The 72,089-nt window shown below is 36.5% G+C and overlaps 1 long non-coding RNA gene across 1 annotated transcript; it reads right to left on the bottom strand.

The window, feature by feature from the left end:
• Positions 1 to 30,826: 30,826 nt before the first annotated feature.
• LOC127687821 (uncharacterized) lies at positions 30,827 to 65,378 on the bottom strand. The gene is made up of 3 exons (XR_007978502.1): positions 65,310 to 65,378; positions 64,625 to 64,702; positions 30,827 to 31,866 (listed from the first exon to the last, which is right to left on the bottom strand). It is a non-coding gene; the product is annotated as an uncharacterized LOC127687821 (long non-coding RNA).
• Between the last annotated feature and the right edge of the window lie 6,711 nt (positions 65,379 to 72,089).

Raw genomic sequence — 72,089 nt, 5'->3', positions numbered from 1 at the left:
GCATTTTCACATTCCTTACTATCCTCAATCTTCAGGTAAGGTAGAAAGAAACAATCGCTTTTTAAAAACCACTCTTGCTAAGCTATCACAGGAACTTCACCTTGACTGGGTAAAACTCCTACCTCTGGCTCTTTTCAGGCTACGAGCTCTCCCCAAGAGACCTCTTCTTTTCTCACCCTTTGAACTTATGTATGGACGTCCAGTTTTAACTCCTGGTCTCTCACCTAAATGCTCTCCCCTCCCAGACCACCTACTCACCCCATTGCTTTGCCTCCTTCGCTCTCTCCTATGGGACTTTGCTGACCGCCATCTACCGCGGCCACAGACTGTCTCCTGTCCACTACCTGTCAACATTGGAGACCGAGTCAAGAAACCCCCACAGATAACAGTCTTTCCAAATAGGGTCAGGAAACTGCTTCATAGCAGGATGTTAGGAACTGATCTAAATCGCAATCATCTCTGTATCTGTTATCCCATCTAAGTATTATGATCTCTATACTAGCTTTCTCTTTGACGAGACAGAAGATTACTGTAAAAAATGGCCAGACGAATATGGGGGCTGCCCATATTGGTCTAGTCAGGTACATATGCTAGGATCACAGGTCAATCATTTCTTCTATTAACACTGGAAGACACTTTTCTTCTACATACAAGACCCATGGGATTCCAGGTGGGAAACAGGAATTGTTGGTAAGCTCTATCATAAAAACCAGCCCAGTTCCCCAGTAAGTACCATCCATATTCAGAGAAAGTATATCTCAATCACCCAACCCCTAGATATTGGAAAAGTAGGGGAGATAATTAAACACTCCTCTGAGGTTCTTGATTCTTTGGCAGCACCCCTCATAAATGGCACTAACTTGTCATTTCGCCTGTTGCTTCAAACCTTGACCTCAGCATACCAGCTCCATAATGTCACCAGGCCTGGTCACTTTAAAGATTGTTGGTTATGTGTACCCCCAGGAATTGACTCAAAACTGTCACTTACAGTTTCTCCAGTGATACTGCCAAATAACCTTACCTCGCCTTTTGTTAGCTGTCCTGACTCCGATGTCACCATGACTCCATACCTTACCTCTGTCCCTCTCTTTGGCATGGCAAACTGTTTTAAGACCTCTGGGACACGTTCTGTAGGAACACTAAGCTCCCTAGAGTATAATAAAACTGTAAGTCTTGATATATCATCTCTGCCACAATGCCCTGCAATCCAGAACACGTCAATTCTTTGTGGCACTCAGGTATATCATTGCCTATCTGCCAGCTGGTCAGGAGTTTGCATGTTGGTACTCCTTTTCCCTGAGCTGGGAGTGATTCAGGGAAATGAGCCCCTGCCAATCCCAGTTGTAGATAAAATAGCTGCTCGACACGAGAGGGCAGTTCAGATCGTGCCACTCTTGGTCGCTACAGGAATAGCCATAGGTGTTGGTACTGGTGTGGCAGGAATAACGACTTCTCTGGCCCAATACAATACATTCACTTCCCAGTTTAAAAGCAATCTCCAGGGAATGACTGAAACTGTGCTTACTGTCCAGAAGCAGATCGATTCTTTGGCAACCGTGGTGCTTCAGAACCGATGTTTTGACAGATAAGGAAGGTGGTCTTTGCCTGTTCCTCCAAGAAGAATGCTGTTTCTATGTCAACCAATCCGGGATAGTGAGCAACAAAACCCAGGAGCTTCAGTCAGACATAAAGAACTTCAGAAATCGTGTGACCTCCAGCTCTGACATTTTGAAAACCCTATATGGAAATGGATACTCCCTTTTGTAATGCCTTTTCTAGTCATCTTCCTGGTGTTATTGTTTGCTCCCTGCCAAATTAATCTTGTTTCTACATTTCTCCAATGGCAAATGCAAAAACTTTCTAACCAAACTATTAATCAGCTTCTGTTACAGAATTACCAGACGCTGCCCACGGAAGAGCCCCCGTCTCCAGATGTACCTGATGCCAACATGTACCAAGTGGACCCCGATGATGAAAGTCAGCTACACCCCAAAATTGACAACGCCCCTAGACAGCAGGAAGTAGTTTAAGAGACACAGCACCCTCACTCCTTTTCATCATCTGCCCCCTTTTTCTTTCCCTTTTCTTTTTAATGGAAGAAATGCAGGAATGTAGGTACCGAGACCTGTGAGGCTTGTGACATCATACAAGCGACAATTAAGACAATGTATAGGTTCTGTTGCTAAGGCAACAGCCACCGTTTACCCAGAATTCCATAGCCTACCTTTACCTGTAACTATGTCATCACCCGTATATAACTGGGCAGCATTTCTCCTCCCCCTTCTCTTTTCTTTTCTTTTCTTTTCTTTTTTCTTTTTTCTTTTCTTTCCTTTCCTTTCCTTTCCTTTCCTTTCCTTTCCTTTCCTTTCCTTTTCTTTTCTTTTCTTTTCTTTTCTTTTCTTCTCTTTTCTTTCTCTCCTTCCTTCCCGTCCACTACCCATTCCCTATCTTAAATAAAGTCCCACGTGGAACTGTTTGGCCTGGTGCATCTCATAGTGACCCACATCTCCATTGTATTCTTGCGGCCCGCGCAGCGAGCAAATAGGACCTTTTGCTCTGAAACCAACAGAGGGGAGAGCAAGATTTGAACCAGAGATTAGAGAATTTTTCAGTCTCAGAAATGGTAGGTGTGTAGTAACTGTTTCCTTTAAATACTCTTAGAATTCTTATAAAAAGACCAAGATGACTTAGTCTGCATCCAGAGAGCTTTGCTATTTACTCTTAGGGAGAGTTGTTTTTCTCCAATAAATAACTGACTCTTCATCCTACGAATAGTCTCAGTTTTGTTTAGTGGTATTCTTTTCCTGCTTTGGCATCCAAATCCAAAATATTTCTACTTGGAAAATATTTTGCATTTTGATTTTAAAATGGAATCACACTTACCCCCCCCCCCCCAAGCAAAACACTGCAGATAATAGTGCAGTAAAAGGAGGCCTAGGAGGTATTTCTGTTGTTGTTCTAAAGATGTAAAATAGCAAAGTAATCTGTAGTTAATTAAAATGGAATGTATCATATAATTAGTTATAAATGAATATGACAATAGTGATTTGAAAGCAAATGTCCCCCTTTCCTTCCCACATAGACTCACATGGAGCAGCACTTTTAGGAAGTGGGGCCTTGCTGGAGTAAGTGTGGGCTTGTTGGAGAAAGTAATTCAGCTTCTTCTTGCTGCCTCCTGATCAAGATGTAGAACTCTCAGTTCCTTCTCCAGTACCAAGTCTACCTGCTCTCAGCTATGCTTCCTGCCATGACAATCATGGACTAAACCTCTGAAAGTGTTAGCCTGCCTCATAAAATGTTTTCCTTTATAAGAGTTGCCCTGGTTGTGCTGTCTCTTCAAAAAAAGTAGAAACACTAAGACAATGCTTAATTGGTAAACACAACATTGATTCATTCCTATCTCTGCTTACTCCTTATGAGCTTGGAAGATGTGGAGGGACTCTTCTTTTCCCTCAATAGTTTTATTTTGTTTGGTTTGGTTTCCTTCTGTGGACTGTAGGCTTCTCTCTTTTGGTCTCTTTACTTTCCTGTCTACTTTCTATTTACCGAATACCTTAACATTTTTTATCCCCTGCTCATACCTTGTTCTTGCAGTTTTATTTTATGACTCATGCCCCACATTTTGGTAGGACTTTCAGAAAATGAGCTCATGGTGCCTGCCATTTGTTTTCCACAGGGTAGCCTGCTCATGACTGCTGGATCAACCCTTCCACTGCAGTCTCTAACTTTGTTCTAGATTCTTGGAGAAAATGCTGCCTCTTAAGTTGAATTGCTTTTTCTCACATCTATAGATACCTCCCCAGGTTCTGCCTATTGGAGGCAAATAGCTCTTTAGAAAATACAAATCTTTTCTGTTACAATACTAAAGTCTTATTCAAAATAATTTCTTATAATATTCGAGAAAGCAATGTTCTTTTTAAAGTCATTTAATTATTGTATTATCTTGTCTAAGAGTTTTATTGCTAAACTAAGAATTTCACTTGAAGTCATTTTCCCAGAAAAAAAGAAGTTTGGCTAATTTAACTTCACAGGAAACTTTTTTCTCCTTTAAATCCAAGTAATACTAAACTATTTTCTAATTGATTGAAGCAATATCTCCTATAGAACACTATAATTAAGTTGAAGCAGTAATGGTAATATGTAAATATACAATATTACAGTGGTAAACCAACTATTACAATCAAGAAGGAAATGATCTTAGTGACAAAAGCTTAATCATAATTATTAATGCAGCACTCTTGTATAATAATTTTACCATATACTTTACACAATAATTGTGAACATTTTAAATAGACAATAAATGTATCATTTATCTCATTGTGAATAACAATAAGAAATAAATGTCAATTTCATGTGTTGGTTTCATCTGAAACTTTTCAACAGAGTTTCTTTGTGGTCATTGCTGCACAGTATTGGATGAGTCATGCTGCCTCAAGACTCCAAATATTCACTGTGCTACTTTTCCTCTAGCGTATGATATTTTTAAAATATCAGCAACACTGGACTTCGAGAAGGTAGAAAGCTCAAACTAAATAAGCCACTAAGGGCAGAGGCAGCTGAAAAAAAACCATATATACATACCAAAATGAAAACAAAGCAAAGACCCAATTGCAAGTCAAATAAATATACCTATAATAACAGCATAGTTAAACATGATTTAAAATTCAATATACCTTTGAATTTTATAAATCAAATAGAAAGCTCAACTCTTTGCTTTTTGTATAAGTATGGGTAACTAGAAAGAAAATTATTAAATAATGTATTGGATTTTGAAAATGAACTTTATAAATTCCTACAACATCTTTTAGGTTTGGACTCCTTTCTGAAGCCTATCTTCTCATCAACGGTTTGGTTGGCATTATATGTAATGGTGATATTATTGATCATATGTCAATGCTCCATCTTACCCAAATGGCATCCTTTTTATTGAACTCATTTGCTCTTAAAAATATAACATCAGTATAGTACATTATAATGTGAAAATATAAGGAAGAAGACTAACACATTAACAGTCCAAGGTATATATGTAGTAAATTGCATCATACATGTCAATGAATATTGGCTTATTCAAAGGTCTAGTGAGTGCATGACGCCACTTTCCTGGGTTCACAGACACGCCATCTTGTAGGTTGATGAGCTGTTCTTGCCAGTCAGTTTTTTTTTTTATTCGATATGTTTTTAATTTACATTTCAAATGATTTCCAATTTCCTAGCTCCCTACTCCCTGAAACTCCCATAAGTCCTCCTCCCTGCCCCTGTTCCCCCTTCCACACCTTCTCACTTCCCTATTCTGGCATTGCCCTACACTGCTACACTGAGCCTTTCCAGAACCAGGGGCCACTTCTCCGTTCTTGGATTTGATATGTGATATCAGTGAGTGCATACCATGATTGATCTTTTGAGATTGGGTTACCTCACTTAGTATAATGTTCTCCAGCTCCATCCATTTTGTCCAAGAATTTTATGAATTCATTGTTTCTAATGGCTGAGTAGTACTCCATTGTGTACATATACCACATTTTTTGTATCCATTTCTCATTGAGGGATATCTGGGTTCTTTCCAGCTTCTGACTATTATAAATAGGGCTGCTACGAACATAGTGGATCATGTATCCTTATTACATGCTGGGGAATCCTCTGGATATATGCCCAGGAGTGGTATAGCAGGGTCCTCCAGAAGTGACATGCCCAGTTTTCTGAGGAACTGCCAGACTGATTTCCAGAGTGGTACCAATTTGCAACCGCACCAGCAGTGGAGGAGTGTTCCTCTTTCTCTACATCCTTGTCAGCACCTGTTTCTCCTGAGTTTTTGATCTTAGCCATTCTGACTGGTGTGAGGTGAAATCTCAGGGTTGTTTTGATTTGCATTTCCCTAATGACTAATGTAGTTGAACATTTTTTAAGATGCTTCTCAGCTATCCGAAGTTCTTCAGGTGAAAATTCTTTCTTTAGCTCTGTACCCCATTTTTAATAGGGTTATTTGGTTTTCTGTGGTCTAGCTTCTTGAGTTCTTTGTATATATTGGATATTAGCCCTCTGTCAGATGTAGGGTTGGTGAAGATCTTTTTCCAATTTGTTGGTTGTTGATTTGTCCTTTTGATGGTGTTGTTTGCCTTACAGAAACTTTGTAATTTTATGAGGTCCCATTTGTCAATTCTTGATCTTAGAGCATAAGCTATTGGTGTTCTGTTCAGGAACTTTCCCCCTGTACCAATGTCCTCATGTGTCTTCCCCAGTTACTTTTCTATTAGTTTCAGTGTGTTTGGCTTTACGTGGAAGTCCTTGATCTACTTGGAGTTGAGCTTAGTACAAGGAGATAAGGATGGATGAATTCGCATTCTTCTGCATGCTGACTTCCAATTGAACCAGCACCATTTGTTGAAAAGGCTCTCTTTTTTCCACTGGATGTTTTCAGCTCCTTTGTTGAAGATCAAGTGGCCATAGATGTGTGGGTTCATTTCTGGATCTTCAATCCTATTCCATTGATCCACCTGCCTGTCACTCTACCAATACCATGCAGTTTTTTTTTGTTTTTTTTTTGTTTTTTTTTTGTTTTTTTTTTGTTTTTTTTGTTTTTTTTAACACTATTGCTCTGTAGTATTGTTTGAGGTCTGGGATACTGATTCCCCCAGAATTTCTTTTGCTGTTGAGAATAGTTTTAGCTATCCTTGGCTTTTTTGTTATTCCAGATGAATTTGAGAATTGCTCTTTCTAACTCTATGAAGAACTGAGTTGGGATTTTGATGGGTATTGTGTTGAATCTGTATATTGCTTTTGGAAAGATGGCCATTTTAACTATATTAATTCTGCTAACCCATGAGCATGGCAGATTCTTCCATTTTCTGAGGTCTTCTTCCATTTCCTTCTTCAGAGACTTGAAATTCTTGTTATACAGATCTTTCACTTGTTTGGTCAAAGTCACACCAAGGTACATTATATTGTTTGTGGTTATTGTAAAGGGTGTCATTTACCTAATTTCTTTCTCAGCCTGCTTATCCTTTGAGTATAGGAAGGCCACTGGTTTGCTTGAGTTGATTTTATAACCTGCCACGTTGCTGAAGTTGTTTATCAGCTGTAGGAGTTCTCTGGTGGAGTTTTTTGGGTCACTTAAGTAGACTATCATATCATCTGCAAATAGTGATAGTTTGACTTCTTCCTTTCCAATTTGTATCTCTTTGACCTCCTTATGTTATCTAATTCCTCTAGCTAGTATTTCAAGCACAATATTGAAAAGATATGGGGAGAAGGGGCAGTCTTGTCTAGTCCCTGATTTTGGTGGGATTGCTTCAAGTTTTCTCCATTTAGTTTGATGTTGGCTACCGGTTTGCTGTATATTGCTTTAACTATATTTAGGTATGGGCCTTGAATTCCTGTTCTTTCCAAGACTTTTAGCATGAAAGGTTGCTGAATTTTGACAAATGCTTTTTCAGCATTCAATGAAATGACCATGTGTTTTTTTCTTTGAATTTGTTTATGTAGTGGATTGCATTGATGGATTTCTATATATTGAACCATCCCTGTATCCTTGGGATGAAGCCTACTTGATCATGGTGAATGATCGTTTTGATGTGTTCTTGGATTCAGTTGGCTAGAATTTTATTGAGTATTTTTGCATCGATGTTCATAAGGGAAACTGGTCTGAAGTTCTCGTCCTTTGTTGGATCCTTGTGTGGATTTGGTATCAGCACAATTGTGGCTTCGCCGAAGGAGTTGAGTAGTGTTCCTTCTATTTCTATTTTGTGGAATAGTTTGAAGAGTATTGGTGTTAGGTCTTCTTTGAAGGTCTGATAGAATTCTGCACTGAAACCATCTGGTCCTGTGCTTTTTTTGGTTGGAAGGCTTTCTATGACCCTCAATGATGCCTTGGCCAGTCAGTTTTAATATAATTTGCTCAGGCGGGTAGACAATCTCCTTTTGTCCCTTGAAGATTGAAATCAAAGTCTGAGAAATTTTGACTGGCTGTACCTTAGATATACATGGCATTCATAATAATGTAGATTAAGCTTGGTAGTAATGAATATGCATAAGCTGAGCACGATGACAAAGATACAGACTGAACATATTCCTAAGAACAAAACAAAGAACAAAATAGGAAAGGCAGTTTTGAAAAACAGTTGTCTTTTCTTTAGTGTTTATAGTGCCAATCCACAGAGACCAACTGTATCTTACTTTGTGTGGTGAGTTTTGAGACACTTTAATATTCTTTAGTCAATAGTTATTCTTTTTTGCTTTGTTTGGTAAGGAGCAGTGACTTAGATTATCTGCTTCCAGTTATCCCATAACCTGCTAAGGGCTCTTGACTTGATCTGGTAACAAAGACAACTAATATTATATAATGAAATAAAGCCAAACACTTAAAAAAATTGAATAAAATTTATAAGGTTGGTGTCAAAGAAGCAGTCTTATTTTAAAAAAACGGAATACTATGTAATTTGCACTACTAATAAAATTGATCTATACAATTAATCTATAACTCATAGCCTCCCTTTCTCTCTTATGGTCCTCTAATTTTACTAACATCAAATAATTAAATCAATTATGAAGGTGTGAGGATAATATTTCAATTATATACTGATAAAGTTATTTAGAAAATTAAATATTTTGAGACATATAAAATATGGGGATTTTCTAGACATTTTGCAAAGCAAAAGTCAAAATTTTCCACTCTCAAAGCAAATATAGGGATACCTGGAGAACGTTTTGCATCAATATTCAGGAAACATGTCTGAATTACTCACAATCAAAGTATGTGCAAAACCACCAACAGCACTTCACGTTCACTATTAATGAGTTTGCCTCATGATTTGACTTTGTCCCTTTCCTGGAATAAATTAGCTTCATTCTTTGGGTTTTCCCTAAGATTCCACCACCCTGTGTTTAAAACTTTTGCTTTAAAAACTATTCTTGGCTATTTTTAAACAAAGATGTTTATTTATAAGAATAAGACTTAGGGCATGCATATTAATAAGTACAGTGTAAAAGCTTTGTTCCTGTGCCAAGGTTGCATACAGAAGATCATATCTGAGTTTTAGTTCTCAATTCAGCTAGGTCCTCTTGAGGACATTAACTGTATAAAAAGAATAAATCTAATTTGGATTTGAAAAGTGTGGGTAAGGACATCCCTCTGCTTGCTCTCCAGTACCTGTGTTGCATTTGATGAGAAGTCAGATTGTTTGATTCTTCATCAATCTTGAATTTTCTTTCAAGATTTTATATTTAGGTATTAATATATATTAATTAAAATATACATTTTTCTTATTTTCTGAAAAAAATTAAATGACTTACTGTCATAGCAAAGATGTGTAGACAAAAATGCTTTAAATGATTTTGTCAAGAATGGGAGGATCAATCAAGTAATAGTTATATTTGCAAATGTCTTTTTATGATGATATCACAAAAGGTTTCCTTGTAGTCAAAGTAGAATCTGGACCATATTAAATTACATGCAATTCTCATCAATATTAAGAAATATATCATTTTAATAAGCCAATCTACATAATCAACCCATGTAACCCATATCTAGCTTCTGCCCAAAGCTCTCAAAAAAACTGTTAGGGCAATCTTTATCAGATGGCATTTTAGCAATTTAATCATTTGGATTTTGATACCTTTTAAGGGCTTAAAATATTGTATAGAGAAAACTTCATATGATATTTATTATCATTAGAAATATCAGAAGGAATATGACTTTGAAGCAAACTCTATGAAAAATTGCATATTTGTGGAGGTGGCCAGTGTGCTTTTGCTTCTTCATTCATCCAGATATTGGATTTATGTCTCAGGATTTTTTCTTTTTTTGGCTTTTAATTTCCCTTGAACTGTGCATTGTGAGTTGGTTTTGACCAATACATTGTCATTTTCAAGTCTTAGTACTGAAGAAGCCTAGCAGCTTTTAATTCTAGTCCCTTGGGCTGGTGGAGGTGGCAAACAGACAAGTGTTACCAAGCAACCAATCAAAAGGTAACCTTTGAATGACAATGATTTTAATGCAATTCCTTATTATTGCTCCAGCATAAAGAGCACCAATTTGTGAAGATAACTCTAAAACATAGTCAGGAGGGAGGGGGATACCTTGCTTACAAAATGTTGAATAAGAATCCCATGATGCTATTGCATGGGCCTTCTTGATACAGAAGACTTTACATGAATTAAGGGATAGAAGCCATGAAAGGATGGTCTTATGGTTTCCTCAATCCTTAGTTTCCTTGTGAGGCACCTTCTAGATTTCCCCCAAATAGCAGTATTCTCAATTCTGAGTCCATCCCTGAAGGAAGCAATGAAAAAAGTTGTGGGGCTCCCCAAGTAGGGAATGTAATCTGGGATCTCCAGCAAATGGGGATATCCAGTCGGAGTTCACCCCCTTCCAAGGGCTTGTCCCTTCCTACCTGGGGAATGCCTATAATGCTACTTTCCTACTTCTAGTTTGATAATATTTGTGGACATATTTTCTGTGCTGTTGACAACTTTTGAGTATTATCTAGGTTTGCTTTATGATTTCAGATGATAAAATGTACTTATTTTCTGTTTCCACCATATAGTTCTGCAAAATAGTGTCTAGCTCTAGTTTATATTCCAGTCTCCACTTCTTCAAAAAGCAAAGACTCAGAAAAAAAAAAAAAGAAAAAGAATTAAGTGTGTGTCCCAGTTGGGGCAAGGGCAGGAAAAGATCAAGAAGTCAAATGAGCAAATTGACCTTAGAAACACTTTCAGATTTTGTCTGCTAGAATTCTTCTGACTTGTCAAGTTATTATTAGCCTTTTTTGCCAAATCTTCTAGATATGAGTTTCAAATATTGCATTTCTTTAATGTCTGTTACTACTGAATTGTTTTGTGGCCTAATTATGAAAGTCTAGTTTCAGAAACAATATGAAAGCAAACATTCTTGGCATAATTGTGAAATTTTGTCTAAAAACAGAAGTGGAAACAAGCTGAATAAACCATCACAGAAAAAGTGAAACTACTACATGCAATTTTACATAGCAAAAAAAATTAGTGAGATACATTTCACAATTCATTAGACACTGTTCATATAGCCAAAGTATTTCTGACCCAAGTTTATTTGACTTTTTTTGTTGTTCCAGCCTTCAGAATGAAAGGCTTTCTCACAGTTCTAATATTGAGTCCTTAAGACTGTTAAGTACTCTTTTACATTTATTGGCAGAATATCTGTCCTATTCCTAAACATTTCTGTAAACAGAGTTATTATAAATATAAAAATTCCCAATGTTTAATTATTGCATCATGATAAACTGTTTTATATTTAAACTTCAAAGTTGCAAAGTGAAATGCCATTAGTATAAATAACAGTATAAGTCATTATATATTTATAAGGCTAGAGTCCTGGCATTGTAACTTTCAGCTTCATACGCTTTCATTTATATCCAAAATAATGAATATAGCATAGTAAGTTTTTAGTATAGCAGAATTTGGTGTTTCACTTTGTCCATATTTTGGGACTGACCAAATAACTGATAATTTTAAAAAATGTTTTAATTTAGATATAATTTCAAGCTTGCAGAACTGTATAACAATAGGGCAGCTATTTCTTTATATTTTGCTTCAGTTTTTTCCTATTCAATGTGAGTGCTTTTAGCATGAACATGTGCATCTTTCTATCTGTACATACATATGTATAGGTCATTATATATGAACATATTTGCATATATAGACAAAATATATATGTTAATTTTTTAAGTAATTTCATTAATTTTCTCTATTCATCATTTTTCCTATAAGCAAATATAATCCACATTAAGTTATAATAACACAATCAACATTAGCAAATTGGAGATGAGGAGATATTTCAGCATATAATGGTTCTAGCCACTTAGCTAGATGGCCTAAGTTTGATCTCCGGCTTCCACATGATTACTTCAAGTTGTTCTCTGACCGTCATATGCATGCCATGGCATACACATGCAGACACACACATATATGGCAAAAAATTAAAATTACCAAATTTAACATTAAAATGATATTTTTACTATCTCAGATTCCATAGTGAAATGTTGTGATTTGTCCCAATAAGGTACTATACAATATTTCCTCACTACCTCCAAATATATACTCAATATAGTATATTTTATTTAGTTCTTGTCACTTTTTAAGTTTTTTCCCTTTTATCATAGAGACATTTTCTACTTCTATTTTCCTTAATTTTGATGTTTCTGGAAAGGGCATGTTATTTTATGAAGTGTTCTCTCAGTTGTGTTTTCCCATATCTTCTTGATAGATCTTGGATTTAGAGTTTGGACCACAGGAGCATAGAAGAATGCTCTATCTTTCTAAGGGCAAACAGAGAACACTTGACATCAGTCTGTCTTGTGATCCTTCTAAACCATATGTTAATAGTCTCCCATCAAACTCATGGATTCTTATTTTATTTAGCAATTTTAGCCACTGGAATATTTATTTCATGTTTACCATATCCCATATTTGGCCAGGAGAAGCTGGCTCTGTTATTTCTTTATTACATGACATCAGTGTTTAAGAATTTCTCACTGTCTGCCACAAGATATAAAGCTCATATTTTCTTTGCCTTGGCCCTCAAATCAGCCATTTCTTTACAGAGTTTTGATTGTTGGGGAAAAATGATTTAGAAATCAAGATCTGGATATTTGATAAGGCCCTTGCCATGGAAGCCTTCTCAACAAATCTTGGAAATGAAATGTCAGTGTTAGTAAGTTACATTTAGCTAGAGCTTAAGATTTGTATATAACTTTAAACTCAGAATTTATGTACAGTGAAAGTAAATAGCAACATATATTTAATCAAAAGGATTTCAGCAAAGTGTCTGGTCATCTCAAGCCTTGCTAAAGGGTAGTTTTTAATTTACCTTATGTAATATATTATTTCAATCATTGTGGCATAATGTTCCAAAGAATAAACATAAAGGATTTAACAGTTCACTTAGTCTTCCAGTTTTAGAAGTACCAGTCTAAGGTCAGCTGGGTCATTCCTTTAGGCTCTAAATGAGGCTGGATATCTATAAAAACTGTGGAGAGAGGAGGCTGCTCACAAAGACAGACTGGGTATTGGAAAATGAGAAGAAGCAGAAGGATAAGGAAGAGGAAAGAAGAGGAGGAAGCAGAGGAGGAGGAGGAGGAGGAGCAGGAGGAGCAGGAGGAGGAGGAGGAGGAGGAGGAGGAGGAGGAGGAGGAGGAGGAGGAGGAGGAGGAGGAAAAGCAGGAAGAGCCAGGTTCAAAATAGACTGCACAGACCTGATGCCCAGTAACATACTCTAATTATATCTCATCTCTAACAGTTTCTAAAACCTCAATGTTATCACCCATCTATGGACTCACATCTCACATTAGATCCATCCACTAAGTAGGTCACAGCCCCCATAGTCAAATCATTTCCCAAAAGTCCCTCTATGAATTTTCTCTATTAATGACCAAGCCATCAACACAGCAGCCCTTTTCAGGATACTTAATATTCAAAGATAAGCACCTTATCTAAATTGTCAAAGTGATCCTCATGGCTGATTAGTACATAGCAAATTTGTAAAGAAAGCATATTTGTTTCAGTGTTGAGAGTTTTTATTAGGATGTTTAAATTCACATAGGTGATTTTAACATTTACATTTATTTACTGCAAATTAAATTTAGAACAAATTTAAATTTAGTGGGGAAAACCCACTAATTAGGACTTCCTTTTTATTTTTCTAACTGTTAAGTTAAAAATTATTAAATCTCAAGAAAGAATTCCTTAGAATTAGGAAGCACTTATCTTTTTATTTTGTTAAAATCATCATGATATAAAATGTGGAAATAAAAAATTCAAATATCAGCTTTCTCATGTTGTTATTTGCTTGTTTATTATGAAGAAATCGTAATAGCCAAAAATGACTCTGACATTATTGAGTCAAACAGAGGTGTCCTGAGCAATGAAAAACAGCAAATGAAAGATGAGCTGAGGAAGGAAAAGAGGGAGTTAATAACCCAAGAGGACATAATTTTGAAACAGTGGAGGGTATGTTTACTGATTGTATCCATCTCATTGAAACCAAATGGAAACACATTAAAACTAACAAAAATTATACTGCTTTTACTGATAAAAAAGAATGTTTGTTGGTCAGGATGAAGAAAATGACAAATAACAGCTACTGAATCGTCTCTTGTCCAGATATTACTTCTGATGAGAATAGGAAAAAACAAGACCTGTAGGTGGTGCAACAGCCACGATGCCCTTCGGGTGGAGGAAATGGAAGGAGCTAAAATTGTTATTTTATGAGGACAGGCTGGGTGAAAAGTGGAAAGACGAAGCTGTGTGCATTTAGGATATGATATGGAAGGATTTGCTTTATTGTATTTGTAGACATCAACCAACAACACCAACAATTCATTGTATGTGTATTTGAATCAGGCTATAATGTAGTGTAATGGGATTCTCATACAGTGACTGCATTGAGTATGACCTTGTGGGCAAATACTTTTTCATTTGTTCACATATGAAGTTTTCTTTTCATCAAAGGCTTATGTCATGTTTAGAAGTAGAACGTTCAGCAATATCATCAGGAATTTGGCATAGTTAGTGCTTATTCAATGACAGAATTGAGATTGATAGCATTATTCCATATAGATGTGGAGATTGTGAGGTGGGGTCAGTTAAATATTCTGGATCACTGAAGGCAACCCCTATGGGATGTGTCTTCTGCCTGAGCCTGCCTGTTCATGCTGCCTCTGTTTTTAGGCCACCAAGAGCAAGTAGCTTTTTTCCATTCTCTGCCTCCTGCTATTATGTTCTGTATTATCACACAGGACAAAAACAAAAACAAAAACAAAAACAAAAAAACTGAACCAAGTGTCACTGTCAATATTTAACAAAAATTCCTTTGGCTCATGTGTGTGGAGTAGGTACTCAGTATAAGCTTCCATCTTGCACTAAAATGATATTTAAAACCATTTCCTTGAAGTAGGTTTCTGAATATTGAAAGAATTAAATCTATGCCTGGCATAGTTAAGAAAAGAATAAATGATTTCTAAATAGTTGTTGAAATAAAATTAATTAATCATCCTCATAAGTATTAGTGAAAAATATATTTTATGACATTTTAAAAGTTTCAAAATGATAATCCATAATTGCTTCTGTGTGCTAACACTCCATTAATTATAGCATTTGATTACCTTATTCTTCAAACATGCCAGATAAAGTTTACTTAACTCTTTCTTTTAATCTGCTAAAAATTATCGAACAGACTAACATCTGTTTTGCATTATGGTATGAGTCAGCCTCTTCTGTTCCTCAACCCGCATGTACACTCACACACTCAGACTCATCCATGCCAGTGCTATGCTTTAGTGCTCTGCCCTTTCACTTACATCTACATAAATGTTTCTTCATTGATGTAATTCTTATCTTTATAGCTTCATATTCATGAACATGTATGATGACCTATATACAATAGAGAGATGGAAGGGAAGGAGAAAGATGGAGGTTGGATGGGCGAAAGGGAGGGAGGGGCATTAAAATAAAAAAAAAGTCTTGTCAACCTCCTAACATAATAAGACTTGACAGTTGTTGAGTGTTTTGTGTTAAATGACATACCAAGTACTCTACATAATTTGCCTCACTATGTTGTCAGAACAACTCTTTTGTAAGCGTATTGCTAATTTCACTTTAAAATCTAATAGTGCTGTGGTAAGTTAAATCTTACAGTTGTTCAGTGTGAATGGAATTTTTTTAAATTCCTTTACTGCCTGGTCAGTAATGTCACATAAATAGCATTTTTTTCCTGTTTCCTTTCTACATCCAAGCTCATGTCTCCAAATCACAGTATTTTTTCTCTCTGTGTTAAGTCTGATGGGACTTCAAATCCCAAGATACCATGGGATTTTTGAAAACACATAGAAACATTTGAAATTGTCAAATGGAGAAGGTGTTTCGAGCAGAGACCAAGATCCTAACAGAGTATATGGCCAAATACGTTCACAGTAATAAGACTAAGAAACTTGCCTAGAGAGAGATGTTCTTGAAGAGAAATGTTAATATTTGTAAGTGTATTCTCATAAAATTATTTATCTTTGAGGGTTCCTTTTAGGATGTTAGACATAATGGCTATTAGAACATTTCTAGAAATAGTGGCTATTAGATGATTTCAGGAATTTCTTGGGCAGTTACACTGATTTACAAAGCATGCAACCTTAATTGTTTAGATAATAGAATTTCTGCATTGCCCTTGATTTCAAACTGTGTCATATGACATTTTTAAAGTGTCATATTATGACCTGGTGTTCAATACATTATATAACAAATACAGCCATTTGGACAAGCAAACTTTTGTGAAATCATCTCTATCCAGCTTGTCTGACTTCATTTATATTATTCTGGGGATGAGGTAAAATAAACAGCAAAAAGTGAACACACCCTCTCTGTATGTCACTGCTTTGAAACTGGGGCCCTTACCTGCCCCTTAATCACTAACACTTATATGTTATCAAATTATAACTCCCTCTGGCCCACTCAATCTTCTAATAGTAAGACATTTCTGATATGGGGTTTAGATCTCAGCTAAGCAGATTGAATAGTCAGTGTCCATAAAAACATCCAGGAAGCAGAGCTTGTTGGAACGGACTAAATAGGATATAAGGGAAATACATGAATTTTGACTGATGACACTGGAAAGTTTGCATGTTTTTACATTTAAAATGGAACATTTTGTGGTTCAGCTAACATTTGATTTTATTCTTTGAGCATATAACACAGTGGAAAAAGTAGTAGTTCTAATATTACCCTACCAATTACTCAGATATAGGCTGTGGAAAAATTGGGATAGTTGACAAATTTGTCAGTTACCTTCAATTGATTTCAGTTGTTTACTGGAAATGCGAATTTATCTGTCTGTCTTTAGAATAATAACATATGTTTTAGTAATTCTATTTAAAATATAATACATTTATTGTAAGTGTTTATGTGTGTGAACGTATGTGTGTGCATGTGTATATATATGTGAATGTTTGTGCGTGCATGTATGTGTGTATGTATGTATATGTATATGTGAGTGTATGTATGTGTGTGTGCATGTGGTATAGTATACATGTGCAAATCAGGGGACAAATTGCTGGGGTCAATTTTTTCTTCTACCACCAGGCTCTTAGAGATTGAACTGGGCTTTCAGGCTTGACAGCAGGTGCCATAACCCCTAAAGCTATCTGTCCCTCTTCAAACTTAGATTACTAAATTTTAGACAGTCTGGAATGAACATTTTATGGTTGGTATACCATGAATATTTGTTGAAGTAACAAATGCTTTTATTTTGTCTTTTAAGTTTATGCTTTACTATATAGCCCAGTCTGGCTTTGAAAATTTGTCATATTGAAAATCTTGTCATATTGAAGTGTGGTATGTATGATATGTATCTTTTGATATCCAGATTGCAATTTTGATACATTGTCTGAGTTCAGAATTGTGGTCTTGGATAGCGACATGACTTTAGGATGACATTTAAAGTCATTAAATGGGAATTTCCTCAGCTTTGGCTAGAAAATGGGGCATTTAATTATTAAAAAACCCAGAGGCTCTTTTTCCCTTGTGAATAATGCAGATGTGTCACCATACTTCTGCTTGATCAGTTCATTCTGGGTGGTTCTTAGGAATGGCACATGAATATTTACCTAGTAATATCTCAATTTTCTTCTGCTCTGTTGTTGAATCTTCTCTTTGGTGCATGAGGATGGTTCTTCACGGTGCTGAAGGTGAGACCCTGCACTTAAAGAGGCTGATTGTTGATGCTGCCATGTGGAGATCTCTTCCATCAACTAGAACTAGCTCTTATCACCCCAGGGCCAAATGGAGGTTCATGAGCTTTCTTCTACTCTGTACCTTCACTTGGTAGTCTTGAGATGCCACTAGACCTCACAAAGCCTTTGTCTCCTTCTCTTCTCTCAGTGAAATTCAGACAGTACCTAAAATGTTAAATTTTGGAAAGGAAAACTATATATGAAGGATATTTTTTTGCTTGTATCTTCATGTTTGACTCCTAGTCTTCCAAGGATAGAATTCAAATACTCTTAGTCTTTCTCTAAGCCAAACCCATCTTGAAGATCCCTACTATCAATGTGCCCAAGATTAGAATGATCTCCAAGAGTTTCTGTGTGTTATAGTGAGTGCTAGATATAGAATGTTCTACAGATTGTACTATAGTCCATTTCATTTGAAAAACTTGAAAGAAAGAGGAGGGAGGACACTCCAAATTTGACAAATGAACTCAGAATTGATTTAGCTCTAAGTTTAAATGTATAGCTTTTCTAGATGTTCACACCAAATATGTTCAGCAAGCTTACTGATAGTGAAAATGATAGAAATTGCACATCAATAAAGATGCGTATATTCTTGGTCAAATGCTTTAGAAAGCAAAGGACTGGTCTACATTGTAACTGCTATGGTATAATCAGCATTCTCTTAGGTTGATTATATAAAAGTCCTTGCCACCGATTATTCTAGCATTAAAGGTAGTCTAGCTTGTAAAATAGAAAGCCAGCCTATTGATGTGGGCATTTAGTTTTTGTCAAGAGAGAAAAATATGAGGTCCAAATAACATGTTGGGATTCAAAATAGAACTTGTGATGTTTGCTTGTACCTCCCATCCAATATGGAGGGCAGAGTCATTTGCGTTTCCCCAAGAATGCCATTTCTAAAATTGTTGTACAAACACATAATGACACTGCATTTCTAAAGTCAGTCTGAATCATCAAAAGTTGACAAAAAAGTCCCTGAAAAGATCCTGTCTGCTTGTGAAAGATCTAAGTGTAAATTAAAAAGTGTTCATTCTGTGTTGTATGTACCTGCCATAATAGACTTCCTAAAATATATTTGGTTGCTTTTATATAATGTCATGTATTTGGGGTCAAGTATACAACTGTGAAATCACTGCTATCATCCATGTAAACATATCAATCATATCTCAATATTTTTTCTTGCCTCTTTTACTATTATGTGACTGATTACCTTACCAAAGATCCTATGAATTTTCTTGGTTGTCCTCAAGTATGTAGTATACAATATGCTTAGCTGTAGACACTGTTTGCCACTGCAGAGCTCCAAAGTATCTAACATTTTAGTTTCTACTGAAGCTTAATGTATTTTTTTTTACCCTTTCCCTCAGTCCTTGGCAACCATCATTCTAAGTTTCTGCTTCTAAGATTTTGAATATGCTAGATTCTATATGTAAGTGAAATCATGCATTGCTTGTGTTTCTGTGTCTGGATTATTTCACTTAGAGAAAGAAATTTTGGATCCAATTCCTTAGCAGATTGAAGATCTTCCTTCTTTTGTTTCAAATAAAAATGTAAAAAGGTCACTGAGGAAATATTGCTCAGATTGCTCTATACAAAGAAGGAGGCACTGTTAGGGCTCTTTCCAATAATCATAAAACTGCTATAATATTTCAGCCTGAAAAGCATAAAACTTACATAACTCAGCACTAACTGATAATTAATAACTCTATCAAGAATTACTGTGCCCAGTCAAGTATTAGAGTTTCTTTAGCAAGACCCAGCGAGACAATGCCAGCTGTCTTACAGTTTTTCTCTTTCTCATTGGGCTAAGAGAATGGTAGGTATGAGAACACCAAGGAGAGCTCTTATATTGTTATGGGGTGTTCTTTTTCAACAATATTGTAAGCCGAATAGCTTTCAAATTTGTATTAGAAAGTGTCCTCTTTTGAAGGGCCATCTTACTAATAATGCAATGCCACCTGCAGGTATAAAATACTCAGAATCTATAACATTTGCTTTATGAGACTTGTATAAAGTTGCATTGCCTTCTTTACTCAATGAAAAGAAATATAGGACAATGATCGTTGCTATTTCAATGGAAATTCTTAATCTTACTCAGAGCTAGCTAGCAGTTTCATTAGCAATCTACAAATGAGGTCAGTTTTTATACCATGCCCAAAATCTTGATGTCTTACTTTAAAGTTTTAAAAGAATAAAGTTTAAAGTATGTTATGTGTATTTTGAAGCAAACAAGAGGAGACATCTACATCAAAAACACAGATAATTGAAACTAATTCAAGTGTATAGGACTAAATTGTCAAATAAGGCATTAGCATCCATGATGTGCATTTCTTGGAAAGATATTTACTTATTAATGATTAAAAGCAGAGTATAATATTTCATCAACTTTAGTAGAAAGCACAGTATATATTAAAATTTTAAATGGTATATAATATGCAAAATAGATTAGTTTCTAAATGTAAAAATACAATGTGTTGTTTTTAAATATAATTATAATGTGTATGAATTTTTTGCACTAGGAAAAGTTTTTTGATGAGCTGTGTTAGTAGCCAGGAAGGCCGTTGCTGACATACACAGACTCTGATGTTTAGTCAAGTTATTTAAGAATTGGGACAATTTTAGCTGTGTCTTTATCAGGTTGTTTAAATGCTGGATAGTTAAGACAGTATTTCTTAACTTCATAAATGGAAAGCAGAGGCTTTAGAATGTAAACAGAAGCTTCAGGCTGGCCAAAATTTCTCTTGTTTGGCATTCATCTGTGGGCAAATTTCAAAACTGATGAGCACTAAGGCTGACTGGTTTTAGTCTTTATGTCATAGATATCACAGGCTACTACTGAGCTTCCTATTTCTCCCTAGTATAGTGTTCTCTTTACCCATCTCTCCTGCTGTTTTTCTGCTTAAGAGATTGTCAAGTTGCCATATAATCCAGACAATCCTTACTTATACATGTTTAGCAGAGTCAGATTTTTATTTTGCTTATTTGGTTTTTGAGACAGGGTCTCAATCTGTAGTCCTGGCTGTCTTAGAACATGTTATGTAAACCAGGCTGAACTTAAACTTACAGAGATACCCCTTCCTCTGGAGTGCTAAAATTATATGCCCCACCATGCCTAGTAGCACAGTCTTACACATGTCGCTGGCAGCTATAGCCATACTATTGAGTATAATTGAGCAGTTTCACATAGGGCCTCAGAGTCTAAACTCGTTACTATTTAACCCTTTGTTGAAAACATTTGCTGACCTCTGCCGTATGTTAAAAAGCATTTCTTTACTTCTGTGAACAACATTGGCATTCTTGATACTTGCTCCAGCTAGCATTCATCTATGTCTTTAAAATTGTTTTTCCAGAGTAACTAATTTATCAGAGAAATGACTGGAAGATGGAAGAGTATTAAGGAAAGAATGAGAAAAATGCATGCATCTGAAAAAGATGAGCTTGAAGGTGCTCAGCACATGACTGTGCTTTGCTGCCATCTATGGGTACTGAGCCCTCTGAGTCCCTCAGTCTTAACATATAAGGTGTATTGAAATATTTTCTCAGTTTGCTTTAAGTGATGGAGTTATGATATACTTTCTGAATTTCTTTCTTTTTTTTTTTTGTCAGTCTATATTGAAATCATGGACACTGACAAATACACAGGGGAGAAGAAAGCTTTCAAGTAAATGGTGATTCAGTCCTCACGAAAATGGTATCATTTTGTATGTGTGTGTATGTGTGTGCACAGCAGTGTAATATATACCTCACAAATGTATTTTATGGATTAAAAACTTTTAACTTAGCTAGTAGAGAGATATGCCAGCTATTAATCGACTCTAACCCCAATCCCACCATTTTCCTTGCCCTGTAATAAGAGATGGGCCTTGTTAAACAGGGTCAGTGGAGGCTACACTGTTTATTCACCAGCAAATCAATTATAACTCCTTCTACCTCATGCCTTTCAGGTGGCTTCCTTTGATATCAGCTGCTGCCCAGATGGGCTTCAGAGTAGTCACCAACAAACTGAGTAGGCCTCCAGTGAATTCATCAATACTCCTGAAAGAATTTTTCCTTTGACCTGACAAAGTAGAGTCCTCCTTGGCCCCAAACAACACAGTGAAGTCATGTACCATTCCATGGGCATCATTCTGCTATTTAGTGAGGTGTGTTAAATATTCTTTTAGGTCCATCCCTCCTTGAGAGGCCTCCTCCAGCAGTCCTGTATACTTTTATCTCCCCTTCCACCATTTTTACTCAACTTATTGTGATTTCAACTCGTGTTGTTACTTCTTTATATCTCCCTTGTTCGGATTATTGTATGATTTTTCTCTTCTGATTATAATGTAACTAAAATAGCAGAGAGGTAAGGAATGTTTGTTCCTGAAACATTTTATGTAGTAAGCAAATTATATGTCCCAAGTATAAAGAGTTCATGTAGTGAATTGGCTTTTGTGTAAGCCTTACAATAAAATTACTAAATCATTTTCTACTTAACAAGATCCCTTTGGTATATAAACAACTTCTGGGAATTCAAGAGCAATAATAGGGCAGAGAAACATTCACTTCACAATTCTATCCATCTCCTCCAGAAAAATTAACATGAAAAGAAAACGTTTTCCAGTTTTGGTTTCCATGATGAATATCCTGCTTGAGTTCTGTTTTATCTTAGGTGCCCCCCCCCCACCGAGTTTTATCTGCATTTATACACATCCCTTCATGAGAATATTATGGCTTCGTACCTCATTTTTCATTCTATATTTCTGTAGAAAAGTAGAGGCTATCTTATACAGTGGTGAGAAGACTTTCCCACAGCTCCTTCCCTAGAACAGATCTAGCCAGAAACCAAGTCAGTACTAGGCAGAGTTTTATAAAGAATAATGTTTTTCTAATTCATCTTCCTGTTACAGACCGCGTGGGTCTGCCGCGGGGGAAACCAGGGTTTCTTGGTCCAGGAAGACACAGGTCCGGCGGAAACATGACAAACTGACATGACCACAGAGGTGGTTTAAAATCTGAGTGTATTTCTCGGGTACCTCTCAAAGTCTAGTCCAGTCAACATCTCGAATTAAGCATTATATACATTTGTAAAAGACTAGGTAGGCTTTCTCGGGCAATACAGGGTGTTTACCCCAAGTCCAGGGTCCATGCGGCTAAACTGCTTCTTCATCTTGGTCTCGACGTCGCGCCGGCTTGGGAGCTGAAGAAAGATGGTTGTTGTGCCTAGCCTCCTGGCGTTCTCGTGCCTAGCCTCCTGGCGAAAATGGCGACATTGTAGAACTTGAGAAACTGTCTTGCTTATGCTGTCTTTTAAGAGTCCTTTTGCCTAGTTGCATTCTTCTCTGTGCCATGCTTGGGACCATCGTCGGCCCGAGCCCAGGGCCATCATTGGCCCTGGGCGATCAGCTCTAATGGTTAGCTCTGGTAGCAGCCTCTAGTCTCTAGCCTGGTAAAGCTAACTGGCTGCAGCTTGATGAATTAACTAACTCATTTCTCCTCTGAGTGTCTCTCTCTTAGGTAGAGAGAATCTATTGCCTCTCTGTAAATCAAAAGTATCTACTGTCTCTCTGTCTGCCTCTCTGACATTCTCTCTCTCTCTCTCTCTCTCTCTCTCTCTCTCTCTCTCTCTCTGACTCAATTTAGTTTCTCTGAGTTAGTAAGTATAAACTGTATCCTGAATCTCTGAATCACACCTGGTTAAGCTAAGAAAAGTTGTTTTCCTTAAGGGCTCCCTGCGTGAGGCCTGTAACACAAAAGGCCTATTCCCCATAAAGCTTCCCTTGCTATTCAGGTGGGCCTGAGATAGCCTGTCTGCAAGCAAAATCAAGAGTCAACAGGTGGACGTAGATTAACTTGGGGGAGGTAGCTAGGGACCAACTCAAATGTAAATTCTTTCTACCTTGCCCAATACTCATCTGTAAGCAGGGACCTCATAAGATTTTTCAGATGTAAATATCCTTAGTCTGGGCTATTGTTTGGAAACTATCTGCCCTGAAAGGTAGTAGACTAGAACCTAGAACTGGAATTTCTGGAATACCTTTTTTACCATAATAGCATAAATGGTTGAAGCAAAGCAGATTTTTTGTTATATGATGGATTCTAACATATCTATATTTGCTTGGTTAGGCCATGTCTCAGCTATAAGAAAATAGGAGAGTTTAAGAAATTGCAAGTGAGATTTATCTGCTTCTAAATATATGGGGAGGTCCATTATTCCCAGGAGACATTTTTTTTTTCTGCCTCTGTCTGTAAAATATTATGTCTACAGATTTTCACTGGGCCACCGTGGCATCTTCCTCTCCTTCTTTTCAACGTTTCCTATTCTTGTTTCTTTCCTTCAGTCCTGGTGACCCACTGGAAAGTTTAGACACCTATTTCTACAGCAATACTACTAAGACAGAAGCTAGATGATGTGTATTTAAATCCAAGTTAAGATTTCTTTGAAGTAGTAGATTTATAGTGTATCTAAATGTAGACCACTGAATACCATTGCAGCTTCACTGAATCAGAATTCTGAGAGAGCAGGAAATTAGAAACCTACTAGGGTTCTTTTTTCTTCCATGTAAGACTACTGAATTAGTAATAATTTATAGTGGTATTAGCCAATATTAATTTGCATTTTAATATGAGAAGTTCTAGTTTATTATAGACTAGATCGGCATGTAATCTTGGATTAATTTTTATCTGGAATATGTTAACACTTGTTACAAGAGATTGTTCAGTCCTTGAGTAAAAGTTCAGACTTAGATCTTGATGTTAAAGTCCTCAGGTACAAACATCTGTGCAGTGGAGTTTCATGGTGAGCTTCTGAAAACAAGATGCATACTGCTTATTTCCAACTCGGACAATGATCCTCTATATAGATGAGTGTAGTAGTAATAGAGGTAGTATAAGGAAGCTCAGTGACTCTGTAGTGATGTGTGGAGGAGCCAACTATGGGAGCTGCACAAATCCAAGATGAAGGCTGGACAAAAGACTTAGTAAGAGAGAGAACCATGGCTGAAAGACTCAATCATTTGTGAGCAGTGGACAGGAGGATTGCAAGGAATGAGAAACTACTTAGTGACTTTCCAGCTCCCACCATTTCCAGACATATCTCAATGATGAATAATTATTTATAAAAAGGAAATATTTTAAAACTCCTTTTGACTTTAATAAGTATCATATTATACAACTTAAGGTTGATAGACATAAATATTTACTGGTTTTTTTTTTTTTTTTGCTTGTTTCTTCCCTTCTCACTGTCTCCCCTTTCCCTCTTGCCTTTCCTTTTTGTGAAAGATATAAAATCCAAGATCTCTTAAATAATTAGCCAGGGCTGGGCAGTGGTGGCGCACGCCTTTAATCCTAGCACTTGGGAGGCAGAGGCAGAGGCAGGTGGATTTCTGAGTTTGAGGCCAGTCTGGTCTACAGAGTGAGTTCCAGGACAGCCAGGGCTACACAGAGAAACCCTGTCTCGAAAAACAAAAACAAACAAACAAAAAAAAATTAGCCAGTACTCTACTGCTGGGCTACATCTCTCATCCCACCTCTATGATCAAATTACCCAGAATTCCCTGAAAAACAACATTTAGGTAAAGTCCTGTAATGTCTGATCTGTCTATGTACCCTTCAATCCTTCTGACTCCTTATTTTGAAATATTTATAGGTTCACATGAGTTTTCTTGATCTTTATATATTTATGATATATATTTAAAATATTTATAGCCCCTTTTTCAGTGAGAACATATTGCATAAGTAGAGTACAATATCTGAATGTATAATGTTTATTTTTAAAAACTATAGATAATGATATGTATGTAGCTAGCAATTTAGTAAGTGACTTATTCAAGGAATTGTATTATCTGGGCTACTTGTAGTAATGGAGTACTTAGCAGTCTGAGGTCAATCTTAATAGACCATGCAGCTCATGTATTGCTATGGGTAGGGGCATCATTAGTCATGACTCATAGAAATGCTTTAGTCACCACTTCCTTTAGTTTTTGAGGCTTGGTAACTCTGGACTCAAAGAAACAACTCATACGGAAAAGTATTTCAAATTTCATTGTCCCTTCTTAACATTTTGTAGACAAACAGAAGCAGGAGTTGAAGAAGAAGTAGAACTGTTTTGACCAGTGCTACACAGGCAGCTGCTGAAATATGACTTGCTCATGAAATTAATTTTCTTTTCATGAAACTCATCATATTCTCCCTTCATTTGAATTAGAGCTTATGTTAGAACTTGATTGTTAATATCAGCACTAAATTTGAAAAGCTTTGACACTTTTGTAATATATTCAATTCTTGACTCACTTCTTTTCAATTTTCTATCGTTTTAAACATTAGAAGATGTGGATACTAATAGCAGTTCTACCACTTATGGTTTTTCTGACCATGACCAGTAAACTTTAATATCTGTACCTTTTAATTTTTCCTGTAGTATTCAGGGTTATCTAGAACAACATTGCAAATAGAAACTGTAGATAGACGTGTAGGTAAGAATTTATTAGGGAACTCTTATTTCAAGGCTGAAAATCCTAGTACTCACTCATGGAGGGGAGCAATGCAATCTCAAAACCAGAAAGCCTGGGGTTCTGATGTGTATGTAACACAGGAAACAAGGATGCAGTAGTTCTCAAATAGTTGTAGGTAGGTATATTTACAAATTCCCTCAAGAGTGGCTATTCGCAGAACAAAAGTATATTTCTTACTGTGTGGTGTCCTGGTTAGCTTTAATTTTCAATTTGACACAGTCTAGAGTTATCTGAGAAGAAAGTCTCAACTGGAGAATTATGTAGATAAGATTGGCTTCTGAGCAGAGTGTGAAGGATTGTCTTAGTCGTTACTTAATATAAAATGTACCAGCACATTTTGGGCTGTACCATTCTAAGGTAGGTAGTTCTAGGCTATATAAGAAAGTAAACTAAACTTGAGCCAGGAATCAAATATTGTTCCTTCAATGTCTTGTTTGAGTTCCTTCACAGACTTCTCTTAATAATAGACAGTGACCTGGAAATGTAAGACAGATAAACTCTGCTCCTCTAGGTTACTTTTGGTTAGTGTTTTTATCAAAGCAACAGAAAACAAATCAGAACATATGGGTATCTCTACAAGGCAACACACACACAGCATATGATTTTTCTTAAAGTGAGGGAGGGAAAAAGGAGGAAGGAAAGCAAGCAAGGGAGAGAGGGAAAGCCATCCAGTCATTTTCCTAAAACACCACATGACACTGTATTGTAATCAGTTGCTAGAAATGTATCACTTGGGACAAAAAAATACTGAAGGAAAATAGGTTACATAGTGGAATGAACACCAGCATTGATGAATTTCTAGGAACCAGTTAGAGTTGCTTCCTGTAGAGTTCCAGCAGTCCAATATGGATCCTTGAATTCAGTAGAAAGCACATGAAGTTAGTAAGGAGAAATTTATAAGAAAGAATATGAACACACAGTCAGTGACTAGAAGAGTTTATAGGAAGAACTCCACATCAAAGTAGTCAGGGAAATGGTGTTAAAATTTTAAACACTTTGATTCATATGTAATTTTAGATTTTAGATATATCCATGTCAAAAGAATAGGGGATTCAAGGTTTGAGAATAAGTTATCGAAAAAGATAGAAGAACTTTGGAGATTTAGCATCATTAAAGCAGTAAAAAGTATATATATACTATATGGTACAAATATAGATACAATAATAGTATTTTTTCAAGACAGAATTCAAATTCCTCATCATGCTACATTCCCACAGAACTCTTCGCCTAGCCCCCTCATGAGAGAACTTAGCATACAAATCTTCCAACCACACCCCACTTTTCTCCCCTATACTTTTTGGTAGAAATGTTTATCTGTGGCTTCTCTTTTTATTACAAGTTGTTAATGTCTAGTTATCATCCATAGTATCAAGCTCTATTTACTAGAATTTCATCACTGTTTCTAAATGGGATGTTTTAAGTGGGAACCATTAACCTGAGGTAGCTATAGTACCCTGGAGTTCTATGAAAGCAGAACAGAATTTAGGATCCACCAACTATATGAAGCAATGTAACATTTAAATAGATTGTTCTTTTAAGTAAATATTTTATTTTACTATTCTTAATTATGTGCACATGTGCATGTCTATGTGTGGGTATGTGCACAGGAGTGCAGGTGCCCTTGGATTCCAGAAATACCTGTTGCCTGTCAAGTGTCAATGTTTGTGGCTATTACCCATGTTAGGGACTAACATGGAGTTTGTCCCTAGTCCGGGCAGCCACCAGGGACTAAGTGGATGTCTAGGGGCTGTGTAGAACTGACCCTACCTCTCACCAGAGGCAGCACTCTGGAGAACTGCTCCTATGCCTCACCCAGACAGCACAATGAAGCTGGCCCTAATGGTGGGGATACAAGTCAGCTAACCCAGAGTATGAGAGCATAGGAGAACTGGTCCTGCCATTTGTCTTGTGAGGTAGCATGGGTGTGGGGTCATGTCCCAGCATACCTTTTGTGGTCTAGAGAGCTGGCACTGGCATCATGAGAGCAAGAGAGTGGGTCCTGTATCTTGTCAAGCACAGTGCATAGGTGAGCCAGTGAGGGAGAGCTGGCCCTGCCACTTATCTGCCATAGGTGGTGTGGGTGTGGGGTGATGTCATCACCTTCTCCAATGGTATGAAAGCAGAAAATCTGACCCTGTCTCCTCCTGATGACAACAGTGGGTAGCCCAGCCAGAGTAGGGCTGGAGACCTAGTCCTGGTGGTAAGGATAAAGGAAAGCTGGTAGGATGAACAGCTCAGCTACTACAAAGGCCCAGATTCAGGGCTCTGAGTTGGCCTACCCCCAAAATCTTTATCATTTGTAAACTGTTGGACTTGCAAAGGGGCTCGTCCTGCTAATCCAAAGATGCAGCATCTCCATGACACAAGGCAACAACAGGATAACCAAGAGGAGTCCTTATGAGGATCCAATGTTAATGGTGCCACAGAAGCAAGAGATCTCAAACTAAACCAATGACTCATTGCAAAGAACATTTTCAAATGAAGAAGTGTGAACAGAGGAATATATTGTGGGACACACTGTGACATAATACAGCTTCCATGTTGAGATATTTTCTATGTAGTGTGTGTGTGTTGTTGTTGTTGTTGTTGTTGTTGTTGTTGTTGTTTTATGGGGAGGTTGCCAGGGCAAAAGGTGGCTATGAGAAGATGGGGAGATGAGTAGGAATGAATGCACAACCTGAAACTCAAAATATCAATAGAACGTTAAAAAAAAAGCAGTTTTTTTTTCAACCCCTAGCTGTGAGACTTGCTTAGAGGAACCTAGCATTTTTTAAATTAGACATTTTCTTTATTCATATTTCAAATGCTATCCCCCTTTCCTTGTTTCTCCTCCAACCCCCCATCCCCTCCCCCTGATCACCTGCTCACTCCCATTTCCCTGACCTGGCATGAACCTTCACGGGTCCAAGGGCATGTCCTCTCATTGCTGTCCAACCTCGCCATCCTTTGCTACCCATGTGGCTGGAGTCATGATCCCTTCCTGTGTACTCTGGTTGGTGGTAAAGTCCCTGGGAGCACTGGTTGGTTTATACTGTTGTTCCTCCTTTGGGTCTGTAGACCCCTTCAGCTTCTTGGGTCCCTTCTCTAGCTCCTCCATTGGGGACCCTGTGTTCAGTTCAATGGTTGGCTGAGAACATTCCCCTCTGTATTTGTCAGGCACTGGATGGGCCTCTCTGGAAACAGCTATTTCAGGCTCCTGTCAGCAAGCACTTGTTGGCATCCACAATAGTGTCTGGTTTGGGTAACTCTATATGGGATGGATCCCCAGGTGGGACACTTTTAGATGGTCTTTCCTTTAGTCCTGTTCCACATTTTGTCTCTGTATTTCCTCCCATGAGTATTTTGTACCCTATCTAAGAAGGACCAAAGTATCCACACTTTGGTCTTCCTTCTTAAGCTTCATGTAGTTTATATCTTGAAATATATCTGTGAATTACATCTTGGGTATTCCAAGCTTCTGAGCTAATATTCAATATATACAAAGTACTCAAGAAGTTAGACTCCAGAGAATCAAATAACCCGATTAAAAATGGTGTACAGAGCTAAAGAATTCTCAACTGAGAAATACTGAATGGCTGAGAAGCACCTAAAGAAGTGATCAACATTCTCAGTGATCAGGAAAATGCAAATCAAAATAACCATGAGATTCCACCTCACACCAGTCAAAATGGCTAAGATCAAAAACTCAGGTGACAGCAGATGCTAGAGAGGATGTGGAGAAAGAGGAACACTCCTCCATTGTTCGTGGCATTGCAAGCTGGTAAAACCACTTTGGAAATCAGTTTTATGGTACATCAGATAATTGGATATAGTATTACCAGAAGACACAGCTATACCACACCTGGGCATATACACAGAAGGTACTCCAACATGTAATAAGGACACATGCTCCACTATGTTCATAGCAGCCTTATTTATAATAGCCAGAGCTGGAAAGAACCCAGATGACCCTCAACAGAGGAATGGATACTGAAAATTTGGTACATTTATACAATGAAGTACTATTCAGCTATTAAAAACAATGAATTCCTGAAATTCTTAGGCAAATGGATGGAACTAGAAAATATCATCCTTAGTGAGGTAGACCAATCACAAAAGAATATACATGGTATGTTCTCCCTGATAAGTGGAACCTAACTTTTTATTTGCAAGTGGTTATAAATGAGATTGCTTGTGGGATAAGCATCAGGCATACATCCACTTCTTTCAGCTCTAGGGTCCCACCTCTAGGGTCCTGTGTATGCATCCTCAGACTTGTGAGTTTATGTGCTCATTGACCATGTTGATATAGAAGGCCTTGTTTTCTTGGTGTTCTTCATGCCCTCTGGCTCTAATACTCTCTGCCTCCTCTTCTACCAGGTACTTTGAGCCCTGAGGGGGGAGATTTGGCAGAGACATCCCATTGAGAGCTGAGTTTTCCAAGGTCTCTCTCTGCAAATTTCTGGCTGTGGATTTTTGTATTTGTTCCCATCATTTGCAGGAGAAAGCTTTTCTGATGATGGCTGAACAAGGCACCAATCTGCTTCTCTGGCTGGAGTGTAGTTTCATTTATTATAGGTCCTTATAAAACATTTATTGTAGACAGTTTATCTCAGGAAATACATTTAGTATAGATAATGACACATACATATTTTTCTAATAAACTCACTTTCTTACAAAAGAAATCATATTTTGGAACATTTGGATAATTCTTTGAGACATTCAGTTTAGTGTATGATAGCTGGGATAGAGGCCTATGTCATATAGTAAATATTCTAATTGTATCTTGTGTAGCATTTAACACCTTCCTGAGGTTGACTCTGCTTCCAGCCTGTAAGTGAAAATAACCAAATGTGACCTCTGTCATACTCTCAAGGGTACTTTAAGGTTTAATAAAATGAGTAGCAAACCTAAAAGAATGGTATCTTCTCTTCTATTGAACCTTCAAAGAAAAGAAGCTCCACAGTAGCCTTTCTCATGCCACCTTTCAAATCACTGAAATACAAAATCAGATAGAATCTGAGTCTATTCAATTGACTAATGTGTTTTAAAATGAACTTTAGAGACCAAGAGGCAGCTGTACAAGCCCACCTGGAAGGAAAAAGCCAGGAGAGACAGCACCAGTGTGGGTCATCCCTCTGGCCACTTCTTTCTAACCCTCCTGTTGTTTTCAACTTCACTTTCTTTCAGAGATTGTCTGAGGACTGAAGCAAGAGGTCACCTTGAGTAACATTCTCCTGAAAGGAGAGGGCTTCTCTCCCTGGGCCTCTTACATCCTGCTGAGCCACTTTCTCTGAAGAGGCAGCTTTTCTATTATAAGCTTGTCTATTCACCAGTCAAGGGCTGAAGAACTGCTGAATTGAGTAGGAGTCAGATGCCACTAAATCCCCAGTAATGACAACTATGCACAGAGTGTAAAGAATAAGGTTAGAACTGAAAGTACAGCACTTATTGGAATTGTACAGGGAGGTGGGGGGATTTTTCTCAACCCTCCACACAAGCATTTTGAAGCACTGCCATGAGTTTGCTTCAGTCACACATTGAGGGCATTTTTCATGTCAGCAATGAGGTCCATTGTAGCTTTGTTGGCAACTGGAAGTCTTTATCTTCTTGTCTTTAAAAATGGAGCTAGTGATTCATCCTTTGCAGAACTGTGAAAACTAAACGGGGGTAAAGAAGATTAAAATAGGGTCATGCAGTGACGTTCCTTTTAGATGCCACAGAGGTTATCAGATAAAATACTTCTGCTAAAAGTCTTGTCACAGCTCTGAAATTAAATAGCTCTTTAACAAAAGAAAAATAGACTTCTGATCCTTTCAGGGTTTGCCTGGAAATTTGTAGTAATTCTCTGGTGACTAGTGCATTTTCTTTTCCTATAGAGTTAAGACTAATCTCACATGCATATTGTACTCATTCTTGTAGTATGAACTTTCCTTTTAGTCTACCATGTTTAGCAGTACAGCTTTTATTCAAGTTTTTATATTAATATTTATTTATTGTTTCATTGTAGTATTGTCCAATAAACTGTGTTTTTACAATTGATAAAACCACATGTCTCACATGGAATGAATGCTACATCTTCAGCACCCAGAATCCTGCCATTCACTTGCTATGTGGAGGATCTTCAAGAGGTTTACATTTTTTTGTACTCACCTTAAATGTTGACTCTGTTAGGTACACGTACTTCTGTGGAAGGAGACATGCACTACAAAGTGGTAAATATGAGAGAGGAAGACATGCAGAGATTTGAAACAGTGAACCAACCTATCTTATTTTCAATCACCCTGTTTCTAATTCTCCAAACTACTTTGGTCAGTAGCATGCACTGCTTGACAGCAAAGGCAGGGACTTAGAAAATATTGGCTTTGAATTTAAAAATTGATCCCCCACCTTTTGTAGTCAGAAGTCCCTTTAAACAAAGAAAATGTTTGACTTGACTGAGACCTGGATACTCATCCAACTTGAAGATCAGATAGTTTTTATCAGTGGAGTCATGGAAAAACAGAGGGTAAAAGCAAAGTTATTCTCAGAACCTGCAGGAAGAGGAAAGCTCAGCCCATCATAAAGTAATAGAGCCCAAGAAGAGAAAAGTATCTATACATGATCCATCAAAATGAAAAAAATAAATCAAAGGAGACCTGCCTGTTCCTTTCTTTCCTGGGTAGAAACTAGGAAAATGACAAGTTTCAGTAAGAGTCCCCACACCTCTGAAATGCCAGGTGATAAAGGATGCATGAGACTGAAGTTTAGGGACATAACTCTTAAACCTCATCAATGGTAATGGGATGAAATCTGAGAGCTAGGCAAGACAATCTCAACTCAGAAGAGCATTCCCTGTTCATGCGGTTATATCTGTTCTAGAAGCTACAGTGGCAGAGGCTGTTAGTCAGACAGCAAACATGATGGGATAGATCACCTAGAAACTTGTATCCCACCCCCAGGTTTCAGGACTTGCTAGTTTTATTCTGCATTGATACTAATATTAAAAAAATATATAATCCTATCTTTCACAAAAAGAATGGATTGTGGAATAGACAGAACCAGACATTAGCTATGAAAACATGCTAGCATTGCTGATATTGTTAACACACACACACACACACACACACACACACACACACACACACACACACTGAATACAGATGTGTCAAGCAAGGAAAGTTATCTGTGAACTCTGGTCAGATTCCTCTAAAGATAAAATTCTTTGAAAAAATAGACTTCTTTTTAGTACATGTTGGGAGCACAGCATGGATGTTCTTATGCCTACAGATCTCCAGAGAAACCAGGAATGTTAAGTACACAGAACTGTCTTTCCAATGGGAAAGATAAATTTGTTCTTGAAAGAAATGACATGTACCCTGAGTCAAGTTTTGATATAATTATGCCTCTCTGCAAGTGTAGGAATCCTAAAATATGGAATCTTAATTATACCAATGTTTAGATCTTTTACTGTTGATTAATTTTTTTTTTTTTTTTTTTTTTTTTTTTTGCCAGTGTAACACTCTGGAAAATCTTAAGTGATTCTCCATCCAGGGAATTTTCCAGACTACTTTCTGCTCTGTCTTGAAGAGACTTCTGTGCTCTTTACCCATGAGGCTCTTCACTTAACCATCCCTGTAACAGTGGTTAGGAGTGCCCTTTTGTGTTCTCTTGTCCAATCTTCTGAGTGATAGTGTAGGAGAAATAAAGAGTGATTTCTAGCATAATATGCAGTTGGCCTCAGGACTGGGTTTACAAAAAGAGCTAGGACTATGATCTAGTTAGGCTTAGGGGGTCTGAAATACAAAGTACCTATGTAGGTAGACAGGTACATCAAGAGAGCCATGCTATGACAAGGAGAAATTACCAAGTATTATGGAAGCACAGCCTTCAATAAATTCTATTCTACATTAGTATTTTTGGATAGTGAGCATATACTCAAATTTGGTACAAAGCAAAGGGTGACCTGAGGCAATGAACTCTAATTTGCTTCAGCAAATTGATTGACAATTTTCTACCTAGTTGCTTCCCCTAATGCCCATTAAGAGTAGTTACCCATTTTATTTATCTTCTAGAGCTATTTTTTTTTTATTTCATTCTTGCTGAATTCTCTCTGGCAAATTTAGTGTAACCCCGTCCATGATCTGGTGGTGGCAGTGGTATTTAAACTAATGGCAGCTCCAATATTCAAATTAAACTTTAATAAAAGGAATATAACAATAAATTAATATATAAATTTGTAATTGCTATTTAATATTAGCAGACAAAAATTAACAGTATTTTATTTTTCAATTATATTGTTGTAAGTTTGTAAACAACTTTATTTAAATGGTGGGAATAGATAAGCCAATGACTGAATGTGAATTACTTCAAATCCTTTACAGAGTATGAACACACCTCTGTTTTTCAGGAAGAGACTTTTTTGAAAACACAGTGCTAACTTGATTGCTCGTAATATTTTTTCTCATTATGAGAGTACAGAAAACAGGAAGTCATGATCCTGGTGCTTCCTTAAAGGCTCCCATAGACCACACAGGAGCACATGTTAGCTGACTTGCCAGAGTAGCCAGCTGGGAAAAGAGACCTTGGGAGAAAGGGAGGGAAAGGGAAGCTGACAGTGGTGTAAATCAGGAGAGATGAGTATAAATGGGCTGTGCTGCAGAATTCCTCACAGTCTGTAGTAGGAGCTGCTAGAATGGGGATTGTTTGGGTGAAGAAGGGAGGAAAGGAAGAAAGGTGGGATAGAGGGAAGGAGGGAGGGATGAATGGATGGAGGAAGGGATACTCCTATTTGATGACAGGGTAGGATAGAAGTTTTCATTCTAGTCATGGAGGAGAGTGGGGTGTGATACTTATGACCTATCATATGCTGTTTTAAATACATAATACCACTTCCTCCCAGGATCAAGACTGTGTAAAATACTGCTGCTTGCACACAGGCCCAAATCAAGGCCCAGATTAAAAATGAAACAAATCAGCACTAGCTGCAAGAGAGCTGGATTTACAGATATCTTCCAGAGGAATGCTTTTGATCCACTTACTCTGAACTCATGTTACAATTTTAATATTGCCATAAAGTTTTTTTCTGTTACCCGAGATAGTTTAAGGGCACACCATTCTTACAATTGTTAGAAATAAAATTAATCCTGAACATGTATCAACTGTGTGATGTATCAACATGTGTACAAATCTCAATTTTCCAAACTCTATAAGATGAAACACGTAGTCCATAGTGTGACATTGTTTTAAGTTAGCATCAATAAGCAGAATGTTGATTCTTAACTTAATATATTGTATCTATGGCCTGCTATCCTAATTTCTCAAGCCTCTGTGGAACCTTTCTGTCTGGAACTACAATTTTTTGATGTTATTCTAAGTTCCAGATTGGATTCCTCTGAGGGTTTCCTACTTTGATTTAAAGGGACTTTCAACCTTTGTTTTATGTCTCTATTCTAGTATCTAATTTCTCATTCTCTTCTTTCTCCAAGACTATCTTATTCTGATCTCTCCCAAAGAGGACATACAAAATTGTAATAATTGAAAAACAGCCATTGTATGCTGATAAATGAAGCAAGAAATCTGTGGAATCCAGATGCAGTATGTCTGTGTTTCCCTCTATTCCAAATCTAGAAAGCATTTTTCCTTTTTAATTGAAACACTTCTCCCTAAGAACTTTATTTTTACCAATCTTAAATTCAGTACTTTACCAGTACAGACACCTTGTTCTTTTTATTTTGTACCTTGTATTGTTGCTAGCCCAGACTGAGCCATTCAGATAGTTCAGGACTCCTGATTTCACCTTATACTGACCGGGCCCTTTCCAACCTGTTGTGCTTCTGGGCTGCTTTAGGCTGCACAACTTTAGGCCTAGCTCTCTAGCATGCTTTTAATGGTGCTGCAGTTGGTAGAAGTTGCAGCTATTGGGGCCCCAGGTTTTAGTCTGTTTTTGTTTTTGTCTTTAAGTAGACCAGTCCTCTTATCTGTACAGTCTGACTTTTCCCTCCCTTTCACCCAGCATTTTTAGGATGCAAGCTTAGGTTCTAATTGCCCCAAGTTAGGTGTCATTTGTCTGGTTCTTCCTCCCAGTCCCATGTTCCTAGAAATAAGTCTCAGACTCAAACTATATTTACAAATATCTTGACCATATAGCTAGGCTTTTTCTCTTATTAGATAATAACTCTAATTAATAACATTAATAGATCCATATCTAGATCATACCCTCCACACACACCCTTCCTCTAATTCACAATTAAACAACAATTTTATAGCAGAGTGTGATGTGAACCGAGGTTGCACTAATATTACTCTGTATTATTCCAAATTTATGATTCAAAGCAAGCACTATATATTAATTTATCCAAGGTTTTATCTTTACATACTTACATGCCAAGTTACTATACAAAATTGAATGGTATGCATATCTCCTTTTAAGTGATTTGTTGTTTGTCTATTTAGTTGTCTTCTTCTGAATGAGTCATTGTCATCATTTTTATTAATCTGATTATGTGAAAGATTATGCACCATAACAGAATTTTGAAAAATGCATTATGTAACAACACTGTACATGTATAAGCAAAATGAAAATTTAAAGGAGTGGTTAATAGTTATTATCTCTCTATTAACTAAAAGTTCCTAAGACAATCTGATATTTGAAACAAAGAAAGATAAATTTTTGACCTGACCTTGAAGCATGACCTCCAGCATTTTGTTGTTTATTTGTTTATTGAGACAGAGTCTTTTCATATAGCCTAGTCTGCTTTGGAATCCACTGTGCAAACCAGACTTCGCTGACACTCATGATCTCCTTGCTTCTGCCTCTGGAGTTTTAGGGTTATAGACTTACCATCACAACTGTTTTAACTCTCCAAGTATCATGTGTAATGCTCTAATATATATATTGAATTGTAGTTTTTGCACATTTTGGTCACAGTTGAAAGTCAGTGTGCTATGATTGGAAGAGATTAACCATTGAACTTAGATGATTGGCTTTAATTTAATTCAGAATTTTTCAACTTACTCCTTGGGAACTATTTTCAGCTCTTGACCACTAATTCAGTCATAAAGAATAGAGATTACTCCTTGAGATAATTAGGAAATGTACAAGGCATGCATAGAATACTTAGTTTTCAATACCCATGATTGTTATCAGTCATTTAATATGCAGCATAATGAAAGAGTGCCAGTGTTTACCTAGACTTTTGGGTTTGCATGTCTACACTATATTCACTGGCTTAGTGCCTAAGGTAAGTGCCTAAACTTTTAAAAACTCTTCTTTTACCTATTTGTAAAATTGTTATATTTGTTTTGAGGATTAAACTAGGTAATATACAGAATAAGTTGAAATCGAATTTTTATTGGAACTCTCATGCAAAATACACAATGCTGATAAAATTACTTTCCAGAGGGAGATATAACATCTGCCTATTTTCCAACAGCAAAACAAGGCATGATTCCTCTGAAGTTCACTGTAGGGAACCAATGAGTTTATTGGGCTTCCTAACAGGAAATAGCTGAGGGGTTACTTATAGGAGTATGGATGTTCCTCCTTCAATAGACAACACCTGAAAAGACTTTACACAGGAAAGATGAGGGCTTTCCTATAGCCATCTAGAAGGAACTCAATCCCCAAGTCTGACCTGGACTATATAATCTATCACCTTCCAGAGGTCATGTGCAATTAAGGCAGAGCTACATACAACAGGTGGTAGGAAGCAGCTGAATGTTCCCATTAGGCTCTTGTGAACTTTCCTACCCTTCCATGAGAAGATGTAAAGAGTCAACAAACCCAACTGAAATAATCCCCAACAGAGTGATTACTTGTTTCAAAAGACAGTCATAACAACTCTAGTCATTGGAATTTCTACATACATGTTTTACTTATCAACATTTTAAAATACAAAGTTGGCTTAAGAAACAGAAACACCATAATCATATCCTAAACTTTTCTTATTTTATCCACCTGCGTTCACATCAAAGATACCTAGATAACTAGTCAGGTAGATAATACGGAAGCTACGTCAGGATTCCACACCAAAAGCTTTACTATGTCTTGTTAGATTTGTATGGCAGCCTGTAAGACAGGGAGACAGAAGGCAATGTGATGAAGAATTCTACCAGACTGATCACTTCTTTTGACAACCACACTTTCTTCGTAACTTTGTTATTAAGCAGCTGAATTAAGCAGATGTCAAAATAAACTTGAAGCTTGAGGGACTCTGGCTCTTTAAAAACATTCAAAGCACAAATCAAAATGACATTGTACATAATGGAAACAATACTGTGAATTACTCCTTCACTGGGAATATTTTTCCAATTTATATTTACTATCAAAGGCAATAAAGATATATTTATAGTCACAGATAATAATGAAGCAAAATAAATAACATGAAACGAATTCATAATAAAATGTTGTTTGGAAACTAGGAAGTAAACTATACAAAAATAATGCAAAATAACAAATCCATATATTTCAAAGAAGTGCACATGAACATATTAACACTTTGTCTATGACAATGCTCATAGACATACATGTTCTAAACCTTTGAATCAGAAAATAATATGTCATATGGCTTATTCATTTGTGGCTGAGACAAAATAGCAAAGGCAGTATCAACCGAGAGCCTACATTTCTACACAGGACTCTTTCTACCTACAAATGTAATTATTCTGATTTGAGGTTTTGAGTTTGGATGCCAAGAAGTGTTGGCCAAAATGTGTTGAAGTGAGACCATTGTTGCAACCATGTTGCAAGTGAGACATTTTTATTTGTGGGGTTTTGTTTTATTACATTTAACTTAGGAAATGTTTTTGTATGCTTTTCCCCTTCTGGAAAAATCATATTTGTTTAATACAAAAGAGTATTAGCTAGATAAGAATTATCAGGTCAATAGTGAAATTATAATTGTGTTATATAATGGAAACCTTTGCATCATATGTATAGTTTTAAAGTTTTATTCTTCCTTTCTACAGAAAACCAATTTTGATGATTATGTAATATTTCCAGAAGTGTTGCTACTGTGGGATTGTGTGGCTATGACAAACTTTGTCCATGTTAAGGCAGAAAATCTATATTCAGCAAGTCTTTAGGTAAAGATTTGTTAGAAACTTATGATTTGGATATGAACATTAATACTATGCACTCACACATACCTATCTGTTCTATTTGATTCTAAGAAGAGGATGATCTTTGTCATGCTAATATTTAAAACGTGGAATTTTATCACTAAATTCAGTTAGTATAATGAAGCATTACACAAACATATGGAAAGTTTAGCTTCTGATTTTTGATTTGTTTCAATGACCAATCTAATCTCAAGTTAATAAAAGTGACATTTATTTATATTTAAAACCTAAGGTTAATGAATTTATTCTAAAGCATCTGAATAAACTTTAATTATTCTGACTCATTTCACAAGAATAAAATATGGATACAGCTAGACATTGTATTGTGGTTTGTCTAGCCCAGTGTCCAATTGCCTATGGGCAGCCACTTTCCCTTTATAATTTCTAGAGGTAGTCGCCCCACAACTGGTTAAGGTGCTGTTAAGAAAGAACTCTTTTTTTGGCTTGGCTAAGGTAGAATAAGCCAAGTTTAAAAGTGCCGAGGTCATATAAATACTTATGTAATAAGCATCCTTTGGAATAAATTAAACACAGAACAGGGAAAGCTAAAGGAAGAATTAAACATATTCTCAGTAGGAATGCTTGACACCAATTGTGCCCGATTTTCTTCAGACTTTAATAATGTGAGCCTATACATTATATTTTTTATGCCTAAGTCTGTCTGAATTAGGTTTCTAGGTTTTGTCACCATAAAATATTAACAAAACAAGTAGGTGGATGATGAAAATTTCGCTTTTTCAGTATCACTGCACTCAGTCAACAACCTTAGAAAATCTCTTGAAATTATATTGAACCTCAAGCACGTACAAAGGGTTTTAATTGTTGTGCCATAATAGTGACTCCACATTCAAGCTTCTTTAGATATATGGATACTTGTGCTGTGTACTATTTAGTGTCAGACAAAGAAAAATAAGATTATAGTCTCAATAATAATAGGCTCAAGGTCCTGCTTTGAGCAAACCAGTACAAAAGAAATATATTTCCATGAAGAGGTCCAGATTTGTACAAGACTTTATGAATTTCATTTTAAGCATCTAGAGTCAGAGATTTACTTCCCTCAAATGGCAGCCTTTGTGTTCAGCATCTTAGCCTCTTCTTCTTTTTTCTAGTCCACTGTCCACTTTATTTCCATGAACTTTCTTGTTGGTCCATTCAGTGCTAATTCCCAGGCTAAGAGTGTTGGGAATAAACAAGTGTCATGTGAGTTTAGAGATAATAAAACTAGTCATGAAAAAACTAGACAGGTCTTCCAAGGTTTGGTAGCAAAGTAAGAAATGTCTGTATAAGCTCATGGATTTGAACACTTGAGCCCAAGTTGTTGCTGTTTTGGAAAGTTATGGAACCTTTAAGAGGTAGCATCTTGCGGGAGGAAGTATGTTACTAGGGGGTACTTTGAGGATTTATAATCCCACTGATTTTCTGCTTCTCTCTCTCTCTCTCTCTCTCTCTCTCTCTCTCTCTCTCTCTCTCTCTCTCTCTCTCTCTCTCTCTCTCTCTTCTCTCTCTCTCCTCTCTCTCTCCCCTTTGTGTAGAGATGAAAATGTTATTGGCCATCTTCTTGCTCCTGCTGTAATGCCTTCCCTATCATGAGTCCTCTATCCTTCTAGAATAAAATTCTTTCTTCCCAAGTCATTTTTTTTTATCAATGTATTCCTTTACAGAGAAAGAAAATTCACTGATACACAGACTCTTCAAAAGTTATGGCTAGTTCTTTTCTCCAGGAAAGAGCACTTTGTAATTATTTTTTTCCTAGACCATAAAGTAGACAGTGAAAACCTCAACATTCATCATTGTCAGGTTAAGAAGTGTATGTTTAGTGAATCTTTTTGTAATGAAATGGGAATGTGTATTGTCTTCTGCATCCTTTGGCACCAAGGAACACTTCAAACTCCAGGCTTTGGTCCTGGTCTTCATAAATTTCTCCCCTGACATGAACAGTTCTAGACCCAACAATATGCTGTGGTACATGTGACAGTGAAAATTGATGGCCCTAAAAGAACACATGTTCAAACTTCCTCAAAGAGGAAGAATGTTCTGACCCTCCCCACCACCACTCTTCTCTAGGTAGATTTTTTTTCTTTATGATAACCTATCACTACCTACTTTACATAAGTATCAGATACTGAAAAACAAGTTTTACTTTGGGTATTTTAAGGAAACTCAAAATGTAAACAAAGAGATATGGACTGTCAAGCAAAAAGAAATCGTTATGTTGGGATTTTTAAAATTAAAAATATGTACTATTTCTAGAAAGAATCATAGTAGTTATAATGCTTTTTAAGAGCCACAGAGAGAAGTTATGGTTAGAATTCTCATTAGTTTCTTTAATGGAATAAGTATTCTCTGTATGATGGTGTGCAGGTATTAAGTTTCTTATAAATCAGGCTTTCAAGGATTTCCTATGGAAACAACCTCTTGGGAACTGATTTCATATACACTGAATAAAAATTCTACCCCTGGGCCAAAACTATAACAACTAACCTTCACCTAATCCTGCGTAAAAGAGCATTTGCTAATTGCTTTGTTTACATTAAGACATCTTACTACATTAATCATGTGAATATAATCGACTAATATATATAATAGGAAGAATATATAGCTTTTCCAAGATTATTTGATCACTGATCAATTATTCCTGTGCAATGTCTTAATATTAACATTTTGCAGTTAGTTACTGTTTATTTTATTTTATTTAACTGTTTTATTTTATTTTTTTTACAATCCAGTCGTTGCCACCCCTGGTCTCCCTCCCACAGTTCCTCATCCCACGCCTCCCTCATGTGAAATAACTGCTTATTAAGCTGAACACACACTAATAGTGTGAGGGTTTGGTGCCTGCACATGGAATGGGTCCTAAGATGGGCCAGTCACTTGACAGCCTTTCCTTCAGTCTCTGCTTTGTTTTTGTCCCTGCTTTTCCTTTAGACAGGAACAATTCTAAGTAAAAAATTTTGAAGCTGAGTAGGCGGCAGTGAACAGCCCAACTTGGGATCCATCCTATATGCAGGCACCAAACCCTGATACTATTACTGATGTCATGTTGTGCTTACAGAAAGGATCCTGGCATGGCTGTCCCCTGAGAGGCTCTAACAGCAGTTGACTGAGACAGAGAGGGGGAGCACCCTCTCAGAAGCAAAGGGAAGGGGGAGGGGTAAAGAACTATGGGAGGAGGTCTGAGAAGGGGGGCAATATTTTAATGTAAATAAAATTATTTAATAAAAAACATGAATAAACATATAACAAAAATCTAGCCTTAGCTTTTATTGCCAAATTTTTGGCTGGGGTGAATTTTGAGGATCCCAAATAGATGTCTCATAGAAACCACTGATGCAGCCCCATGAACAGTTCTTCAGAATTTATACATTTTTTTTTTTGCTTCTAAACTATTCTTGCTTTCACTTTTCTTTTATCTAGCTTCCATTCCCCCTCTATGCATTAGTTTAGCCATCTCTACTTAAGCAAGCTTTCTCTTTCTCTTTCTCTTTCTCTTTCTCTTTCTTTTCTTTTCTTTTCTTTTCTTTTCTTTTCTTTTCTTTTCTTTTCTTTTTTCTTTTCTTTTCTTTCTTTTCTTTTCTTTTCTCTTTCTTTCTTTCTTTCTCTCTTTCTTTCTTTCTTTCTTTCTTTCTTTCTTTCTTTCTTTCTTTCTTTTTCTTTTCTTTTCTTTTCTTTTTTTTGGTTTTTTGAGACAGGGTTTCTCTGTGTAGCCCTGACTGTCCTGGAACTCACTCTGTAGACCAGGCTGGCCTTGAACTCAGAAATCTGCCTGCCAAGCGCTGGGATTAAAGGGTTGCACCACCACTTCCCAGCTAATCAACCTTTTCTTGACAGTTAAAGACTGGGATATATGCCATTTTATCAGGATCTAGTGACATGTGCTGTAGCCCTTCAGATTCTATGCTGAAGGTATCATAAGCTCCTTTGAAAAATGGCCTTAATTTTATGGACAGTATTTACCATAAATACTGTCCTAACCTAGCACATGGACACTGATCAGTAAAGTATTAGTGATATTTTTTTCTAGAATTACAGTTAATGAGTGGCAGATCAACTTTTGACTCCTTTACTAAAGATCTGATCCTATTATGTTGAGAAACAAATCCTCATACACACATCTAAACATACTTATTAAAACCTTTCATTGAGTGTATTGCATGGTACAGACTGAGACTCTGTTAGGGAAAGATCCACAATGCAAAGAAATTAATGAGAAATCCTCTCATCAAAGGGTAACACAAGAGTACTATGGTTGGGTATTTTTGCAGTGTGGTTTGGCACAGGAATGGGCATTGCTGCATTTCTCACTTGAAGGAACTGCAGTAGTGCTTTAGATCAAGCCATGTGGAACCATCAAATCATGAGTGAGCAGTGCATCCTTCTCTGCCCCCAATCTATGTACTCCCACATAAACTGGATCTGAAACTTGGCAGTCTGTGCAACTGTGTTAGCAGAAGTGAACTGTCACGTGCTGTTTTTGATAATGGAAACAGTAGTGTGTTAGATCATTTTGCTTCACTATATTTTAACTGAATTTTCATTCTGGGATATAGTCTGTAATGTATTTATGCTACAGGACAAGGGGCCTTTCAGGCTCAGCTGCATTGATGAATTATTCAAGTGTCTAAGAATTTTTTTAAACTTCTTAATCATTTTGATGTTCAGTGAAAGTCCTGGCAGAGAGACACAGCTGAGGGGAGACAGAAAGAATATGACAATAGCTATCACAACGGTGAAGAAGGTTTGATAATCTTGTGGATTTTCACAGCTGCATAGACTTATTCTCTGTGCTGTGCCATTTGTTGTAATTCTGCTGGCATAGGCTGGCATAGTTTATTCATTGTAATTGCTTACTCCATGTAATGGATTTTCTGTCTGGAAACCTTGCTGTTTCTAGGCTGTCAATCAAATGATATATAAAAAATAATTGAGTTAACATTTTAAGTGAAAGTTTTAGAGTAAAAATCCATATATTTGATTTTTTAAAAATTAGGTACTCTTGATGAGTTGCCGATGGAGCAGAGTATCCTGGAGTGCTGCTTCCATGTGTTCCCTATTGATCACAAGGAATGTTGAGTCCCACACTACAGATTCCTCCTAATAGGTTCTCTTTCTGGTTCTCTTCCCTCTGAGCTTTTGACATCTGTACTCTAGTATCCCAATTTGTATACATAATGGTGACTATGTCTCCAAGTCAGAAACCTCCAAAGAAAGTCCATTGTGTTTTTGTTTTGACTTCTATTGAAAACAGGATTTCATATGTCTCAGGCTGGCCGTGAGCAGGTGCCATCATACCCAGCAGAGTCAGTGTTTAAGATCAATTAGCTATTAAGAATTTTAGTACAACTTTTTTAAGTGTTGGAGAGTGTTATGTTTTATTCAAAATTAGGGTTAAATCAAGATTGAAGAAAGTGAAAACATGGACAGTGCTATTTGTATGGTAATTGATTCAAAGCAGTAAGAATTTATGAAATTCTTATAACTTAGGAACTTTCTCTTGCTGTTAGTCACCAACTCTGACAATCCATGGATAGCACTGTGGTTGGAAGAGAGGAGGATCTAGTCTTTTACAAGGCATTTGGGAAAAGAAAAATTAGAAGCTTGGAGTTGGAGAGATGGCTCAGCAGTCAATGGCGCACACTCTTCTTGCAGAGAACCCGGGTTCAATTCCCAACGTCCACATGACTTAAAATTGCCTAGCATTATAGTTGCCTAGCATTATAGATGAAGCATGCATGTGGTGCACATGCATTCACATATACACAAAAAAATAAAAATAAAATAAATCTTTAAAGGTAAAATTAAGTGCCCAGTTAAAATAGTGTTAGTTTGTAATTAAATATGCTTTTAATCAAAATTAAAAGATGCTAGTTTTAAGAAATGTGTTTTGTGGATAAACATTTTCTTCCTAGGAAAAAAAGATTCTATGAAAAGTAATATTACACATGCTGGACAGTTGCCCCAGCAGTGTTTGTTGTTCTTACAGAGGACTCTAATTCTAATCCCAGCATCTACATTGTGGCTTGCAACCATTTACAACTTTAGTCCCAGAAGATTCTAAACTTACTTCTGACCTCCTTGGGAAACAGGTATGCAAAAGGTACACAGGCATGTATGCCCAAATACATTCATACACATAAAATAAATAAATCTAAAATTAAAAAGGAAAGAAAAGGTTACTTGTTCTCTGAGCATAGCTATAGAAAGTAGGTCATTGTTTTCCTTCAGCAAATTAACTAAATGTGTTGGTCCTTGAACGTTAATCACATTTGAATGCTAGAGTGGCCATAGTATTCTATTTCTACTTAGGAAATAGCTGTTTCTATGGCTCTTTGTCCATTTTGTTGTTTAAAAATGATTCAGAGCTTCTGCTTCCAAGACGGTGAGGAGATTGGCCCATCCTGGTTAAGATATACATGTGGCACTGGGACTTTGAAATTTCTCATTCATCTGATCTCAGTTGCTATGAGGGTGCCAATTATAGGAGATAAATCCAGACAAGTGAATAGATAAAGCTATAAATCAGTTACATCTTTCTTAAACTACATCTCTTGTTCAAACACTCTGTTAAGACACCATCTTTGACTGAGGTCTCCAAAGAGGAACTGCAATTTGCTGAATCCACAAATTATTCCTCAGTCTTTGTCCTGCTTGATCTCCCTGTATTATGTGACCCTCTTATGGAAAGTGCTGTCATCCTGTATGAACCTTTCACAGTTCCACCTCTTTCCTACCTGTCCCTTCCCCCTCCAGCGTTGAGCTAGGCTTTTTAGCCTCTTGGGTCAACCTGTGACATTCCTGGCCGCCATTCCCTTCCCCCCCCCCCCCCCCCCCGACTTCCGCTTGTGTTATTCCTGGCCTTTGTTCTTCAGAGAACAATACAGATGCTTTCACCTGGAAGTCAAGGCAGGCTCAGGCCAGTCTCACCTGGAAGCATCCTGGACCTGTTAGACATGAAGTGCTCTGACCTCAGCAGATTGGCACCAACGAGTTCTCAGATCTCTCCTTGAAGTCTGGGGGCAGGGATTTCTTCTGAAGGCTATATATTGACTAAATATTATTAAAGCTTTGGTCATGATGGGCGAATGTAATCCTGACTCAGTACTCTTTCGTTGCCTCCCTGTATATTCCCAGAATTCTCTTTCAGGTCTCTGGTTCACCTGTAGCTGCAGGCAACAACACTACTCAGCATACTCAGTTTCTTTCACAGCATTCTCCTCCCTGCATTGTTTTAAAAAATAAAACAAATCAATTATAGTGACCAAATCATTCTTTGAGTGATCTGCTTCTCATTTCCTGCTGAAGACACATTCCTGTGTCCCAAGCTCTCAGGGCACTATTTTCACTCTAGATATTTCCTTCTTAACACACATGAGAAAGAAGCAACTGAGAGGAGGTTTACTCTAGCTCACAACTCAAGGTAAAGTTATTATGGAGGAAAGTTAAAGTGGAGGAGCTTAGAGCAGCTGGTCAAATGAGTCTGCAGTCAGAAAAGAACGAAGAATGAAATTAGTGTGTGCTATTGCTCAGCTTGCTTTCCCCATGTCATGCATCCTAGGATCACTTGTGCAGGGAATGTTCCTATCTACATTCAGTGTGGGTGTTTCCATATCAGCTAGTCTCATCAAGGTAATCCTTCACAGTCATGTTCAGAGGCCCATTAGACAGATTCTAGATTTTGTCAAGTCAACAATCTCCATTAGTAAAGAATATATGGATAAGAGCAGACATACAAACAGTGAAGCCTGCACTACTAATTTTGGCTTTCATAATCTAATGATTTATTACAGAAAAGCAGAGATGAGTTTTTAAAGGTCACCACCTTTTTGTTTCTGTAACAATTGTCTATTCCTTTACTGCATAATGATGTAACACTTCGGATGTTTTACTTAGGTAAAGTAATCATAGTAGGGCATGAACTCAGGTTTCTCCCTTCTTAAAGACCCAACCAATAACTTCATTAAATGTCGATCTGTTCTTGTTAGTTCTAGCTATAGCTCTGTATCTATATCAAAGTTTAGGAAAAAAATATTTTCACAGAGAAAATATATCTTATATAGAGTTGGGACCTCTAGGGCTCTTTGGCATGTCTATTGTTGTTGTCCTTGTTTAGCTCATGCATGGACACTCGTTAATAAAACTTTATGGGTTTTGCTTTTGACATTACTAGGAGACCCAGTCTCACAGAAAACTCCTTAGTCCTCTTGCTCCTAAAATCTTTCTTCTCCCTCTTCAGCAATGTTCCTTGAGTTTTAGGTAAGGTAGTTGTTTTGTAGTTACATCCATGAGGACTGAGTTATCTAATACCAAATGGCCAGCACACAAATAACATTATACAAACCGAGAGGGCTGCATTTAGACATATGAAATGAAAGAACAAAAATGAAATAAGAAGTCTTGAATCTGAAAGAGCAAGGAGGGGCATATGGGAGGGTTTGAAGTGGAAAAGGAGAAGAAATATTATACTTACATTAATTTCAAAAATGAAAGAAATAATTAAAAATAAAAAAGATAAGTTGGGCGGTGGTGGTACACACCTTTAATCCCAGTACTTGGGAGGCAGAGGCAGGCAGATTTCTGAGTTTGAGGCTAGCCTGGTCTACAAAGTGAGTTCCAGGACAGCCAGGTCTACACAGAGAAACCCTGTCTCGAAAAAACCAATAATGATAATACTACTACTAATAATAATAATAATTAAAAAATAAATAAAAAGATGGGTAAAATATTAATTGAAAGTCTATGTAATAAAGGCTATGAAGCTTTTATTTCTCAGCATTCTCTGAAGCATCATTATTGTTTGTAATCTGAAGAGCACTACCTGTGTCATTGAACCCATTCTTCCAGTCACCTGACAAGTTCCAGACTATCTTTCTTTGTTTCTTTCTTTTTTTTTTTTAAGATTTATTTATTATATGTAAGTACACTGTAGCTGTCTTCAGACACTCCAGAAGAGGGTGTCAGATCTTGTTAAGGATGGTTTTGAGCCACCATGTGGTTGCTGGGACTTGAACTCAGGACCTTCGGAAGAGCAGTCAGTGCTCTTAACCGCTGAGCCATCTCTCCAGCCCCCCAGACTATCTTAATAAACCCCTCCCCATTATAATCTGCTCCCTAGCACATCAATATTCCTGTTTTTCTCTAAACCTGTTTTTCCCACAGTGGGCCTTGCTACCAGGGGGCCTTGCTACAACTCCATCCTTTTGTTGCCTGAATAGTGACTGGCCACATGTAGACATAATTTAACTCACCTCTCATAAACATAGCTCAAAGTTCTCTATGCCAAAATCCCCATTCCCATGAAAACATTTGTTGCTCCTAATCTTGGATAGAGTGGTCCTTTTATTCATTTAATTTATAATAAAGATCTTGCAAATATAAAATTAGCCACAGCACTGGATGAAAATAATCACTTAAGTTCTTCTCCAGACCAAAAGTCTATACTCAATGTCAACAGTTAGAATGGTCATTCTGAAGACATGAAACTTCACTTTGGATTTTACAATTTCATTATCAATTATAGCTTCTATGTACTTATCCACACACATGAAAATGAAAATTCCACAGCTGACTTAAAACTAAAAAACATTATGTTTATGTTGCTTTGCATGATGCATGTGTCCTTTACCTGCAATCTGTCTGTCTTCATCACCTACTTGTACCTTTGTTGTACTTTTCTTCATGTACCTCTGTGCTTTGTGTATGCATCTAGCTCTATATGCACCATAACTTATGCTAGTCTCATCCAGGAGACAAAACAAATGCAGACAATTTTTTTCTGTAAATTCTCATAATTAAGTAAAATGCTTGGATTAAATTCTCCATGGACTTTTACACAATTTTGGTGATTTTGCGTGTTCTGAATTGATTATATACAAAATCCAATTTCTCAAGGCACACAAATATCCCATGCTTCCTACACAGCTCTGCTGTCTTACTGCAGTTCTGACATTGCTATGTTCTAATTAAGTGTTTTCAGTGATTTTTATTGTAAATCTTATCTGTTTCTTTATGTTAGTCACACATTTATTAACACAGCAAAACCTTTTGAGAGCCTATATTATTAAGGGACACAGAGAACCTGAAATAGGAACTTTAATGTCCCTGTGTTAGTTTGCTTTGATCGACTTCAGCCATAATACCATATGGGTACTTCAAGAAAAAGTCAAATTTCCTTAGGATCTTGGCAAAATTCGACAAAGAAAGAGGCCTTCACCATTCTGGTCTTAATCTTTATTGTGAGTGTCATGTTCAAATCAGTCACACCTCAGACAAGACACATACAAGATACAAAACTCTAGCTACAACACAGTAACTGTCCAAACTGTTCTTTCTTTTATTAAAGTCATTTTAAGGAGAATTTAAGCTTTGGTTTAGATCACAGATGTAACTGAATGAGTGAATTTGGCCCATTTAAGTGGGACCTTTTATGCAACTGCAAGTCATTAAAATGGGAACTGGACTGTGATTCTTTTATCTTCATTAGAAGAGCACAAAAGATCATTTCTGAATAAAACAAACACATCTTGCTAAAAATTGTATTGCCAAACAAAAGCTGTTTGTTTTTTCACCTGGTAAAAATTTTAAGCAATAAACATGGAAAAACTTGTTTTTTTTCCTTGTGCTATTTTATAGTTTTAATCAAGGAAAAGAAAATACAGTATTTATTGAACATCAGTTGTGCACCAGGATTGTTCCAGATGTGTTTCTTTATTCTTCACAATGAACTTTGGTTGGAGTAAGAGGTACTGGGGTTTTTGTTTTGTTCATAGAACAAATGGATCTCAAAGGGAATAAAGCAGATTGATTCCTGACAAGATATTGGCAGAGTCTGACTTAGAATTCAAGGTGAGAATGTTTGTCTAGAGTATTTCTAACACATGCCAATATTTCTCATGCAAGTGGTCAAGACCAGAAAGAAATAATGTTATCCAAGGAAAGAGTCTAAATTTCTTTTCAATGATGTTCACTTAGACAGGTGTTCTCTTGTTATTTGTCTCACCATTATTGATAAGTATATATCTCTATGGAAAGGTGATTTGCAACCTTCCTAATGTTGCAAACTTGTCATGCATGAATTTTGATGATGCAGTTTGTAGCACAGCACTAGTATCATAAGTTACAATTAAAGTTATTTTGACCAGTGTTTTAACAAATAAGTATTCTATTTATTATTTAAAATGAAGCATGTCCATTTCTACTTTATTTTTCCCAAGTGAAAATTAATCTTTAGGGTTTTTCTTAATTATTTTATGTTTTTGTTTATTAAGCATTTTCAGAAATATTTTCTTTTCTGCTGACCAAGTATACTGTGATCCAATTTTGGTTCGCCATGAGCATAGATCTGTGCCTAACTTTTTTTACACTCACTCCAGGAAACAAGACAAAGCAAGGTACTTTCTAATTGAGACTGGGATATAATAGTATAACTTTATTTCAAAGTATTACAATTATAGTTGATATTTCAGCATCAAGATTCTGTTTAAAAAGTTTTAAAAGATGCAGTTAACATCAGATTTCCAGTTTTCTTCTGTATTATATTAATTAATGTTGGATCTCCAAAAATTTAAGCAGCAACTAAGTATGCATCATTAGCAATTAATCACAAAGTGATATTAATGATATAATGTGGGAGAGAAATGGCTGTAATCAGTACTTAGGCAAGATACACAGGCTCTCTCTCTCTCACACACACGTACTCACACACACACTCTCTTTCTCTCTCTTTCTCTCTTTCTCTTTCTCTCTCTCTCTCTCTCTCTCTCTCTCTCTCTCTCTCTCTCAGACGCACACACACACACACACACACACACACACACACACACACCAGCACAGCTTATTATTTTCATTGATCCTTTGAGTGAAGAAAACCCATTGTTAAAACTTACTATAATCTAAAGCAATAAAAAAGGGAAGAAATTGAGTCTATCCTCACCTATGGTTAAATTTACATTTCAGTAAGAATTAGTAAGAAGCCTAAACTCACAGCAGTTCAAATTAGAAACTGGTAATCAAGTTTTGAAAGTCCTGAATTGTAAACAACTTTATTTCCTACAATTTTATTTACATTATGCCCTGAGCTATTATTATCAGATTTATTTTATAGAACAGAGATCAAAAGAAAAATTGTTGTTGTTTCTTTATAACTAATATTACTGACCAGTCTCATGTTTAGAGGATGTGTCTGTGGCTTAAGGACTTTTGAGAAGGGATTGGATCTGAAGAGTTCTGTTCTTATCAATGTATCATTGAGCTCTTGGTTCATAATATGCTGGCATCATTGGAATTTGGTGAAATGTGGGAGGAGTAGACTTAATGGAAGACATAAACTACTAAAAACATGCCCTGAAAAGATATATCCTTTTGCCTGCTAACTCTTATCCATCTGCTTCCTGGCCACCATGGGTTAAACAGTGTCAGGCATCACAAGACTTCCACCCCAGACATTCTGACTCACAAGTCTTTAGCAACAAAGCAAGCAAAGGACTAACAACTTAGAAACCATGGACTAAAAGAAACCTTTCCACTCTGTAAAATGTTTCACTTTGGTATTGTGTCACCATTATGAAAAGTCCCATTACTCATGCCATTCCCAGTCCCCTAGAGTTCTTCCCACAAAACAAGTCTGCTAGTGTTACTTTTAGTTTACTAAATCAAGACTACAGAAAAAACCTAACCTTATCACAGAATTATTGATTGTGTGAAAAATCATGTTCTTTCCAACTAAATTTTAGCATTTCATTACAAAACTAAGTCTGGAATCTCTAGGCTAAGCTTTGTACTGATGTCATGACTTTGTTGCTTATACTGAACTCCACTAGTGATTTCTCTATAGTTTGTGCCATGCATATAAATGTACCTAAGTACTTTTACAGGTATCAAGAGATAATGTTTCATTCCATGAATACTTATTAAGAAGCTACTATGTCCTGAAGATGTAGTTGTAACTAAGAGGGTCAATTTCTTTGCTTTCACAGGACTTAATTTTAATAGGGGGATGAGGCAACAGTTTAGCTGACAGATATATGGTAGTAGATATTCAAAGCAGTTTAATGAGATAAAATATTTGGGATAGTAACTATATGGATCCTCTTGTATTAAACTTTCATATGAAGATTGGATTGAGATACTAGAAAGTTTATTGATATTCCTATCTTCCATTATCTCTGGAAAGAGTAATGAAATGGTATCTGTCTCATTTCACCTGTTACAGTATCTTTCAGGCACATCTCTGTTATGCCAAATGGCAAGATCTTGTGTGTATATGTGTGTGTGTTTTAAAGAATGAATAATAATCCATTGTAATTGTATGTGTATATATATACATATATACATAGCGTGTTCTTATCACTCATATAATTAATTTTTAAAAATAGCACAAATTCAGACAATGCTTGCCCTGACTTGGCAAGTCAGGCAGAGAAGAAATAGATGGGAGTTGCTACTCAGAGGATACAAGACAGTGTGTGTAGGATTCATGGCTCAGGAGTTGTAGCTACATGTTGAAATCATGGTGTCTCTAGGGTTTTGTTACATGAGTATCTTTTAGCAGTTCTTGTGTTGAGATGATAAATATGTTAACTTATATCACTATAGAGATCACTTTATTATCTCTGTGTATCCTACAATGTTGCATTGCAAGCATGAATTTTATACTATAAAATTTTTATTTTTACCTAACTAGTAATGTACTGTTCAGAGCTTCTGAATGGCTTCAAGTCACAATATCAATACCACCATAAGCTTACTTCAGGATTTTACTCCAGAGTTGAAAAAAGATATTGATATTAATAGATAAGAGTCAATGATTAGCAAAGACACTATAATCTAGGCACCGGGCTAAGTATTTAGCATAAAATTATTAATTTTTATTGAATTTTACTTAATAAAAATGCAAATGCCATGAACTAAATATTAAAATGTTTGTATTATGGACAGAAGCTCCAAAGATGTTAAATGTGTTACTTATGTTTAAAAATGTATCAAGGAAGTCATGAATGGGCTCAGGTCTCATCCCTTGAACACATACATCTATATAAAATAAATAAAGTATAATTTTTCAACTTTTAAGTAGAAAGTAGTAAATTTTAGGCTACAAGTTATGGACTATCTTTTCTGAGTGTGGTCATTGGTCTTAATCAATTAGAGAGAAGTCCAGTTGCTGAAAACTACTGTGTCCGTCTCCTTTTCCTGAGGGTCATGGTAAAGGCCATAACAGAGAATCCATTGAATACACAATGTAGGCTGATACAAACTGAAACTATGAGAAAAATGAAATAATTTTCTCTGCCAGAGTATTTCAGTAGGATTCTCATTGAAGTATCTGTAGGATCTTCCTAGGAAGACCAAGGAAAAGCTTTTCAAATATCATGAACTCAAAAAGGTACTTTTGGTTAGTGGATACCTGGGCTTTATTGCTTTTGACTTTTAGTACTTGGTTCTTATCGGCCTTATGACTTTCTGTCTCTTTGTGAGGGTTAAAAAATAAAATTATGGCCAACCAATGACTGGCCCAACTTGAGACCCTTCCCATGTGAGAGAACCAACCTCTGCTATGCTTGCAGACAGGAATCTAGCATAACTGTTAGCTGAAAGGTTTCATGTAGTAGCTAATGGAAACGGATATAGTTAACTCACAGCCAGAAATCAGGCAGAACTGGGGAAATCTTGTGGAAGAGTAGGGGATAGAATTGAGCAAGCTTGAGGGGTCATGTATACCACAAGAATGCCTTCAGAGTCAACTAACCTGGGCCCGTGGGTACTCATAGAGACTTTACTATCAACCATAGAGCAGGCAGAGTTTGGCGCTAGGCCCCCTGAACATTTGGAGCAGATGTGCAGCTTGGTCTTCAGGTGAGTCCCCTAATAATTGAAGTATTGCCTGCCACTGGGTCCGCCTCCTATACCTATACTGCCTGGCTGGGCCTCAGTGGGAAAGGATTACCCTTAGTCCTGTTGGGACTAGATGTTCCAAGGTGGGGTATACCCAAGAAGGACTTCCCCTTCTCTGAGGAGAATGGGAAAGGATAATGGAAGAGAAATTTGTAAGAGTGGAATTGGGAGGAGATGAGGGAGCAGAGCTGTGATTGTGATGCAAAGTGAATAAATATGTAAATTAATGAAAAGCTTACTTAAACATACAAAAAAGTGAAATTATTAATGTTTGTAATGTTTATTCATCTAACCAGTATTGATTGAGAATGCCCTTTTCATCAAGTACTGGTTAGAGTCGGTATATTTCTCTATTTACCTCACTATAGTGTGCTCTATTATTATATGATTTTCTACAGTTAGTGTAACCAAAGGCTGTGTAAAATCGTAAAGAAATTTGTAACTTTAATTTTTTAAACCCTATTTTTAATGATGGTTCTTAAATGCTTTAATATCTGTTTTAGCCTACCATTCACCAATGGTAGTAGGAAAAAAAGGAAATAAGGGCAGTTTCAATCTCCAGATTGTAGCCATCCTCTGCCACAGTGCACCATACCCAAGTGGCACAGGGAGGTAGCTAACCACCAAAGGGTGCAGAGAGGGCAGACATCCCAGGTAGAACTAGCCTGCTGCTCAAGAATCACGTCCAGAACCCTTAGGCAGGAGCTTCTGGTTTCTGTCTATGGCTCAGGACCTTCCTGTACCACAGAGTGCCTCACCCAGAGTTGATCGGGGCCATAGAGCTACAAACCCAACTACAACCACAAGAGAGCTGGCCTTATAGGAGCACTTATGTGTATACAGAGAGAATGTGTCTCCTAAGAGCACAGATAGAGAGAGAGGCTTAAAGGACAGACAAGCCACAGTCAGAGACAGCAACACCAGCTAACACCAGAGATAATCAGATGGCAAAAGGCAAACACAAGAACATTACCAACAGAACCTAGGCAACATAGTACCATCTGAACCAAGTTCCCCCACAACAGCAAGTCTTGATAACCACAATACACCGGAAAAGCAAGATCTGAATTTAAAATCACATATGCTGATAGAAGACTTCAAGAAGGACATAAATAGCTCCCTTAAAGAAATATAGGAGAACATGGGTCAATAGGTAGAAGCCCTTAAAAAGGAAACACAAAATCCCTTAAAGAATTACAAGAAAACACAAACAAACAAGTGAATGAACTGAATAAAACCATCCAGGATTTAAAAACAGAAATAGATACAACAAAGAAATCACAAAGGGAGGCAACTCTGGAGATAGAAAACCTTGGAAAGAAATCAAGAGTCATAGATGCAAACCTCAACAACAGAATACAAGAGACAGAAGGAAGAATCTCAGGTGCTGAAGATACCATAGAAAGCATTGACTCAGCAGTCAAAGAAAATGCAAAATGCAAAAAGCTTGTAACCCAAAACATCCAGGAAATCAGGGCGCAATGAGAAGACCAAACCTAAGGATTAAGGTATAGAAGAGAGCAAAGATTTACAACTTAAAGGGATAGTAATATCTTCAGCAAAATTATAGAAGAAAACTTCCCTAACCTAAAGAGAGAGATTCCCATGAACATACAAGAAGCCTAGAGACCTTCAAACAAACTGGATTGGAACAGAAATTCCTCCTGTCGCATAATAATCAAAATATCAAATGCACTAAACAAAGAAAGAATATTAAAAGCAGTAAGGGAAAAAGGACAAATAACATATAAAGGAAGACCTATCAGAATTATACCAGACTTCTCACCAGAAAGTATGAAAGCAAGAAGATCCTAAGCAGATCTCACATAGACCCTAAGAAAACACAAATGCCAGCACAGACTACTATACCCAGCAAAATTCTCAATCACCATAGATAGAGAAACCAAGATATTCCATGATAAAACCAGATTTACATAGTATCTTTCCACAAATCCAGTCCTACAGAGGATAATAGACGGAAAACACCTATATAAGGAGGGCAACTACACCACAGGAAAAGCAAGATATTAACCTTCTTTCAACAAACCCAAAAGAAGATAACAACACAAACATAAAATAACATCAAAAACAACAGGAAGCAACAATCACTATTCCTTAATATCTCTTAACATCAATGGACTCAATTGCCCAATATACAGATATAGTCTGACAGACTGGATACTTAAACAGGACCCAGCATTTTGCTACATACAAGGAAATACACCTCAGTGTCAAAAACAAACACTACCTCAGAATAAAAGGCTGGAAATCAACTTTCCAAGCAAATGGTCCAAGGAAACAAGCTGGAATAGCCATTCTAATATTGGATAAAACTGACTTTCAACCAAAAGTCATCAAAAAAGACACAGGACACTTCATACTCATGGTAATAAGGACACATGTTCCACTATGCTAATAGCAGCCTTATTTATAACAGCCAGCAGCTGGAAAGAACCCAGATATCCCTCAACAAAGGAATGGATACAGAAAATGTAGTATATTTACACAATAAAATACTACTTATCTATTAAAAACAATGAATTCATGAAATTCTTAATCAAATGAATGGAATTTGAAAATATCATCCTGAGTGAGGTAACCTAATCACGAAAGAACACACATGGTATGCACTCACTGATAAGTAGATATTAGCCCAGAAGCTTGTAATACCCAAGACACAATTTACAGATCAAATGAAGCTCAAGAAGAAGGAGGAACAAAGTATGGATATTCTGGTCCTTCTTAAAAGTGGGAACAAAATATCCACAGAAGAAGATACAGAGACAAAATGCAGAGCAGAGTCTGAGAGAAAAACCATCCAGAAACTGCCTCACCTAGGGATCCATCCCATATACAGTTACAAAACCCAGACACTATTGTGGATGCCCACAAGTGCTTGCTGACCAGAGCTTGATATAGATGTCACCTGTGAGTGCTAGTGCATGACAAATAATACAGAGGGAGGCATTCTTAGCCATTGAACTGAGCACAGGGTCTCCAATGGAAGAGCTAGAGAAAAGAACCAATAAACTGAAGGGGTTTGCAGCGCCTTAGGAGGAACAACAAGATGAGCCACCCAGTATCCCCAGAGCTCCCATGGACTAAACCATCAACCAGAGAGTACATATGGAGTTACCCATGGTCCCAGACACATAGGCAGCAGAGGATGGCCTTGTTGGAATCAAAGGGAGGAGAGGCCCTTGGTCCTGGGATGGTTTGATGCCACAGTGTAGGGGAATACCAGGACAGGGAAGAGGGAGTAGGTTGATTGGGGATCAGAGGGAGGGGAGATGGATTATGGGATTTTTGGGGGGATAACCAGTAAAGGGGACAACATTTGAAATGTAAATAAAGAATATATTTAATTAAAATAAAAAAAGAAAGGCAATAAGGGAAGTGGGCCTGTTTAGACAGATTCTTGGGAGCAACTCCCACCTGTGTTGTCTCGAAATCAGCAGTTCAGTTCACAAGTCAGCAGAGGCAGCTAGATCTACCAGCAAATACTTCACAGATACACCAGCAGACTAATTCAGTAGAGTTAGGAATAGCAAATGGGAATCAGCAACAGTGGCACTACCTAGCAGAGATAGCCAGGCCTCAGCCTCCACTCAAGTCAGCAGGAGGGACCAGGAGGAATATTCCTTTATGTGTTTGTCCCAACAAAACACCATCCAAATGAATTTCCAAAGAACCCTTAAGTTTCCACTTCAGAAATTGGTTTAGTTCTTAGCTTTAGAGTTTGAAGGATGAAATTTGGCATTCACCTTACTAATCAAGCTCTAAAGTAGCATATGGCACAAAGTAGCAAGGTGTGTGTATATGCACATAAGTCCTGCAGTCAGTTTCCTTTCTCCTTTTTAGGAAACCATCATTCTTCGCCAGGCAATAGTGGCACACATCTGTAATCCCAGCACTCTGGGAGGCAGAGGCAGGCATATTTCTGAGTTCGAGGTCAGCCTGGTCTACAGAGTGAGTTCCAGGACAGCCAGGGCTATACAAAGAAACCCTGTCTCGAAAAAAAAATCCCCCCCCCAAAAAACCCAAACAAACAAACAAACAAACAAACAAACAAAAAACCCTGTCATTCTTCAGTTATAAAGGCTCCAGACTAATGGCTTTACTCAGTTATGAGCATTCGCAGAGGCCGGAGTTCTGAATACCATACTTGATTAAAACATCCATATCTTCTTGATACCTCACAATAAGGGTTAAACTTCAATGTTAATTTTCTAGGGAACAAAACACATTCAAATTGGTATTATAAAAATTAAAGACTTAATTTGTGTTTTAAAAGTGCTTGCAGAACATATTGTTATTTTGTGATACTAAGAGTGGAACCTAAGGCCTTACACGTACCAGAAAAATGTTTTACCATTGAGCTATATTTCTGCTTCAGTAAGCTCATACTATGATGGAAAACTCTATGTAATATTATAGAGTGTTTGTTTGTAGCACAAATATAAATTAGAGATCATAACTAGACATTCTAAGTCAGAGACAAAAATTACGGAGAGAGAGGGGAGATGAGCATGTTGGTGAGCATATGACATACATGCTAAGGTGAAAAGGTGATATATAGACATGTAGGCATTATAGAAGAAACTCAGAATAAAAGAGTTTAAAAAGAATAATAATAGAAGATGAAAGATCTGACCTGGGAAATAAGAGAACAGAGGAAAAGAGAATAATTTATTATCTAGTATTTATTTTAGAAGTGTTATTTTCAGAATCAAGAATGAAACAGTTTTGAAACCTTTCCTATGTTGTGCTTTCTGGTTTTAGTACAGTCATATGAATAGTAAAGAGACTAAAGAGCTTTATGTAAGGGGTAAGGGGGAATATCTGCTTTTTAAGATTGCATAAAATGAATATTAGTCCTAGAGAATTATTGACTCTTTATAGAATAATATAGCAAGATAAACATGTTAGGCCACAAAATGCAGCAGAAAAGAAGAGGCTGGTTCTCAACAGAAAATTAATATACTGGAGACATTTTTATTTTGTTTATTCTGAATAATCAATTAAAAGACTATATTAAAAATATATGGTATGAAAATACTTCCATTTACTGCTTCATAAAAGTGATTGCTGAGGTCAACATCTATGGAAAAATGATATGATTTTGTGTCATCACAAAAATGCAGAAATAAGTATTTCACAAATGAAAATTTACTTCCTTATTATAACAAGTTACTTTAAAAATCCATTGTCATTCTAGGATGCTGACACTTTATTACTGGTCAAATTTGTATGGTTTTCAAGTTTCTAATCCATTCATTGTCATTATTTCTAGGACTGCTTAACAGTTAAGTTGTGAGGCAACTGTTTCCATGTGATTGAAAGTCTACAGTTGGCAACTAGGCGGTCAAAGGTAGTTAGAAGAATCTAGTCTCTCTTCCTCTCTACCAATCCCCAACCATACTCTCCTTAAGATACCATTGGCAGAGCATTCTCCAGCTATTCATCCATACTTTGTGTTACTTATTCTAAGAATGGACACAACTGTTATACTTGAAGACTCTAGCAGAGGAGAAAGAGAGAATGCTAGGCTTAGCATCCTCAGATGATGATTATACTAAATAAACCTCAGATCAAAACATTTTTCTCATTGACTTCAAAGAACATGTTTTAGCACTCTCCAGGATTGCCTTGTATATCTGTGCTAGGAAATAGCTAGTTCCAGGAATCCAAAGTGGAGATCCATCTAGGCAGGTCTTGTTCATCTGTACCTCAACTCTCTATGCCATATTGTCCATTTCATTGTTTAAAAAAATTTGATGTCCCCATAACCTTTGTTCTTAAAATGAGATCCTAAATCACCAGCAACTTATTAGAAATGCAGATGTAAACACTAATCTCTAGGTGAATTATAATCCATGTTTTTTACTAGAAGTATAACTTGTATCCACATGTCTGGTCTGGTCTCCCCTCCTTGTCATAGCTGTGACTACATAGCATATTTGGTTTTTGCTATAATTGTATATTTATCCTTTTTAGAGACAGGCTTTTATATGATTAGTATATTCCAATTCATTTTTTTGTTACTCTGAAATATATGCAGAATTTTGGTTTCATTCTTTCTAGAGTACACATATAGGAACCTTTACCTCTCAGCATTTTTTCACTCGCTCCATACCTGATGGATTGTCTCCTTTTCCCTTCTTAGCCAAAGCTGTTGCCAAAAGTACATGGCCATGATAAATCAAATGATCTATCACATTACTCCTGATCATGATGACTAGAGACCACAAAGGGATGGGCTTGTGACCACTTTGATTAAATGAGAAACAAGCAGATTGGTCTGGAATTTCTGGGAAAAAAGACATCTTTTATTTTTGAGGGGTTGCAACGTGATAGGTAGTTGGGTTTTGGAGTACTTCTTACACTCATTTCTAACTTTAGACCATGGCATAAGTGACCTGGTGTTCTTTCATTTCCTCCAGCTATTCTGATTCTCACTGATAAAGAACCCCCAAGGTCATAGGGAAAGTGGAGGATGTGCACATCTAGGTTTCCTTACTGACAGTGAAAACTTTCTATGACTGTTGTGGTCTAAGCTCAGACCTGTAGAGTTTGCAAAATTCTCTCATTTTCAGGATATAACTGGGATGAAAGGGAAGCCGCCCTTACCCACCATTCTTCATTTATTCATAGTTCATGAAATGTAGCCTAAGTCAGTTAACAGTTTGTTGTGAGCCATGCCGTACCCACACAGAGTTATTTCCTTTTCTGTGCTTTCTTTCTTTTCTACAAATTTTGTCTATACTTAACCATGATGGCATTATGATTCCTTAAAAAGACATGTTTATCACTTTATATTTCTAGAAATCTATTCACATTATTCATCCTTCAATCCAGGGAGTCTTCAGAGGATTAATTCCATGATCCTTATAGATGCCAATGTCTCTTCTACAACATGCCAGAATATACCTAAAGATATTTGCCTTTATACATTAAACATTTCAAGGTTATTTATAATACCTTAAACAATGTCAGTGGTGTATATATAGATAACAGTTATATTATTTAAGGAATGATAGTAAAAATAAACATCTTCACCTGTTCAGTTAAGATACAATTAAAACATGTGTCCTATCTTTGCCTAGTTGAATTCACAACTGAGGAATCCATAAGCAAGTAAGGCTATTACTCTATTGAGAAATATTTAACAAATAGATAAAGAAAACACTTGAAAAGCTCTCCATTTAAGCTGCCTCATGACTCTGTTCTTTTTATTTTCTCCTTCTCTATTTCTTTCTCCTTCTCAATCAGCATTTTTTCTCTCTTTTTCTCATCTACTGTTTTGTATTTACCACAGAATAATACATTTATCTTCCTATTTCGAGAACATTCTAGTTTCTAGAACTTCAGCCCTTTCTTCATTAATGATTTGAAAATATTTATTTTCAGGAATAACTTAGTGCTTTTCTCAAAAGGGTTCATTCTGGGTTAGTTGTTTCGAGTTCCTTGTTTATTGGTTTTGTGAGAACCTTACACAACATCGAGAGAGGAAGAAAAGAGGATCAAAGACTGTGTACATTTTCAAATAAACCCTGGTATTTAATTATAGGGTAATTTTCAAATAGCTATGAGTCAGACATGCTAAGCACTTTGCTAAAGTTAGTTATTTAATCTTAGGAGTCTTTCAAGGCAGGTAGATTTATTATTCCACTTTGCATATTAGTCTCATGAGGCTTGGAGAGAGAATTTTCTCTCAGCTACTGGCTAAAACCAGAACCTGAATTCTACCATGTGTCCATCTCCTTCAACATGAATAAGATAGAAGGATATATAGTGTGTGGCTTTAGCAATAAGTACTTTGTGGCAATTCTATTTCTCCAGTTTTTCATCCATTTTTTTTTCTGAGAAAGTCAGACTTCAATAGGCCTTACCTTCCTATAGCCATTCAGTAGCATGGGCCATCTAGAAACTTTCATTGCCTCTTCAATAAGTTGACACAAAACAAAACAAAACAAAACAAACAAAATGAAAAAAAAAAAACAAAAAAAAAACTTACTCTAAATTGAACAATACTTTTGTCTTTCTTATATACATCAATGTATTTTCTAAGTATAAAGATTTCTAGAAAAACTATTCAGCAGCATAAATAAAATTTTGTTATGTGATTCCAAGCAGGACAGAAGTCTATACTGGGCTCCTGTGAAACCTAAGATTCACAGGAGAAATGTCAATTCTACCATTTTGGGTCAAATTTGAAGCAAGTCTTATTAAATATAAATACTGACCAAGAGGTAGACTTTGGTAAGGACCATTCCCTGGAGTTTCCTAGCTGAGTGGCCCTGAGACATGAGTTGCAGGGGTTTAATAATAACAAACCATGGGTCATTGTACTTTCCCATGAGGCTTTTGTTCCAAGAACTACAACTCCTAGGAGGTTACCTGTCCCTGGGCAAGTGGGGCTTACAGGTTAATTTCGGGTATTACATTCTATAGCAGCCTTGCCTTGAAGAGAATGGGATCCAGGAATTACCCCATTATGCTAATAATTCTTACAGAAGAGAAATCTATGAACTGACTGTAAGCTATACTCAGAAAAAAAAAAGGCGAAACTAACTGTGACTTCAAAGTAAGTCATTCAATAGACATTCCAAAGGTTTTGACCTCTGAATTAATAGTTTTGATCATCCATTTCCTTTTAATCTATTAAAGAAAAAGCAACTGAAATTTGTAATAGGTTATAACTGGAAATGCCAGGGTGTGTTTGCACAACAATGGATTTGAGGGTGCTGGTCCAGGTATGTTTTGTCATGGGTTTTACAGAGGAAGCTGCTAGATTGATTTTGTTTTGCTAAATAAAGATGTAAGCTATGCTAACTGCCAACTTCCTAGCTGGTTTTCTTCTTACAAAGTGTTGTATGTGAATATTTATGTGTATTTTGGAAAGTTCTGGAAATTAAGATACCAGTAGTAGAATTTTGGCTCCTTGGCTAGGTATACAATCTTGGACAAATTTACTTTGATCATATATGAGTGGAAGGTATAAGAAGTACCCTTTTTGTAGGGTATTATGAGGATTAAATGAAAATATTCATGTAAAGTGGATGAAGGGGTCTCTCCAGTGCAGAAGTGTCACTTGGTAGAACTGAGCAAGTTGTGTACCTGAGACTGCACTGCCTAGGAAAATATAAGGGATCTGGGGCTTCACCATGAGTCACATTTAATAATGATGAGATATTAACTATTATAGTCAACATAGAGTAATTCTTCATTAAATGTTAGCCTTGCAATGGACTAGGGAACAAAGAGAAAGTAATTTGGACTCAGCTCCCATCGCATAATTTTGTTCTTCATCATCTTTCTAACTTAATTTTTTTTATACTTAGAAAATAAAGGACATCATAATAATTTTCATGTTTTTGAAACCAGATATCTATTGTTCCTAAGATGAGTTGGGTCTGGATTAAAGGACACTTGTGGTTACCAATAGAAGCTGCACAGTTGATTCACAGGTTCTCTTATATAACTGACTTCCCGGGGAAGAGGTTAGTGAGTACTTTCTTCTGCAAAGCAAAGTTAACAGCCTAAAGTCAAGCAAGGCCTCAAGACAGTAAAGCTAGAACATGATTTAAGAACTGTTTTCAGTGTTGGAGTGTTGGCAGCTTCCTAAAGTGTTGTATGATAACTGGTTGTAGTAGCTTGAGGGCCAAAATTTCCTATTAAATTTCTTCCCCAGCTCACTGGGATAATGCATTTACAAACTCAATTGGGTTTGGTGGGAAAAGGCTGCATATCAATTTATTTGATGCCTGTTAAGACTTAACAGGCAAACCTCTTACAACCCACTGCCCTATGTAATCTATTTTCAGAATATTCAAAAAATAGGATCATTTTCTTCCTATTATTTCAAGAAGACTTTCTTCATCATTTTTTATAGAGATAAAAGAAAATAGCCATCTTTTCCATAAAATATGCCTAACTAACATTATATCTTTAATGATACTAAATAATTGTGGAAAGCAAAATCTCATTCATCTATTCGTGAAATCTTTATCATGACTAAAGTGTTGCATTTAATACAATGGGTTCTGGAGCTTAGACAGGGTTCAAATTCTGTCTGTTCTTTTTCAGGTGTGAGGTGATTATAAGCCAAGCAATGATTAAAAGTATCTATTACTTCAAATATTCTTTTAAATCCTAAAAAGTAAGAAATTGAGACATAAAGATTCAATAATGTGATGAATAGAGGAGGTAAAATCCAAGGTTATATTTGTTCCACTTTTCTACTTTTTTAAATATAATAATTCATCACAACCACGACAGATGCAATGATTTTGGGAAAGTCTGCCAGGATATTGATCAAAAGGCAAATCAATATCAATAGCATAAATATGAAATAAAATTGTGTGGTGATACCACAACTGCCTTTGTAAGAACCTTAAATTTGTGGAGAAATTTTTATATTGTGTGGCTTACCTTTAGGGAAAATGAAACATGCAAATGAATCCCAGGGCTCTCTCACATTTCAGAACTCTTACTTTCATCAGCTCACTACTGAAAATGAAAGGAACTTTTCTCAGTTTAATTTCTTCTTTGGAATCCTAAAATTTTCCCCTAAAATACTATAAATACTTTTGTAATCACCCTCCTAACTAGGTGGTACCTTTAAGCCATTCATACAAAATATTTATTTTAAAACATACAGAATAACTCCTAGAGTGTTGAAGCATTAGTGATTTCAGAAAGGTAGTATCAAGTATCACCATAGTATAGTTGACAAAATTAGAACCATGATAACATGTGTCTAGTTCATTGCATTTACTGAAAAGATGTATTGGGTCCTTTGAGTAGTACCAGAACATCATTGCTCATTGATTGATTCAACTCAAAATACCACACCTCAAAGCATGGGGTCTTGTCTTAGTGATTTGCTGATTTCCAGGATCTAGTAGAAGGCAGCTCTCTTTGGCCTTCTCTCACCCCTGTTTTCTCTTTCAGTTCTCTTTCAAGCAGACCAGAGAAACTAGAAGTTCAGTCCCCTACAATGAATCACAAAAACTGAAATTCCTTTCTGAAGTACAATCTATAAAAGCTATAAAGCTCATGTTCTGATTTTCTCTGCCTTTAAGTATGAGGTAAGGTCATTAGAGAATTCACTTACCTATCCTGCCTGAAAGCACAACCCTGTTCCTGAAGAGTCCTGTACTAGGCCCAGCTGGGGAGATAAAGCTACACAGAATGGCCAGAAAGAATGTGAGCAGACAGGAACTGCAGAGTTCCCCTGGGTGATTACCATGAGGTCATGTTTCCATTGTGTCTACTTACACTTCTGCATGATTGGGTATTATTTATGGCTTCTAAGCAATGTTCCCTGAGCTCTGGGTCTATAGTTTGGAAGGATTCTGTATCAGACTGTGCTTTTTTTATTTGGTGTTTTACTTAGTGACCTGTACCAGTCATGACACGTGATAGACAAGATTGAGATGTTACTTTTCACCTCTACACACAAATATATGCTGTTCATATTTTAAAGATTATCTTCAGCACAAAGAATGTCTAGATAACCATTCATTCATAAGACTCTTCCTTTTAAAGAGAAAAAATGTTATAATGAAATTATAATCTCAAAAGAAAAACCAAATTATGCATTTTTAGAACATTGCTGTGGCATCAAATTATGAATTTAAAAATTGGCAATTAAAAGATGATAAAAAAACTTCCACTGAAGTCTCTATGCCAGTATTTCTGATTATCTTCATAATACATGGATATCTATGAATGACTCTGACACCATTAAAATTTAGTGACCAGACCAATTTCTAAAAAACATAATGTACTTTGAGTACATTTTTGTAAGGGTGCATATGATAAGAGCAAGTCTGTTTTCTAGATTCATATAATGTCTATTTTATAGGTACAGATAATGGGAACACCTGACTCATAGTAGCAACAAAATTCATTCAAGTGGTATTTTCAAAAGTTAATACCTTTAAAAGCTAAGGAATGCTGAAATAATTTAACTACTCAGAGGAATTAACATAAATAATATTCTAAGTTTTAGACTGAGACATTTGATATTGTATCTTTCCTGTAATGAAACATTTAGTCACATTATAAAAGCCCTGACTAATCATATGTGCTTCAAACATTAATTTTGATCTTTAATTTTTTAAGCAAGGGCTGGTGAGATGACTTAGTTGTTAAAAGAACATGCTGAGAATCAGAGTTTGGTTGTTAGCACCTATTTCTAGTGGCATACAGCCATCTGTAAATCCAGGACTAAGGAATCAATGCCTTCTTTTGGTCTCTGCATACACCCATGCACAAGTGGCATTTACTTATACAGAGTCAGACAGAAATACACACACATACTCTAAAATTGAAAATGTGTAATTCTTGTATCACTATTGGGAAATTAATTGCTAAGTTCAAGAATAAGAATTGTACCATTTATTAAGAAAAATATATTTGTTAATCAACATTTTAAATAGATTCAAAGGAATCAGAATAATTTAAACTTGATATAATTCCAATTTTGAATGGGTTATTTCCTTCATACTGGCAATATTAGTCTGGGGTGTGACTATCTAAAATTACCAGTTTGGAACTTAAAATGATGTATTGTCTCAATTGCTTGAGTGTAGGACTAGCTTGTTTCATTTCCCAGAAGCTCGTAAAATTTCAAAGATTGTATTTATTTAAGATAACTTTTAAAGATGATTTTTGTGAGATTACTTAGGTAATGTATATTTTTTCTGAACTATCGAGGGAGAAAATTTTGCAGCAAGATACCAGCTATTTTCTCTTCTTTTAAATCAATGGCTACACATACTGGGAGGCATGTCTAATCACTACATTAAATGTCACATGTGAAGAATGCTCAAAAGATATGGTGGGAAGACATGAGATAGCTATGTTGCTTCTTTTTTCATCCGGACCATAGTTAATCTGTCATTAATAAGTGAATATTTACAAACCCTTATCTGTTTTGAAAATCATATTTACAATTTTCTCTGAATATTATTCAGTATGTAATACCAACTATGCATACTACTTTTTTATTTTTAGAACAGTTTCAACAAACATCAATTTTATTCTCATAAAAATATAAAGAGACTGGTTATCTCCTATTCAATAATATTTTAGACTATATTTAGTGGAGGGTCATTTTATCCTGATTCTTCCTTAAAAACTGGAAAAATAATGAACTAAGAAATATGTTGAGATCCTCCTGGCTTCAGGGAACCAATCAAAAAACAAACAAACAAACAAAAAAAACCAAAAAAAACCCCAAATGAGTTATTTACAAAAATTGTCAAGGAATTTTAAATTTCAAAATATTTCCCGAGGAATACTCATAATCCAAAGAATAAGAAAAATATTTCAGTGAGAAAAAAAGACAACTCAGAAAATTCTAGAACTGAAATAAGTGTCCTACAGGGCAGAACCAACCATCAAGATTGATATGTGAAGAGTAGAGAGATAGAGAGAGCAACTTGGAAGACCTTAGAAGACCCCATTAGCTAATCAAGAATCACAGTCTTTCCTGAGAGCAAAGAAAAACTATTTGAGAATTTTAGAGTTGAAGCAATGCTTTATAAAACATTTACATTTTGGGAAAAATGGACTGAAGATCAGCACAAATGAGTTAAGGAGGCCCAGTTAGGGAGTGCAGAGCAGGCTGGTAGCTGTGGAAACGGAATGAAGGGTATGGAGTAAAATCTGTTTAGGAGGTATATAACAGGAGCTGGAATAGGTACCAGCTATAGGAGTTCTCTGGGAGTTTGATTTTCAAAATGGCTCATGGAGCCATTCCTTAAGATACAAAACAGACATAGCAAGTATCCAGTCACATTTATGATACAATTTCATATTGAAGTACACAGGTGGAAATGAGAAAGGGTTTAGGGTCCAGAAAACAGATATGATATGTATGCAAAATACTTACTTAGTGTATGCAAGACAGCAGAAGCAATGCTAAGGATGACATCTCCTCCTCCCCCCCCCCAAAAAAAAAGACATGGGGAACCAGGACAAACAGTGCAAGAAAGAGTTTCCTTTCTGATTCTGTCTGGTTGGTGCTCTGAGGGCTTCTTGTGCCAGGATAGGAATCTCTTTCTCTAGATTTAGGAAATTTTCTTTTCTGCCTTTTGCCTGGAATTCTTTTCCTTCTGTCTATAATTCAGGAGATGATATATATATATATATCATCTTTATATATATATATATTTAACTTTATCTTTTTAAAAAAGTGATAAAATTTTTCTACATTAGTTTAAAACCCAGATTTGGTCTTTCATGTGACCCTTTTCTGTTGGTGAAGTTGTTTACTACGTTTTTTACTAGGATTATTGAGTTTTTTATTTCCTGCTTTCTTTCAGTTTTAGTTTCCTTTAGTGATTCTTTTATTTAATTCTATTTTCATATCCTAAATTATCCTCTTTATTTGTCCAGCCATTTGTTTGAATTTTCTTGTACTTCAATTATTTTCTTTCTTTTTTTTTAATATTTTTATTTTCTATATTCTTTGTTTACATTCCAAATGAATTATTTTCTTTTTTTCCTTTATAACCAGGTGTTTTCTTTTGAATTTAATGAATTAAAAATTTATTAAACTTGTTTATAATTTTTAAAAATTCTTCATATTGAATTTAGCCTGTTATACTCCTTAGGGAACACTACTATGGGGTTGGTGTGGTTTATTGTGTGCATGGGTGTGTGTTGATATTGTCTTGGTTTACCTTATTGCTTGTTGTCTTACAATAGGACCAAGGCCATAGGATTTAAGAAGTAAATTCTTTTTGGTATGGAGTTTTAGCTCACCAGTCAGGAATTTCAAACTTAGATTATAAATTAGGTGGTTTAGAGAAAGCTCCATGGGCCAAACTCAGCTGAAGCCTAAGGAATCAAGGACCAGGGAAGAGGCAGGGTCTTAAGTAGAGCCCAGCAGTGGCCAGAACAACGAAGTAAAGCAGTTGTACTGGAAGACAGGGGAGCAGGATAAGGAACAGAGAGGTGGTGGGAGTCACTTGCAAGTCATCAGGAGGTGTCATAGAGGTGCCTCTGTGAAACCACCACAGCTTGCCATCAGGACTACGTACAACGACCATAGTATATAGGACACAAGGCAACATTTGCTTTGGTTATGAAGTGGGAAAGGAGGTTAATTGTCTATTCTAGGCCTGAGCCTAAGGTATCTTGTGGATCAATTGTGGACCATAGGACTGTATACAAAGAGTGGAAGCTAGAATGCAAATGGGGTCACTTTGAATCTATTAGTAAACAAAAGCAAAAAACTGTGAATCAGTCTGTACCATTCTTACTAAAATTACCTATATAATCTATTTGGCAAAATAAAGATCAAAACAATAGAAGCAATGTTACTTTATGGTTAGGCTTTAAAATATGGTCTAAGAGAGCTTGATAGACTATAAGGCAGGTCAAAAGCCATAAGATGAGGAAAGTGAGATGGCTGAGGAGGAAGGTTTTATAATAAGGTGATGACTGGCAGGGGAGATTGTTCAACAGTTAAGGGCATTTACTTTTAAACCCAGTGACCCGTATCAATATCTGGAATTCATATGGCAGAATTCATATGACTTCTGAATAAGACTGCTAAAATTCTGATTAGGTGTGATGCTTGGCCTCAGTGAATAAATCTACTAAAACAACTCCTATATCCATAGCTTAGGAAATATACCAGAAGTGGTGTGGAAAGGCAGTAAAAGCCAGAGAACTTGGAAGTCTGCTGTGAAATTATATCTCTAGAAATGACAGGGAAGCCACCATGATTATCTCAACAATATGTCTGCCTAAACAAGACCAGAATAATGATCACACCACTAGACATGTTAACTCAGACAGTGGCAATCTCATGGGACACAGCCACCAAATAATCACAGGCAATAGCTGAGAAAGGGAAAATTAGTCTTTCCCAGGGACGAGCCCCTTAATTGGTTATCTAACACCAAGTGACAAGCTTTAAAATCATACATAAATACACATATATATGTATTTATGTATGATTTTATGATCTATGATCTGTAGTATGTATCTATATATGTATCATCTATGCACCTATCTATCATCTATCTATCATCTATTTATCATCTGTATATCTAATGTCTATCTATATATCACTAAATGGACTCAGCAAATTGTGTGTATGTATGTGTATATGTGTGGAACAATAATAATTAATTGAAAAAGAGCATTTAAATTTGAGAGGGAGAGAAGTTTGGAACATGGGAAAGTTGAAGGAGGAGAGAAAAGGGAAGAAATAATGTAATTATATTTTAATTAAAAATAAAACATACCTATGTAACTTTAATCTTTCAAAACCTACTTTTAATGATGGTTCGTAAACTCTTTAACCTCCCCTCTAGGACACCATCCACCAGAGGTAGGAGAAAAGAAAGGATACAGGGAAAGCAGACCTATTTAGAAATTGTTCTTTGGAGCAATTCTCACCTGCATTGTCAGGAAATCAGCAGTTCAGGTAACAGGTCAACAGCAGCAGCTCAATCCACTCACAAATACTTCAAGATACACCAGCAGTCCAGTTCAATAGTGTCAGGATAGCAGCAGTGGTGACATAACCTAGCAGGAACAGTTAGGAATTGGCATGAGTCAGCAGGAGGGATTTGGACCAGGAGTGAAGCCAAGAGAAAGAAGTTCTCTGCCATTTGGATCTCTCAACAAAGCGAAGATCTGCAAAGATATGAGACCAAGAATCATTACAGATCTAACTCTTATCAGCAAGCCCTTCTCACATCCATTGAATCCTATTTATACTCCCAAACATCACTTGTTCTTCATGGGTCTTGCCTCAGCAGGAGTCTGACTTAGCAAAACACCATCTGAGTCTGTATCAGCTGACATCACTATGTCAATTAGCCTGAGTCTGAGAAAGTGGCAAGAAGCGGCAGCACACTCACTATCAGAAGTTTTTTGTTGTTGTTGTTGTTTTTTGTGCATTTCTCTCTATGGAGTCAAGACAAATGGAGCTCAAATATGCAAAGTAAGACTGACCATTCATGTTGTTAGTGAAGAATCCATCATGTGTTCTCCTGCTTTCTTTAGCCAAACATCCTTTCACCTGTTTCTGCTTCAGCAAAACATTACTTTCCCCTTCCGTGTTTGCCCTAGCAAAATACCATCTGCCATTATGAACTTTTCAAAGAACCTAGAAGTTTCCATTTCATAACTATTTCTTTAAATAGCTAATCAGGTTATTTTCACTTATCTCTATTCCCCTTTCACTAATGCTACTTCACTTTTTTAGATCCCATATATGAGAAAAAACATGTGATAATTTTCTTTTTAATGGAATATGATAAGTCAGTGTTATCAAAGTATATTTTATATGTATGATAAAAAGTCATAATAAAACTCAATATTTTATAAAATCATTGCTTGTACAGAGGGCCAGCAGTGCATCCAGAGGACAGCCTCAGGGAGGCAGCTTGCTCAGGTGAGTCCATCTGACCCAGCAGAGTGGAGGATCCATCCTGAAGCCTCTGGCAGGAGCCTTCCGGTCACTACCTCTGGATCAGGAACATCCTGGGCCACGCACCCCATCCCCAAGCAGTGCAGAGGGCCAGCGGTGCATCCAGAGGCCAGCTACAGGGAGGCAGCTTGCAAGGGTGAGTACTGCATTGACAAGACCAACTAACACCAGTGAGATCTAGATGGCAAAAGGCAAACATAACGTTACTAACAGAAATCAAGGCAATACAGCAGCATCTGAACCCAATTCTCCATTAACAGCAAGTCCTGGATACCCCAACACACCAGAAAAACACTGGTCATGATGCTGCTACTAGAACACATGAAGGACATAAATAAATCTCTTAAAGAAATTCAGGAGAAAAATGATCAAAACTAGAAGCCCTTACACGGGAAACACAAAAAATAACTTAAAGAAATTCAGGAGAGTATG

The sequence above is a fragment of the Apodemus sylvaticus genome, chromosome 6, assembly GCF_947179515.1.
Source record: "Apodemus sylvaticus chromosome 6, mApoSyl1.1, whole genome shotgun sequence".
Taxonomy (NCBI): domain Eukaryota; kingdom Metazoa; phylum Chordata; class Mammalia; order Rodentia; family Muridae; genus Apodemus; species Apodemus sylvaticus.
This window is presented reverse-complemented; position numbering and strand designations above follow the sequence as displayed.